The 56,726-nt window shown below is 59.0% G+C and overlaps 1 protein-coding gene across 1 annotated transcript; it reads left to right on the forward strand.

The window, feature by feature from the left end:
* Nucleotides 1-13,015: 13,015 nt before the first annotated feature.
* Muc2 (mucin 2, oligomeric mucus/gel-forming) lies at nt 13,016-51,687 on the forward strand. The gene is made up of 56 exons (XM_090348617.1): nt 13,016-13,082; nt 13,995-14,265; nt 16,379-16,493; nt 16,739-16,829; nt 16,916-17,025; nt 17,136-17,346; nt 17,438-17,563; nt 17,886-18,003; nt 18,092-18,230; nt 18,364-18,471; nt 19,232-19,301; nt 19,545-19,682; nt 19,777-19,941; nt 20,429-20,523; nt 20,737-20,863; nt 21,399-21,654; nt 22,284-22,336; nt 22,443-22,543; nt 23,007-23,161; nt 23,338-23,476; nt 24,017-24,136; nt 24,732-24,911; nt 25,037-25,282; nt 26,108-26,264; nt 26,362-26,493; nt 26,896-27,043; nt 28,135-28,178; nt 28,381-28,557; nt 29,631-29,648; nt 30,411-31,247; nt 31,356-31,835; nt 32,076-32,320; nt 32,792-35,689; nt 35,824-36,148; nt 36,636-38,461; nt 38,663-39,840; nt 40,480-40,941; nt 41,927-42,114; nt 42,702-42,937; nt 43,351-43,525; nt 43,922-44,169; nt 44,475-44,658; nt 44,886-45,114; nt 45,774-45,952; nt 46,275-46,344; nt 46,463-46,563; nt 46,656-46,687; nt 48,638-48,815; nt 49,090-49,194; nt 49,388-49,428; nt 49,574-49,696; nt 49,999-50,097; nt 50,537-50,665; nt 50,832-50,871; nt 51,100-51,226; nt 51,330-51,687. The coding sequence occupies exons 1-56, from the start codon at nt 13,016-13,018 to the stop codon at nt 51,547-51,549; spliced, it is 14,832 nt and encodes a 4,943-aa protein (XP_090204743.1). The 3' UTR covers nt 51,550-51,687.
* Nucleotides 51,688-56,726: the final 5,039 nt, after the last annotated feature.

The following is a 56,726-nucleotide window of genomic DNA, read 5'->3' on the forward strand; positions in this document are numbered from 1 at the left end:
GTAGATACGCGGTGAGCAGCCACAGTGTGGCCCGTGGCTCCCTGCCACGGCCCTCACGGGGCCCGCCCTCTCGTCCCCTCTGAGATGACACGATTGGATGTGGAGTGTTTCACAAGTGTGGTGTAGAATGCAGATGTGCAGGGCACTCCGCCCATTGTCCTTCTCCGGGCCCCCATCAGTGGCGTTGTCACGATGTGACGGTGGGGGTGGCATCCCCCATGGGGCTGGTGACGTGGCTGTGGCCCGGTGGGGGTGGCTGCCCCTGCCTGGAGCTGAGCGAGCCGGGCGAGCTGGGCCTGCGAGCCCTCTCCCTCTGGCACACACAGACATCCGGTTATTACCCTAGATTGCTTTATAGCCCTCTACCCTGCAGTGCATGGAGGAATTAAAGCCAGCATTGCAAATTCACCAGGAACCTTTTAATGGCTGTGGGCTCTCATCCAGCACAGCGGCTCTGCCCTTCATCCATCCCGGCCGTGGCGGGGACAGCTGGACAGCGGCACTAGGGGGAATCTTCTGCTATCTCTGGCCGTCCTTAGAGAAGCCACGGGAGCTGCCGTGATGCTGTTCCTCCACAGGCTGCCTCTCTGGAACCTTCTGACCTATGTCTGCTCCTCAGTCTCTCCCGTTTCCATGACACTTTTTATTTTTGTTGGTTGTGGGGTTGACCTCTGGGCCTGGGCGCTGTCCCTGTGCTCGTCAGCTCAAGGCTACCGCCCTAGCCTGGAGCCAAGCCCACATCCCCTTTTCTGGAGGGTAACTGGGATAAGAGGCTCATGGACTTTTGTGCCTGGGCTGGCTTTAACCTCAGTCCTCAGATCTCAGCCTCCTGTCTAGCTAGGGTGACAGACGTGAGCCACCACACCTGGCTCCTTCTTTCTTTCTGTTTATAATAGTAACCTACATTCATCTATTTGCATTTATTTTATGCTAACTTTATTCTCGTGCGGTAAGGTTTTGTTTCTTCGGTTTCTTTTGGGCTTTTTGCTTCTGTGCGACTTCCTCTTCTGGTTTAGGAGCACTGCTCCTTTTCTGTAAGGACCATCTCCGTGTGGGTTAATGTGTTAGTCCTACCACGGGCTCGGTACGTTTGGTGGCACGTCTTGGTGCTTTGTTCACCTGGATGTGTTCAGTGGCCAGGGAGTCTGTATTTGAACCCTTCAGTTCTGCATTACTCTCTGCGTTCTTTAGCATGTGCAGCAGAAACTGGGCACTCTTTTTGGGCCACCGCCCCTGTGCCCAGCCCCACTGGCCCGGGCACACCTGCCACCTCCACCAACGTAACGCCCATCTGCACACATTGCTTCTTTAAAGTGATGTTTTTCAGATACTTGGTTGTTTTTTGGTTATGCAAACCCTTGGTGGCCTGAGCTGTTTCTCCAGTGTTCTTAAAGTGAACCTGTTGACTTGCTTGATTTTGTGGGGCTTTCTGGGTCTAGAGAGTGGCAAGCCATTTTCACAGGTCGCCTCAGGCCACTTACAGGAAGAGGCCGCGTACATTTCTTATTGCTTGAAACCCTTGGTATGGGGTGTTTTGTTATGCAGCAATAGCTAATTGATACACACAACTGGAACCTTGCAAATATTTCCTGCATCCTAGGCAGATGGGTTCCTGGATGGCATTATGGGGAGTTGGCAAGAGGACAGGTGTTCTTTTCTTCTCCAGCCTCTGAGGAGAGTCCTCGCTGCAGCCTGCGCTGCCTGCCCCCGCGCTGCCTGCCCCTGCGCTGCCTGCCCCAGCTCTGCCTGCCCCAGCTCTGCCTGCCCCAGCTCTGCCTGCCCCCGCTCTGCCTGCCCCAGCTCTGCTGCATCCTCTCAGGCTCCCCCCTCAGCTCTGCTCCTGCGGCCACACCTCTACTGCTCTGTCCTGGCCCTGGGAGCAGGAGCTGCTTCCTGTGGCTCAGGGCTGGGCACCGTGTTCTTTCCTGCTTTTCAGAGCCTGTGTAGCTGGCTCTGCACATAGACTCCCTGGTGTTTGAAAGGCAGGAAGGTCTTCTTTCCTAGTGGAGACTGGGCTCCAGTCTGGGTGGGGTCCCAAGATTGGTCGGAGACACAGAGGCTGGAGACAGAAGGGAGCAGGGGTGGAGGCTAAAGCCTGGGACCATGTTTTTTTGTTTTTGTTTTTGTTTCTTCCCCAGTCCTGGGGCTTGAACTCAGGGCCTGAGCACTGTCCTTGGGCTTTCTCAAGGCTAGTGGTCCACCACCTGAGCCACCACACCACTTCCAGCTTTTTCTGTGACTGTGGTACCGAGGAATGGAACCCAGTCTTTGTGTATGTCAGGCGAGCACTCTACCACCGGGCCTTGCTCCCGGCTCCTAGGGGCCAGGATTTGTGGGATGCAGCTAAGCCGTGTTTAGAGTGGAACTGCAGCACCGACTGCCCCTGCGGCCCAGCCAGTGACAGCCTTCCTTAAGGGGAAATCAAAAAGAGCAGGGGGAGGGGAGAGGGAAATGGGGGCCATGTCATGAGAAAGGGTATCAATGTGTGTGAAGTAATGCACCTTCTATCTGGTGAATATCATGTAACCCTCCTAGTAATTACAATAAAAATAATACGATAAATAAAATTACTTAAAATTGCTTTTCAAATTAAAAAAAAAGAATTTCCTTGTATTACAGAGGGGAGTGATTTTATTATCTTTTTTTAATGGGAAAAAAATCATTGCTCTGGTTGGGGAGAATAGAGATGGAGTAATGGAGGAATGAGGGAGTAGAAAGAATCACACTTTGTTATTCATGTGCCCACGTTTTTATTATAATTACTATTGTTATTATTCTTAATCTTTAAGTCGTTATACAAAAGAATTTCAATTTAACATGCCATTTTATGAATACACTGCATCTCCTCATCCATCTCCTCAGTTTTTCTAGTTCCATTTTCACATATGTATATTGAATAATATGACTATATTCTCCTACCTTTCCTGTCTTCTTTCTTCTGCCCCTACCCCCACACAATCCTTGACCTCACAACATCCACACACTGCACAAGTTCTAGCTGTCTGGGATTCATTTTGTTACATCGTAAGTTAATTATTCAATGGAGATAACACTGTTGGAATTCTCCCTCACATATACTATGCTTCAGTTAATACATTTGTGCACCTGTACAAATAGCCTTGTTTATGGTTGCATATATATATTTAAATTTATAATTTAAATACAATTTCCGAGTATTAAAAAATAAAGAAAAATCAGGAAAGAAGAAAGTGAACAGAGAAACCCAGATAATAGAGAAAGGAAAGCCCCTCATAAAATGACATGAGACACTAGAGAAAACCGTGGGGCAAAAAGTTGGCTCTTCAGGTGCGTCAGTGAAATTGCTAAGCCTCTTAGCAGACTGGTGGGGAAAGAAGAGGAGCTGGAGACCACAGTAGGAGCCAGCCCACAACAACCTCGTGCCCAGAAACTTAACCACTCAGCTAAAATGGCTAGGTCCCCTGGAAACACATCCACACAGCTTACTCAAGAAGAAATAACCAGAATAGCCCTGTCTACGAAAGGAATTGAGCGGTGATTAAACCAAAAGCAAACAAAACCTTCCCACAAAGAAAACTACAGGCCCCGATACGCCACCAAACGTTTAAGGAAGAGATAAAGCCAACTCTAGACAACTCTTCTGAGAAACTTGAGAAGGAAGAAATACTTTAAACTCTTTCTCTGAGACTAGAATTGCTAATTAAGAAACTACATAAAGACAGTATGAAAAGAGAAAAAGATCAATACCCATCATGAAAACAGACACAAATTTTTGGGAGGGGTCGGTAGTGGGGCTTGAACTCTGGTCCTGGGTGTTGTCCTTGAGCTCTTCAGCTCCAGGATAGTGCTCTACCCCTTGAGCCACAGCCCCTCTTCTAATTTTCTGTTGGTTCACTGGAGATAAGAGTCTCTCAGACTTTCCTGCCTGGCCTGGCTTTGAACTGCAGTCCTCAGATCTCAGCTTCCTGAGCACCTAGGAATGCAGGCGTGAGCCACCAGTGCCAGGTGCATTAAAAATGCCTCCACACTTGCCAGTCTAGCGGGTGGCGATCGGAGACTGAGGCTCAAAGCAAGTCCAAGCAGAAAAATCCTGAAGACTCAGCTTCCAAAACAACCGGGAAAACAAAATCAAACCCTAGGCTGGACCTGTGGATCAAGTGGTAGGCGGCTGGCGGTGAGCAGAGAAGCCAGGCAAGCATGAAGCCCTGGGTTCAAACCCTAGTACTGCCAGAAATAGGAAAATAGGAGAAAGCAAAGACAAGTGGGAGCAGTGGGGGGTTTGTCAGGTTTTGTTATTTTCTGGGACTGAAGTCTGAACTCAGAGCCTCCTGTGGACTTAGCTGGTACACTACCACTTGAGCCATGTCTCCAGCCCTGCATTTTGCTGGTTATTTTTGAGATGGAAACAAATGAAGTTTCCTGCTCAGGCTGCCTTTGAACCTCCGTCCTCCAGATCTTAGGCTCGTGAGTAGCTAGGATGGCTGGCGTGCGTTCCGGTGCTGGTAGGGAGTCCGTATTTAATGGGCACAGAGTTAGGTTTTGTGAGCTGAGACAGTTCTCGAGATGGATGAATGGGCATCTGCTCAACGGTCATGTGTGGCTGACAGAAAGCGAAACTCATCCTGTGCTTAATTACAAGCAAACACAATCGAAGGTGGAGATGCCATACCACAACATGCGTTCTAGAGTGGATACCACTGCCTCGGGACGCACACCTGTGTCAAGGTGACGCAGCAACTGTGGCTAGTTTGGAATAAGTTTGTGTGAGGGTGTGTGAGTGTGAGTGCGGGCGTGTGTATGTGTGTTTGTGGGCATGTGTGTATGCTGACACTAGAGCTTTAACTCATGGCTTCACTTTCTCACTCGGCTTTTTTGCTAAAGGCTGTCACTACCACTCGAGCCACCCCTGACCTCTACTTACAGCCTTTTGCTAGTTAGTTGGAGATACAAGTCTTTTTTCTTTTTCTCCAGTCCTGGGCTTGCGCTCAGGGCCTGCGCCCTGTCCTTGGACTTTCTCAAGGCTAGAGCTCTACCACTTGAGCCTCAGCACCATTTCTGGCTTTTATTTATGTGTATGTGGTACCGAGGAATCGAACCCGGGTCTTCGTGCATGCTAGGCAGGTGCTTTACCACTAGGCCAAACTCCTGGCCCCTGGAGATACAAATCTACCCAGGTGGACTTTGAACTGCCATCCTCAGACCTCAGCTTCTGAGCAGCTAGGACTCCAGGCTTGAGCCACTGCACTGAGACAGCGTGGTAGTTTTTCAGTGCTGATGTGAACAGTCCATTCCTGTTCCCACTGGTGATGAAGCATGCTTTTGCTCACACAGACACAGGTGGTGCTAGCGGTTTATTACATGCAGGAGCTTATGTTATAGCTTGGATCTAAAATGTCCTGAAGCTCCCGTGTCCAGGGCTGGGTACCCAGCTGGTAGTTCTACCGGGAGTGATGGGGCCTTCGGGAGCTGGGGCCTAGTGGGGGAGGTAGGGCAGCGGTGGAGCAGGGGGCTGGCCCATCGCTGGGGGCTCGTCCTTACAGGGGACATGGAACCCCCGCCCCTTCTGGTCTCTTCCTCTTTGCTTCCTGGCCCCTTCACTGTGTTCTGGTCCCGCAGGTCGTGTGGCCCCGTGTACTGTGCCTGGTGCTCAGACCCCAGACCCTCCTGCCCTCAAGCTGCTCTCTCAGGCCTCCTCCTCCATGCAAGTCCAGTCTGTCCAACAGTAGCAGAAGCCCCGTGAGTGACTGGAACAGGCAACCATGCCGATGAGACTCAGTGCGATCATTCAGAGTGGGGAGACCAAAGAAGGATAGACACATTTATGCACTGTGTGCAAACTAATCAGTGACAGGAAGGAGGTCAGCTGATACTTCCTGAACGGTGTAAGGGTGGGGGAAGCAAGTTTCCATCACCCGCCCTCCTGCCCACCCATTCACCCATCTACCTGCCCACCCACTCACCCCCCTTCCACCCACCCTCCCATCTACCCATCCATCCACCCATCCTCCCATCCTCCCATCTACCCATCCACCCACCCATCCATCCACCCACCCATCCATCCATCCATCCATCCATCCTCCCATCTACCCATTCTTCCATCCTCCCATCCATCCATCCACCCACCTCCCATCCTCCCATCGACCCATCCATCCACCCACCTCCCATCCTCCCATCGACCCATCCATCCACCCATCCTCCTATCCTCCCATCTATCCATCCACCACCCACCCATCTACCCATTCTCCCATCTACCCACGCATCCTCCCATCCTCCCATCCTCCCATCTACCCATCCATCCATCCACCCATCCTCCCATCTACCCATGCATCCACCCACTCATCCTCCCATCTACCCATCCATCCACCCACCCATCCACCCCATCTACCCATTATCCATCCACCCTCCCATCTACCCATCCCTCCACCCATCCTCCTATCCTCCCATCTGTCTATCCACCCACTCCTCCATCCACTCACCCTCCCATCTACCCATCCACCCACTTCCCATCCTCCCATCTACCCATCCATCCACCCACTTCCCATCCTCCCATCTACCCATCCATCCACCCATTCTCCTATCCTCCCATCTATCCATCCACCCACCCCATCTACCCATTCTTCCATCCTCCCATCTACCCATGCATCCTCCCATCCTCCCATCCTCCCATCTACCCACCCATCCTCCCATATACCCACCCATCCTCCCATCTACCCATCCATCCACCTACCCATCCTCCCACCTACCCATCCATCCACCCACCCATCCTCCCATCTACCCATTCATCCTCCCATCCTCCCATCTACCCATCCATCCTCTCATCCTCCCATCTACCCATCCATCCACCCATCCTTCCATCTACCCATCCATCCACCCATCCTCCCATTTACCCATTCATCCTCCCATCCTCCCATCTACCCATCTACCCATCCATCCTCCCATCCTCCCATCTACCCATCCATCCACCCATCATCCCATCTACCCACCCATCCTCCCATCTACCCACCCATCCTCCCATCTACCTACCCATCCTCCCATCCACCCATCCATTCACCCATCCTCCCATCTACCCATTTTCCTATCTACCCATCCTCCCATCTATCCATGCATCTACCCATCCTCCCATCTACCCTTCCATCCACCCATCCTCCCATCCCCCCACCCACCCATCTACCCACCTATCCACCCATCCTCCCATTTACCCACCCATCCATCTACCCACCCACCTACACATATGCTCATCAACTGGTGGATTGAGCAATCAATCCACTGCTTAGAAGCCATGCTCTTGGATGCATTTACTGAGGATGGCACATGGAGGACCCATTTAGTTTGCTGTCCTTGAGGCAAGAGAGCCAGGAATGGTTACACACTGGGGCTAAGGGACAAGGCTAGTGGTCAGTGTGAAGGTGGGATACCTGGGCAACACCTCAGATGGAGAAGGGAGCGACTGCCCAGGAAGGCTGGACTCTTGAAGTGCCCTGACCTAAGAGGCCTGCTCAGTGCCACCTGTTCCTGGGCTTGTTCTCTCCCCATCCCTTGTGTACTTCAGCTTTCACATATTCTGCTTTAAACCCATGAGGGCCGAGGGCAGGCAGGGGCGTGGGAAGGCTGGGGCCTGTCCTTGTGGTCCTGAGCCTGTCCCTGTCCTCCTGGGCCTGTCCCTGTCCTCCTAGGCCTGTCCCTGAGGTCGTGGGCCTGTCCCTGTCCTCGTGGGCCTGTCCCTGCGGTCATGAGCCTGTCCCTGAGGTGGTGGGCCTGTCCCTGTACTCGTGGGCCTGTCCCTGCAGTCCTGGGCCTGTCCTTGCGGTCCTGGGCCTGTTCCTGTAGTCCTGGGTCTGTCCCTGTGGTCATGGGCCTGTCCCTGCGGTCCTGGGCCTGTCCCTGTAGTCCTGTGCCTGTCCCTGTAGTCCTGGGCCTGTCCCTGCGGTCATGGGCCTGTCCCTGTCCTCGTGGGCCTGTCCCTGTCCTCGTGGGCCTGTCCCTGTGGTCATGGGCCTGTCCCTGTAGTCCTGGGTCTGTCCCTGTGGTCATGGGCCTGTCCCTGTCCTCGTGGGCCTGTCCCTGTAGTCCTGGGCCTGTCCCTGCAGTCCTGGGCCTGTCCCTGTAGTCCTGGGCCTGTCCCTGCGGTCATGAGCCTGTCCCTGTAGTCCTGGGCCTGACCCTGCGGTCATGGGCCTGTCCCTGTCCTCATGGGCCTGTCCCTATCCTCGTGGGCCTGTCCCTACAGTCCTGGGTCTGTCCCTGTGGTCCTGGGCCTGTCCTTGTAGTCCTGGGTCTGTCCCAGCAGGCATGGGCCTGTCCCTGTCCTTGTGGGCCTGTTCCTGTGGTCCTGAGCCTGTCCCTGTCCTCGTGGGCCTGTCCCTGCGGTTGTGTGCCTGTCCCTGTAGTCCTGGGCCTGTCCCTGCGGTTGTGGGCCTGTCCCTGTCCTCGTGGGCCTGTCCCTGTCCTTGTGGGCCTGTCCCTGCAGTCCTGGGCCTGTCCCTGTAGTCCTGGGCCTGTCCCTGTCCTTATGGGCCTGTCCCTGCGGTCCTGGGCCTGTCCCTGTAGTCCTGGGCCTGTCCCTGTGGTTGTGGGTCTGTCCCTGTCCTCGTGGGCCTGTCCCTGTCCTTGTGGGCCTGTCCCTGCGGTCCTGGGCCTGTCCCTGTAGTCCTGGGCCTGTCCCTGTGGTTCTGGGCCCGTCCCTGCGGTCATGGGCCTGTCCCTGTCCTCGTGGGCCTGTCCCTGTCCTTGTGGGCCTGTCCCTGCGGTCCTGGGCCTGTCCCTGTAGTCCTGGGCCTGTCCCTGTGGTTCTGGGCCCGTCCCTGCGGTCATGGGCCTGTCCCTGTCCTCGTGGGCCTGTCCCTGTCCTCGTGGGCCTGTCCCTGTCCTCGTGGGCCTGTCCCTGTCCTTGTGGGCCTGTCCCTGCGGTCCTGGGCCTGTCCCTGTAGTCCTGGGCCTGTCCCTGTGGTTCTGGGTCCGTCCCTGCGGTCATGGGCCTGTCCCTGTCCCCGTGGACCTGTCCCTACAGTTGTGGGCCTGTCCCTGTCCTCGTGGGCCTGTTCCTGTCCTCCTGGGCCTGCCCCTGTAGGCGTGGGCCTGTCCCTGTGGTCCTGGGCCTGTCCCTGTAGTCCTGGGTCTGTCCCAGCAGGCATGGGCCTGTCCCTGTCCTCGTGGGCCTGTCCCTGTGGTCCTGGGCCTGTCCCTGTAGTCATGAGCCTGTCCCTGTAGTCCTGGGCCTGTCCCTGTAGGCATGGGCCTGTCCCTATCCTTGTGGGCCTGTCTCTGTCCTCGTGGGCCTGTCCCTGTCCTCGTGGGCCTGTCCCTGTCCTCCTGGGCCTGTCCCCGTAGTCCTGGGCCTGTTCCTGTGGTCGTGGGCCTGTCCCTGTCTTTGTGGGCCTGTCCCTGTCCTCCTGGGCCTGTCCCTGCAGTCCTGGGCCTGTTCCTGTCCTCGTGGGCCTGTCCCTGCAGTCCTGGGCCTGTCCCTGTGGTCCTGGGCCTGTCCCTGTCCTCATGGGCCTGTCCTAGCAGTCGTGGGCCTGTTCCTGTAGTCCTGGGCCTGTCCCTGTGGTCGTGGGCCTGTCCCTGTCCTTGTGGGCCTGTCCCTGCAGTCCTGGGCCTGTTCCTGTCCTCCTGGGCCTGTCCCTGCAGTCCTGGGCCTGTCCCTGTGGTCCTGGGCCTGTCCCTGTCCTCATGGGCCTGTCCTAGCAGTCATGGGCCTGTTCCTGTAGTCCTGGGCCTGTCCCTGTAGTTATGAGCCTGTCCCCGTCCTCCTGGGTCTGTTCCTGTGGTCCTGGGCCTGTCCCTGTGGTCCTGGGCCTGGTGCCTCCCCTGGCTGTGCAGAAGGCTGGCTTATGGTGGAGGCGGGCTGTGGCATTAGGGTTGTCCTTTCACTAGTGAAGCCTCTGGCTGGGGGCAGAGAGGCCTTGGGGTAGGGGAGGAGTGACGGCCACAGTATGGTGGCCGTCTGCCTCAATGCCTGCTCTTGGAGATGACGCTGGCCACTAAGGCAGGGCTACTCAGTGACTCCGTTTCTGACTTGGGGTGACGCAGCCTGTGTCCGCTGGGACTTTACTTCTGTGAAGGGCACTGTAGGCAGTGGAGGTAAACAGGCGAGGAGGAGGCAAGACAGTCGGGGAGGGAGGCCGTGGGGAGTGGAACTCGGCGGTGGGAACGGCGGTGGAGGGCTGGTCCCGCCGCCCAGGTATGTAGCTCGGGAAACCCAGGGGCCTGCAGGTCTGAGATGTGCTCTGCAGGCTGCGCAAGTTTGGAGGAGCAGACCACAAATCTCCTCCCGGTTCTGCGAGGCCCACCTTCTCTAGGGAGGCCATCTCTCTGCTCACATCGAAAAGGCACCTCCACGGCACCCTCTGGACAGGTCTCGGAGCAAAACCTGGGACGTGAGCGAGGCCGAGTGGACACAGGCGGTTCCCAGCGCAGGCGGGGAGGGAGAAGGCTGTGGTGCACTTGAGGGTCTCCAGGAAGGGGTTAGGCTGTCCGTGCCCTCCCGCACCTCCCTTCCCTCTCCTCCTTCTCCACCTGGTCCCCACCTGCCCTGCTCCTCCCGCTTCCTGATGAGTCAGTTTGTGGACACGCAGAGTGGAGCAGAGTCGCTGGTGACGTCCTTGTGGCCTCCTCCCTACGGTCAGGGCTGTAAATTCCCCGCATGCACGGGGAAGTGTCTTGTCCAGGTAAACACTGCCAGGTGGGGACAGCAGGAAGAAGCCCAGATGCAGGGACCCTGGCTGCCCCTGCTGTGGGGAGGAGCCCAGGCCTCCACCGCACGCCCCACAATCGCCCACACCCCAGGTCTCTCAGGATGGAGGACGCGGTGGGTCTCCAAGGCCTGTGGTGGCTGCCTTCCCCGCCCCTGCACAGAGCGCCGGCCCCACGGCCACCTCACCATGCCCAGGTCCGCCTAGTTGAGGGCAGTTTTGAGAACTCTGCTGGGTTCTGCCATTAGAATCCAGCTTTATTTTCTGCCAATCCACAGCGTTGGCTCTTCCCTTGAGGCCCCCGGCTGTCTTGGTCCCCACCCAGCCAGCAGCCCGGAAGTGATGACACCGCTGCTCCCTAGCTGCTGCCCTCCCCCCCCTGCCAGCCCCTCACCCAGCCCATGCAGACCTCACCAAGACCCTGCCACGGGCCAAGGGGGTGGGGGTGGGGTCAGGCCTGGGCCCGAGTTGCTTTCAGGGCCCATCCAAGTGGGACACAGACTTGACCCCCAGTATCCAAGAAAGACTGGCTCTCCATCCAGGGAGGACCAGCTCTCTCTCCCTCCATGCAGGGAGGAGCCACATTCTCAGGCTTAGGGCTGGGCTGGGCTGGTTGCTGTGTGTCTGGCTAGGACTCGTTGCTCTCACCTGGAGCAGAGGGATCCTGCATGGAAGATCACTCTTCCTGGAGCTCCTGAGCCAGGTCCTTCCCCAGGGCTGGGTGCCAGCGTGTGGGGCCTGCACAGGGAGGTTGGACAACGCTGCCCTTGGACTCGATGGCTCTGTTTCCCTAATCCCTGCTTCTCTAGCTTAAGCTACCTGCAGGGTCCCTCGTATCCTGCCAGGGAGGACAGCCCCAGGCTGTAGCTGGGGGGCACAGTGGGTGGGATGGGATAGGAGGCATGCCCTCGCAGTGCAGGCACCGTCTCTGCCTGGCCTGTCCAGGGATTCCTGACGGGTTCCCCTGCAGCGGAGGGGGCTGGCAGGAGACGGCAGGCTCCCGCAGATGTGGAAGGAGACCTGGCCCCAGTGGGAACTCTACCCTGACCTAGAGCCTGACCAGGTTGGCGGGCAGCCCGGAAAGGGGCTCAGTGCCCCCTGGCTGGAGCCTCCAGCTGGGACCTGCTCCTTGGCCATTAGAGCTTGGGGCCCAAGTCTGACTCTGTGATCTGAACTCATAACGGTCTCTGGCAGGATCCATCTCTTTTCAGCTCAGTTCCTCCCCGGGCTGCAGGGTGGGTCTCATCTGCCCCTCTGCCCTGGGTGAGCCTGTTTGCTGGGGCCCAATGGGCTCCTGCTTGAGGCCTGGTACAAGCTTGTGTGTGCACCAATTCCTCTGAGATTGTTCCAGACTCCGATAAGGCTCAGGTCAACTTCAGCTCCCCTCAGAGATGAGGTTCTGCAGAGACCATGCTTCTTTTGGGGGCGGGGGGAGAGGCTGGCCCCCTCTGGTGAGAGGGAGTATGACAAGGCTCCGGCAGGTTCCCCCTGCCTGTGTCCCCAGGTCTGCAGGGAGAGGGCCTGTGGGGAGGGGCTGCCCTCCCCACCAGCCCCACTCTACTGCAGGCTTCAAGCCACTTCCTCCTGCACGAGGGACTGGATTCCAGAGTCCCTGGCTGGGCTGGGTGCTCCCAGAGTTCTGATTACATGTAATTCCAGAGACCAGCTGAGCCTGAGAGCAGGAAGGATTAGAGCTTATGTGGCTGAGCTGGGCTCTGACAGAGCTCAGAGCTCAGGACACTGCTGAGACCAGGGGCCCATGCTTCAGGGGTCGCTCGGGGCATGTGCTGATGTGGGGGCCGGGCTCCCACCCCTCACTGACCCCAGGGCTCCAGCTCCCGCCTCGGGCAGGACACCTCCCCCAGGCCGGGTCTCTGGAGTGGGAGCCAGGGTTAGCCCTGGGCAGGAGCCCCCAGTCTGGCGGGCCCTCGCTGAACCTGGGCTTCGTGCGTCTGGCACTGGGCTGGGGCTGGGAGCTGGGGAGGTTGCAGAGGCTGGCAGGGCGAGCTTTGCCACAGGCTTTCCCCTCCTCCTTGGCCGGCCTCTGCCAGTGGCGGGAAGGGACAGGAGATTCGCCCTGGGTGTGTGCTGGCACTGGGAGGAATGTGGCACTGCATCCCGAGGAAGGCCAAGTTTACCCAGAAAGTCATAAAGGGATAAACTCTGATAACCTGAGTCAATATTTCCCCACAGTGGCTCACAGGAGCCCCCACAGCTGCTTTCTCCGTAATCTACCAGGCCCCGCCCACCGCTGCCCTCCCCGTCCGCCCTGGACAGGCCACTGGGCATATAAGTGGCGGCCCCGAGCCTTGGGCCGCTCTCCCCAGCCATCCTCCTCAGCCACCATGGGGTGGCCGCTGGCTCTGGCGGCCGTCTGCCTGGCCCTGGCCGGGGGCTCCGCCCTCCAGGGAGGTGAGCGGTCTAGGGCAGCGGGCGGGGAGTGGACTGGGAGTCCTGGGGGATTCAGGCCGGGCAGCCTGGTGGCCAGTGGAGCCGGGGAGTGTGAGGTGGACCCCTGCCCCGGGAGAGCCTTGGGGTTGTCTCTGGGCGGGGGCTCTGGGCCTCCTATCATCCCTCTGGGGGTGGGAGCCCAGCCGGGGCCATCCCGGGCCTACAGTGGTAGAGCAGCTCTGGTCCCTGGTGGGGGCGCACAGGGAGCCAGGGGGAGCTCGGCTGGAGGCGGTCACAGCGACCCTTGGAGCAGAAAGCCTAGGCCACCCCTGTCTCATGGGCTTGGAGCCATGGCAGGGACACTGCCCCTGTGACAGCCTTGGAGAGTTCTGCACAGCCCCTTGGCATCAAGTGGAGGTCATGTGGTAGAGAGCACAGGGGAGGCAGGCCGGGAGGACGGGAAGGCAGGCCGGGAGGACAGGGAGGCAGGCCGGGGAGCACGGGGGAGGCAGGCCGGGGAGCACGGGGAGGCAAGCCGGGGAGCATGGGGGAGGCAGGCCGGGGAGCACGGGGAGGCAGGCCGGGGAGGACAGGGAGGCAGGCTGGGGAGGACGGGGGAGGATGAGGAGGCAGGCCGGGGAGGACGGGGGAGCACGGGGGAGGCAGGCCAGGGAGCACGGGGAGGCAGGCAGGCCAGGGAGGACAGGGAGGCAGGCAGGCCAGGGAGGACGGGGAGGCAGGCTGGCCGGGGAGGACGGGGAGGCAGTCCCTCCACACCTGCTCTGCATCCCATTCCCGCCCAGCAGCTCATGCTTTCGGGAGCAGGGCTCTTTTTGGCAGGGCCTCCTCTGGAGAGGTTCCAGGGTCAGCGAGGGGTGGGGGCCCAGGGCGGCCTCCTGGCTGGACACTCACCGTCTCCCGTGGCTCCACCAGAAAGCAGGTCCCGAAACCACGGCCACAACGTCTGCAGCACCTGGGGCGACTTCCACTACAAGACCTTCGACGGCGACGTCTTCCGCTTCCCCGGCCTCTGCGACTACAACTTGGCCTCTGACTGCCGAGACGCTTACAAGGAGTTTGCCGTGCACCTGAAGCGGGGCCTGAGCGAGGGCGGGGGCCTTCCCCGTGTGGAATCCATCCTGATCACCATCAAGGATGATGTCATCCACCTCACGCACCAGCTGGCTGTGGTGAACGGGGACGCGTAAGTGGGGCTGGCAGTGTCCCCGCCGCTGTCCTGGGTGCTGGCAGTGTCCCCTCTGCTGTCCTGGGTGCTGGCAGTGTCCCCTCTGCTGTCCTGGGGGCTGGTAGTGTCCCCTCTGCTGTCCTGGGTGCTGGCAGTGTCCCCTCTGCTGTCCTGGGGGCTGGCAGTGTCCCCGCTGCTGTCCTGGGGGCTGGCAGTGTCCCTTCTGCTGTCCTGGGGGCTGACAGTGTCCCCGCTGCTGTCCTGGGGGCTGGCAGTGTCCCCTCTGCTGTCCTGGGGGCTGACAGTGTCCCCTCTGCTGTCCTGGGGGCTGGCAGTATCCCCGCCGCTGTCCTGGGGGCTGGCAGGATCCCCACCACTGTCCTGGGGGGTCAGCAGTGTCCCCGCCACTGTCCTGGGGGGGTCAGCAGTGTCCCCTCTGCTGCCCTTGGGGGGTCAACAATGTCCCCTCTGCTGTCCTGGGGACTGACAGTGTCCCTTCTGCTGTCCTAGGAGCTGGCAGTGTCCCTGCCGCTGTCCTGGGGGGGTCAGTAGTGTCCCCTCTGCTGTCCTTGGGGGGTCAACAATGTCCCCTCTGCTGTCCTGGGGACTGACAGTGTCCCCTCTGCTGTCCCGGGGGGGTCAGCAGTGTCCCCGCCACTGTCCCGGGGGGGTCAGCAGTGTCCCCGCCGCTGTCCCGGGGGGTCAGCAGTGTCCCCGCCGCTGTCCCGGGGGGGTCAGCAGTGTCCCCGCCGCTGTCCTGGGGGGTCAGCAGTGTCCCCTCTGCTGTCCTGGGGGCTGACAGTGTCCCCTCTGCTGTCCTGGGGGGTCAGCAGTGTCCCCTCTGCTGTCCTGGTGGGTCAGCAGTGTCCTCGCCACTGTCCTGGGGGGGTCAGCAGTGTCCCCTCTGCTGTCCTGGGGGCTGAAAGTGTCCCCTCTGCTGTTCCGGGGGGTCAGCAGTGTCCCCGCCGCTGTCCTGGGGGGGTCAGCAGTGTCCCCCCCCGTCCTTGTGGTGCTGTTCTCCCGGGCGCCTACTTTCCAGGAGACAGCTTTCTACCCTGGCGTGTGGCTTTGAGGTTTGAGCTGAGGTTATGGTTTCATTCAAAAAACACAGATGAGTCTTCGCCATGAAAAAGGGGTCTTGTCTTTCCTGTGAGCTTCTTTGGAAGGAGGGGGTGGCCACCAGGTCCCGGTCCCCAGGCCTGGAGGGGGAGGTGGCCCCAAGGGCGGGGGTTAGGGGGCATTAGGGGGGCATGAAGGGGGTTGAGGGGTGTTGAGGGGTGTTGAGGGGTGTTGAGTGGTGTTAGGGGGTGTTGGGGGGTGTTGAGGAGGGTTGGGGGTGTTGGGGGGTGTTGAGGGGGGTTAGGGGGTGTTAAGGGGTATTGAGGAGGTGTTGAGGAAGTCTTAGGGAGTGTTAGGGGGTGTTAAGGGGTATTGAGGGGGGTTAGGGCGTGTTGGGGGGTGTTAGGGCATGTTAGGGGTGTTAGGGTGTTAGGGGTGGCTGCGGAGGGCCTGGCTCGGGTTGCAGAAGCCTAATGCTATTGTTCCGGGAACAATGAGTCCTCTCAGGTGCGCTCCTCTTCTGCCCGTGGGGTTTACCCTTTTCCTGTTTCAAGGGGGTTGGTTCCTACATGGGCTGTGCTCCCCGCCCCCCAGCCTGTCCTGGTGTGGGGGGTGGCAGAGGGCCCTGGGGCAGGGGCTGGAGGCTGGGGTGAGGCAGTGCCCAGCCAGCACGGGGCGGGGTCCCTGGAAGCATCCGCACAGCCCTAGGATGAGGGCAGTCAGGGATGTGTGCCCCTGGACAGACGCGGTGGACGCCCCCAGCCAGGCCTGGAAGGGGCTGGGATCGAGTCCCTTCCTCCCTTCGGGTTTGGGGGGACGTCTGACCCGGGGCAGTGCAGGCAGAGGGGCTGAGGGAGATGGGCTGTAGGCCTGGCCGTCCCAGGCCCCTGCCCAGGTCTCTCTTGAGCTTGGCCACCTGCTTGCAGCCTGGGGAGCTGGGACTGGAGGTGGCTCAGGGCCATGCCTGGGCTCATGGCCTCCGTCTGCAGACAGCAGCACCCCCAGGACAAGCTGTGGGGGGGGCGCTTTCTGGGCAGGGCAGGGCTGGCCAGTGACCCCGCTGCCCCTCCAGGGTCAGCACCCCACACTACAGCTCTGGGCTGCTCATCGAGAAGAACGACGCCTACACCAAGGTCTACTCCCGGGCCGGCCTGGCTCTCATGTGGAACCGGGAAGACGCAGTCATGGTGGGCATGGGCTGCAGGGCTTCCCCCAGGAGGGCAGGGGACAGGGCCAGCCCTGGCTGGGTGATCGTGAAAGCGACTGGTGCCAGCTAATAGTAGGGCCTCGGCGGCAGGGGGCCTCGGGGATGAGGGCCGTGGGCTGTCCCCATGTCCACCTGGAGTGTGCTGCCTCTCCGTGGCCGCCCCGTGGGGCCCGCGTGGCCGCTGGGGACCCTGGGGGCCACTCTCCTGCTTCCTCACCCTGACAGCTGGAGCTGGACAGCAGGTTCCAGAACAGCACCTGCGGCCTGTGCGGGGACTACAACGGCCTGCAGACCTACTCCGAATTCCTCTCTGAAGGTGGGTTCTGGGCTGGGGCGTGGCACCTGTGGAGTCCGCCCTGCCCCCGCCGGGCGCGGCCACACTGTGGATCCCCTGCCCGGCAGGCGTCCGCTTCAGCGTCCTGGAGTTTGGGAACATGCAGAAGATCAACGAGCCGGGAGTGGTGTGCGAGGACCCCGTGGAGGAGCCAGCGCCCGAGTCCTGCTCTGAGCACGTGAGTGGCTCCCTCCGGGGACAGGCATCGGCCGGCTTCTGTTGGGGGCCTCGGAACGCCAGTCAAGGGATGCAGGGAAAATCAGGACCCATGTCCTGTCCTCTGTCCAGCGAGCGGCGTGCGAGAGGCTTTTGGCGGCGGCGGCCTTCGAGGACTGCCAGGCCCGGGTGCCAGTGGAGCTGTACGTGCGGGCCTGCGAGCAGGACCTCTGCCAGTGCCCGCCGGGGGGCGCCTGCGAGTGCGGCACCTTGGCTGAGTTCTCCCGACAGTGCTCCCACGCCGGAGGCCAGCCCGGGAACTGGAGGACCGCCTCGCTCTGCCGTAAGCGGTGGGGGGCCCTCATGGGGGACGTGGCGCCAGCACCCCGGGGCCCGGCCTTCAGACCACAGGTTCACCACACCTTTGCTTCTAGCCAAGAGCTGCCCGGGGAACATGGTCTACCTGGAGAGTGGCTCGCCCTGCCAAGACACCTGCTCCCACCTGGAGGTCAGCAGCCTGTGTGAGGAGCACCGCATGGATGGCTGCTTCTGCCCGGAAGGTGGGTGCTCTGGGGGTCCCCATGGGTGTTCTGGGGTCCCCACACAGGCATTCTGGGGGTCCTCACGGGTGCTCTGGGGGTCCCCACGGGTGCTCTGGGGGTCGCCACATGGGTGTGCTGGGGTCCCCACAGGGTGTTCTAGGGGTCCCCACACAGGCATTCTGGGGGTCCCCACAGGGGCATTCAGGACACCCCCACGGGTGCTCTGGGGCCAGGTTGGGGGAGGTACAGGGGCCCCCGTCTCCGTGGGTGGGAGGGCCGGTGAGGCTGGGGCCCCACGGCAGGACTGGCCCTTCCTGACGCCCCACGCCCGTCCGCCCAGGCACTGTGTACGATGACATCACGGATGGCGGCTGCGTCCCTGTGAGCCGGTGCCCCTGCAGGCTGCACGGGGACCTGTACCTACCGGGCCAGGAGGTCAGCAATGACTGTGAACAGTGGTGAGTCTTGGGCTGGGGCTGGGGCTGGGTGGGCAGGCACGGGCCCGAACAGGGCGCCCTGGGCCTCACCCCGAGTCCTGCCCGGCAGCACCTGCCAGGCTGGCCGCTGGGTGTGCAGAGACCTGCCCTGCCCTGGCACCTGCGCCCTCGAGGGCGGCGCGCACATCTCCACGTTTGATGGGAAAAGGTTCACCTTCCACGGGGACTGCTACTACGTCCTGACCAAGGTCGGTGCCTGCCCGGCAGAGCCAGGGGCTCCGCGCGGCTGGTCGTGGGCCCCTGCGGGAGGGCGGGCTAGCCGGGGACAGGCTCGCGGGCAGCCTCTGGGCCTCCCCTTGCGATGTCTGCCACTTTTCCCAGGGGGACCACGACTCCTATGCTGTCCTGGGCGAGTTGGCCCCGTGTGGCTCCACTGACAAGCAGACCTGCCTGAAGACCGTGGTGCTACTGACCGACAAGAATAAGAACGTGGGTGCCCCTGCGCCCCTCACCTGGGGCCCTGGGCTCTGCAGCCCCCCTCTGTCCTGTGGGCCTTTGGCTTTCCTTTAAGTTAAATGATGCCCTCAAGTGATGGTGCAGAGGGCTTTCAACTCCACAGCGGGCCCGTTAGTGAGTCCGACGTTTCCTTCCACCTCCCCAGACCTTTCACCCTCACCACCTTGGCCCACCCTTCTGTCCCCTCTCCCGCCTGCTCCCCTCGGTCCCCCCCCCCCCAAACACAGGTTCCAGCCTCCCGGCATTCACTTTGCTCAAGTGAAAGTGAGTGGTTCACAGCGGTTCCGCCTGCGGACTCTTCCCCCGAGTGTACACACCACGCAGTGTGTGCCTGGGCCCTGCTCACATTCACACGCAGGCCTACGGTAGACCTGACTTCCACACAGGAGAGAAAACACGCATCCTTTGTCTCTCTTAGCTTGGCTTTCCTCACAGAGCAGCTCCACCATTTCCCTGTCAATGCCGTGAGGAGTAAAATTCTGTTGTACGCATGTAAGGGCATATACATCTCCACACACACGCGCGCACACACACACACACACACACACACACACACACGTAAATGTACGTACGTTCCTCGACCGTTAGTTGGCAGTGGTGAACAGTGCAGCAATGAGAACGGGTGTGCACTGTCTTTACTGTATCCTGACTCCCTCTTTGGATGGTATTGCTGGGTTGCAGGGTTGCGGGGTCTTTCTAGGTACATCTTCCTCCACGCTGGCCTTCCTTGCAGGTGGTGGCCTTCAAGTCAGATGGCAGTGTGCTGCTCAACGAGCTGGAGGTGACCCTGCCCCATGTGGCTGGTGAGTCCCCGAGGGGAGCCCCGGAGCTGCAGCTGGACAGCTGGGCCTGCCGGCATTTCAGATGGTGACGGGCACCGGGCCAGGAAGGAAGCTGGGTGGGGATGGGGGGGCTGTGACGCGGACAGCCTCCCCTCTCCAGCTCCTTCGGGTTGGGGTGGGAGAGGGTGACCCTGGGTGACCTTGGGCTGCCGTGGCACTGGGGATCCAGACGCTCTGGACCCTCACCGTGCCCTTGTCTTGCAGCGAGCTTCGCCATATTCCAGCCCTCTTCCTACCACATTGTCGTCAACACGGTGCTGGGGCTGCGGCTGCAGGTCCAGCTGACTCCGGTCATGCAGCTCTTCGTGACTCTGGACCAAGCCGCCCGGGGGCAGGTGCAGGGTGAGTGGCCCAGGAAGGCTTGCCCCTGAGAAAGCCCCACGTGGGGCCTCTCCCTGCCGCTCCTGACCCCCCCAACCCTGTGCTGGCCCCCCAGGCCTCTGCGGGAACTTCAACGGCCTGGAAACTGATGACTTCATGACGTCTGGGGGGCTGGTGGAGGCGACGGGCGCCAGCTTCGCCAACACCTGGAAGGCCCAGACAAGCTGTCACGACAAGCTGGACTGGCTGGACGACCCCTGCTCCCTCAACATCGAGAGCGGTGAGGCTCAAGCCCAGCGCACCCAGGCAGGGTGCGTGGGCCCTGGCTGGCGTGGGTCGGGGTGCAGTGGGGGCAGGTGGAGGAGGGTCGCTGGCCTGCTGTGCAGGGTGCTGGCCTGCCACCTGCGGCTGCCCACCACAGGACTGTTCATAGCTCGCCGAGAGACACCGCGAGGGCCAGACTGGCTACTCGCCAGGTGGTGGCCTCTGTCCGGGGGTTGGCCTGGCACCATGACAGGCAGCACAGGCTCCCATCTGCCCGTCCACTCCCAGGGTCCTGGTCCCCAGGGTCCAGCAGCTCCGGACTCCGCTTTAAGCTGAGGCACTGTGGGTGGGGCTCTCCTTGGAGGAGCAGAGGCGGCGGGTGATTGGCAAGGAGCTGACTGGGGAGAGGAGGGGCTGGGGGAAGAAGAGGGGACCCTGCCCCTCAGCCTAAGTGGGCAGCTGGACAGAGGCCTAGGCCCCCTGAGGCTCTGAACTATTCCCAGCCAACTACGCTGAGCACTGGTGCTCACTCCTGCGGAAGGCTGACAGTCCCTTCAGCAAGTGCCACCTGGCAGTGGACCCCACCGAGTACTACAAGGTGGGTGTGCCCTGTGCCCTGCGGCCTGTGCCCAGAGCAGCCAGGGGGCTGAGGGAACCTGGCAGCCTGCATGCTGTAGGTGTGTGTGTGTGTGTGTGTGTGTGTGTGTGTGTGTGTCACCTGAGCGTGCCTGGGGGCGTGTGGGTGCAACCCTCAATGCACAAGTGGCTGGCCACGCTCCCTCACTGTCCACTGCTTTCGTTTGTTGTCCAGAGGTGCAAATACGACACATGCAACTGCCAGAACAATGAGGACTGCATGTGTGCGGCCCTGTCCTCCTATGCCCGTGCCTGCACGGCCAAGGGCGTCATGCTGTGGGGCTGGCGGGAGCACGTCTGCAGTGAGTGCTGGGATGGGGCCTGGGCCCTGAGCAGGGCCCCTCCTGCTGCCTGCTCCCAGACAGAAGCAGGGTACAATAGGGACAGCGAGGGCACACCAATGCCTAGTGTCCTCAGGGAGAGACTTTGGGGTGTCAGTGGGGGGTCAGCTCTGGGGTGTCAGTGGGGGTCAGTTCTGGGGTGTCAGTGGAGGGGTCAGCTCTGGGGTGTCAGTGGAGGGGTCAGCTCTGGGGTGTCAGTGGAGGGGTCAGCTCTAGGGTGTCAGTGGGGGTCAGCTCTGGGGGTCAGTGGAGGGGTCAGCTCTGGGGTGTCAGTGGAGGGGTCAGCTCTGGGGTGTCAGTGGAGGGTCAGCTCTGGGGTGTCAGTGGGGGTCAGCTCTGGGGGTCAGTGGAGGGGTCAGCTCTGGGGTGTCAGTGGAGGGTCAGCTCTGGGGTGTCAGTGGGGGGTCAGCTCTGGGGTGTCAGTGGAGGGGTCAGCTCTGGGGTGTCAGCTGGAGGTCCATCCGTGTACCCTCACTCTTGCCCTGTGGCCCCCCAGACAAGGACGTGGACTCCTGCCCCAGCTCCCAGGTCTTCCTGTACAACCTGACCACCTGCCAGCAAACCTGCCGCTCGCTCTCAGAAGGGGTCACCCACTGCCTGAAGGACTTCGCGCCGGTGGATGGCTGCGGTTGCCCGGACCACACCTTCCTGGATGAGAAGGGCCGCTGCGTGCCCCTGGCCAAGTGTTCCTGCTACCACCATGGCCTCTACCTGGAGGCTGGTGAAGTGACCCTGCGGCAGGAGGAGCGCTGGTGGGTGGCCTGGTCAGGGGACAGCGGTGGTCGCAAGAGCAGGCTGGAGAGAGTGCTCTACATCTCTGCTTGGGTCTCTGCTCGGGTTGGGGCTCCAGACCTCTGCTCCAGACCTCTGCTCCAGACCTCTGCTCCGGGTTTCTCTTCCAGGTCTCTGCTGCAGGTCTAGGTTCCAGGTCTCTGCTGCAGGTCTAAGTTCCAGGTCTCTGCTGCAGGTCTAGGTTCCAGGTCTCTGCTCCAGGTTTCTCTTCCAGGTCTCTGCTGCAGGTCTAGGTTCTAGGTCTCTGCTCCAGGTTTCTCTTCCAGGTCTCTGCTCCATGTCTCTGCTCTGGGTCTGGATTCCAGACCTCTGCTCTGGGTCAGGGCTCCAGACCTCTGCTCCAGACCTCTACTCTGGGTTTCTGTTCCAGGTCTCTGCTCCGGGTTTCTCTTCCAGGTCTCTGCTCTGGATGTTTGCTCTGGGTTTCTGGGACTCTTTGTGGGGAATGAGGACTTAAAAGAGGACACAGATGCTTGGAGTAGGGAGTCCCAAGGGAAACCGGGCCGCTCCCAGGTGGTGATAGCTTTCTTGTGGCCGCCTTGAGTGGGCCTGGGCCCCACTCACTTCCCCCCCCCTCTCTCTCTCACAGTGTTTGCCAGAATGGAAGGCTGAATTGCAGACGGATCAAGTTGCTTAGCCAGAGTAAGTGTCTGCTGCCTGCTGGGCAGGCAGAGTAAGTGCTGCTGCCTGCTTCCCCTCCCCTCCTGCCTGTTCATCTTGAGCTGAAGGCACTTCCTCCACCCTGCAGGCTGTAGGCCCCCCAAGACCCTCGTGGACTGCAACAACCTGACGGCTCTGGCCACTCAGAACCCCCGCCCAAGGAGCTGCCAGGCGCTGGTGGCTGGCTATGTGCGTGTTGTCGAGGCTGTGGTGGGAGCTAGGGTCCCTGGATACCTGAGCCGGGGTTATGGAGGGAGCAGCAGGGCCTTACCTTGCTCCACCCACTGTCCTGCCCAAACCCCATGGACGCTTCCTGCCCCTGGGAAGGTGGAGGGTGGGAGGTGGGTGGGGGTGGCAGTGTGTGGAGGGCATCCTCTAGGGACACAGTTGGGGTGGCAGTGTGTGGAGGGCGCCCTCTAGGGACACAGTCTGGGGGTGGCAGTGTGTGGAGGTTGCCCTCCCGGCACATAGAGGCCATTGCAGGAGCTTTGGCAGCCAACTTGTGTCTCTGTCAAGTAGTGGGCCCCAGGGTGGGTTCTGGGGCCAAGGAGGGAGCCAGGGGCCCAGGACGGCACCAGGGCCTCTACTGGACGGTTGCTCCTGATTCCGGAGAGGACCTGGCTCAAGAAGCCCTGCCTTTTGCCGTCTTCAGTACCATACGGAATGTGTCAGTGGCTGTGTGTGCCCCAACGGTCTGCTGGACGATGGCCGCGGGGGCTGTGTGGAGGAGGGGGCGTGCCCGTGCGTGCACAACAAGGACCTGTACCTCCCGGGGGACAGGATCAAGTTGGACTGCAACAACACCTGGTGAGCATTCTCGCCTGGTCTCTACTGGAGGGAGGGGCTGGCCCCGTGGGTCCCAGGTCTCCCTCATCCCGTCAGCAGCTGGCCTCTTGTGTCCAGCAGTGGCTTGGAGCCACCGTGGATGTGGGAGGTGTGGGGGATGGCCCCCTGGCCACCTTAGCATCTCCCGCCCTCTTCAGCATCTGCCAGAAAGGGCGCTGGGAGTGCACACAGTACCCGTGCCATGGCACCTGCTCCATCTACGGGAGTGGCCACTACATGACCTTTGACGGGAAGCACTACGACTTCAACGGGGACTGCTCCTATGTGGCTGTGCAGGTGAGGCCCTGCTGGGGCCACCCCTGCCCGTGGGCCCTCTCTGCCTGTCCTCAGAGCAAAGGGGCCCAAGGTGGGAGAGGCCAGCCCTTTCTCAGCCCCCGATGCTGCCCCACATGCTGCCAGGAGAATTCGGGCAAGTGGGTGGGCCCAGGGAAGCCCCTCTCTCCTCTCTCTGGTTCTGTGTGTGCACACATATCCACATATGTGTATAGATGCATGTGCATGCATCCGTGCATATGCGTATGGTGTGTGGTATATGTGTTTCTGTGTACGTACGCGTGTGTGCATGCATGTCTATACACATGGTGCGTGTGTATGTGCACGTGTTTCTGTGTACGTATGCATGTGTGGCAAACAGATCTGGCAAGTCTCCCTGTCCCTGCCCTGTGGCACGGCTTCCCCTGTGAAGCAGTGAGGGCTGTGGTCGCGGATGCTGGGCTGGGGTGAGGGTCTCCTAGATGGGCAGAGGCGGAGCTGGTCAGGCTGGCTGCAGGAGGGTGGACAGGAGGCGCCACGTGGCGGCTGTCCTGCTGCCCCTAGGACTACTGTGGTCAGAACTCTTCCTCCGCGGCCGCCGGCTCCTTCAGCATCATCACCGAGAACGTGCCCTGCGGCACCACGGGTGTCACCTGCTCCAAGGCCATCAAGATCTTCATAGGAGTAAGTGCTGCCGCTGCCGTGGGCGGGGGAGGCCAGGGCCCAGACATGGCCAGGGCCCCAGACACAGCCAGTGACCCCGGACACGGCCAGGGCCCCAGACATGGCCAGTGACTCCAGACACAACCAGTGACCCTGGACACGGCCAGGGCCCCAGACACGGACAGCCTGTGACCCCCAGACATGGCTAGGGCCCAGACATGGCCAGTGACCGCTAGACATGGCCAGTGACCCCGGACACGGCCAGTGACCCCGGACACGGCCAGGGCCCCCGGACACGGCCAGGGCCCCTGGACACAGCCAGTGACCCCGGACACAGCCAGTGACCCCAGACACGGCCAGGGCCCCAGACAAGGACGGCCTGTGACCCCTAGACATGGCCAGTGACCACCCCCCAGACACGGCCAAGGCCCAGACACGGCCAAGGCCCAGACACGGCCAAGGCCCAGACTCGGCCTGTGACCCCCAGACATGGCCAGGGCCCAGAAATGGCCAGTGACCCCTAGACAAGGCCAGTGACCCTCCCCAGACACGGCCAAGGCCCAGACACAGCCAGTGACCCCAGACACGACCAGTGACTGTGCTCCCCTCTGGAAAGGGGACAGAGCTGAAGCTGGAGGACCGGCACCGCGTGGTGAAGCATCTGGAGGAGGGCCGGCACGTGCCCTTTATCACCCGGGAAGTGGGCCAGTACCTGGTGGTGGAGGCCAGCTCCGGCATCATCGTCATCTGGGACAAGAAGACCACTGTCTTCATCAAGCTGGCTCCTTCCTACAAGGTGGGGTCCCTGCCCGCGTCCCGTCTTGCTTCCCAGGTGTACCCGGAGCAAGGCCTTGCTCTCCTGTCCTTCCCTCCCCTCTCTCCCCAACCTCCCCTCTTTCCCTCCCCCCTCGTCTCCCACAGGGCACGGTGTGTGGCCTGTGCGGGAACTTTGACTACCGCTCTGACAACGACTTCACTACGAGGGACCACATGGTGGTGACAAATGAGCTGGAGTTTGGGAACAGCTGGAAGGAAGCCCCAAGCTGTCCGGACGTGACCGTGGACAGCACCCTGGACCCGTGCAGCGTGAACCCCCACCGCCGCTCCTGGGCCGAGAAGCAGTGCAGCATCATCAAGAGCAGAGTGTTCAGCGGGTGCCACAGCAAGGTGGGTGGGTCACCGGAGCGAGGCCACCGGAGCGAGGCCACGGCCAGGCCTGTGAGCCTGTCTATGGCCGGGGTGGGAAGGCAGGGCTGCAGCCGGGTGGGTTGGGGTGACTGCTGCGGTCCCTAGTCCTCTCCGTGTGGGTCCCGGGTCCTCTCCACATGCGCCAGGGCCACACTGGGGCCGCCGGCTGCATCCCCATGGGTGCCACTCCTGAAGCCTCACACTGCAGGCGCTGCTCTTCTGGTGACCACGACCGCCCTCCCCTCTGCTGAGATTCCACCTGGGCTTCTCACCTTCCCTGGCTCATGTTCACTGAGGGGACAGGAGGACACAGCCGGGTGTGCAGGCCCGTGGGAGGGTGACTTTAGGATTGTGGTTACAGCAGAGGCCCTGAGACCCCGGGGTGGGGAGCCCAGCCAGGACTGTGCATGGGAGAAGGCCGATACTCCACCTCTTTGGACCCTGTTATCCATACCTGGCCCTGGGGAGGGGATCGAGGTGACGGTGCCCCACGCTGGGGCTGGCCTCCATGATCTGAGCTCTAGGGCCTGTAGGGAGGAGTCCTGGACCATGGTGGCAGTGCGTCCCTGTGGCGGCAGCATGGATCCAGGGTGGCAGCGTGGACCCAGGGTGACAACATTGGCCCCGTGGTGACAGTGTGTCCCCATGGTGGCAGTGTGGCCCTGTGGTGGCAGCATGGACCCAGGGTGGCAGCGTGTGCCCGTGGTGGCAGTGTGGCCCTGTGGTGGCAGCATGGACCCAAGGTGGCAGCATGGACCCAGGGTGGCAGTGTAGCCCTCTGGCACACCTGCATTCCCTCCCCAGGTGGACCCCACCGTCTTCTATGAGGCTTGCGTGCACGACTCCTGCTCCTGTGACTCAGGCGGGGACTGCGACTGCTTCTGCTCTGCCGTGGCCTCCTACGCCCAGGAGTGCACCAAAGCAGAGGCCTGCGTGTTCTGGAGGACGCCAGACCTGTGTCGTGAGTGCCCGCGGCCAGGGCCCGGACAGCCCCTCCCCCGGCCCCGGGCTCGCTTCCTCTTGGCGCCTGACTCTGCCCCCTTCACTCCCCACACCAGCCATATTCTGTGATTACTACAATCCCCCCGATGAGTGTGAGTGGCATTATGAGCCATGTGGGAACCGCAGCTTCGAGACCTGCAGGACCATCAACGGCATCCACTCCAACATCTCTGTGTCCTACCTGGAGGGTGAGAGGCCCCCGTGCCTCGCTGGCCACGGCGGTGGGGACGGGAACCCAGGGGGTGACTGGAGAGGGGCCGGGTGGGTGAGGGTGGACCGAGCCCACCTTGCCGCCCAAGCTGCTCCCTGAGCAGTGGGCCTGGATTCTGAGCTGCCGGGCCCACGCTGGAGCTGGACAGGCAGCAGGGACGCTGCAGTCTCAATGGGTGTGGGGAGGGCAGGGAGGCAGAGTGCTGGGGACAGACGGGCAGCCCGCCGGGGCAGGGACGCCGCCCTGTGGTCCTGACCCCTGGGCTTCCCCGAGCACTCGCCCAAGAAGGGCCGAAGGGTGGGACCTGTGGGACCTGCGAGAGGCCGCCTGGATCCGGTGCCTCCCGTGCCTGAGCGTGTCTCGTCCCTGTGCCTGCCAGGCTGCTACCCCCGGTGCCCTCAGAACAAACCCATCTATGATGAAGACCTGAAGAAGTGTGTCACCGAGGACCAGTGTGGCTGCTACATCGAGGACAACCGCTACCTGCCTGGAGACCCCGTCCCCAGCGACGACATCTGCATGAACTGGTATGTTAGCTGGGCCTGGGGGAAGTTCTGCTTACACCCCCCCCACACACACACTCACACACACACACACACCCACACACACACACACACACACACACTCACACACACAGCAGAGCCATACACACACGGGCATGAAAACGAGCCACACATGCATGCGCAGCTCACATGTCACCCTCTCATGTCACCCACACACATGCACACAAAGCACATACACAGCACATGTGTAACCAACGCATACGCATGCAAAGCACAACATGCCACTTATACATACCAAACACAGCATACACATGACCTACACACATGCACACACGTGACCCATGCATACATAACCCACACGCGTGCACACACACCACATGCATGCACAGAGAGCACACACATGCACACACATGCAACACACACGAGTCACACAACACGTGCACAGAGTGGGTCACACAAAGGTGCACTCAGCTGTGCGTGCTTACAGCATGAAGCCCCACTCCCTTTCCCCTCCCCCGCCCTCCCTTTCCCCCCTCCTTCCCTCCCTCCCTCCCTCCCTCCCTTCCTTCTTCTCCCCTGGAGCCAGGGTTTGAACTCCAGGCCTCATGGTTGCTTGCTGGCCCTCTACCACTGGAGTCTCCCCTCCAGCCTGGCTCTCTGCTGGTTGCTGACATGGAGTTTCGCAGACCCCTCTGTCTGGGCTGGCTTTGATGTGTGACCTTCCACACCTCAGGGTCCTGAGCAGCTAGGATGACGGGCACCGCCACCAGTGCCTGGCTTCCGGCCCCTCTCCGTGGGGGTGAGGTGGCCCTCTGTCCCCCACCCCTGCTCGACCTGGCATTTCCTCACCTCGCGTGTCCCTGTCTGCACTGCACTTAGCAGAGAGCTGCTCTGCAGCAGGCTGTGGACAGGGTCTGGGAAGCTTATGGAGGCTTCTGGCCTAGGATGCTCCTGGGGACCAGTGGGTGTTTGTGTGGCGGGGAGGGTGTAGGGGTGGTGTGTGTGAGAGAGAGAGAGCAGGGAGGGTGTAGAGGTGGTGTGTGTGTGTGTGTGTGTGTGTGTGTGTGCAGGAAAGGTGGAAGGGCCAGCTAGCAGCTGCTGTGTTTTACTTGCAGCACGTGCACAAATTCCTCACAAATCATCTGCCAGATAGACATAGGTGAGTGAGCAGGCGGGGACCCCAGCCGGGGAGCCCAGGCTCCTGCTCTGGCCCAGGGGGTGGCCTGGTTTCTTGCCGGGGTTTTCCTCTTGGGCCCTGCCCCTGAGAGCTCACCAACGTGTTTCTGTCCCTTCTTGTGGGTGCTCCCCCCGCCCCGCCCGGTGGCTGGGGAGTCCATCTCTTTCCTGTCGTTCCATCCTAGGAAAAGTTATCAACCAGACCCAGGATGGCGCCTTCTGCTACTCACAGATCTGCGGCCCCAATGGAACGGAAACTCATTTCGACATCTGCACCAGCCCAGCCCCCTCCACCCCGACCACCGCAGTCACCACGTCCTTCACCCCCCCCATGTCCGTCACCACCACCACCCCTGGGACAGGTGAGGGTCAGCCACACTTCCCTTCCCTGCAGGCAGCCCCCGCGAGAGGCTGGGGGCCGGGCTCCCATGGCTCCCAGGGGCTCCCAGGGGCTCCCAGGGCTGACAGAGATCACAGGGCTCACAGGGCCAGGCTGACAGGGGCTGACAGGGGCTCACAGGGCTCACAGGGCTCACAGGGGTTCACAGGGCTCACAGGGCTCACAGGGGTTCACAGGGCTCACAGGGCTCACAGGGCTCACAGGGGTTCACAGGGCTCACAGGGCTCACAGGGCTCACAGGGGTTCACAGGGCTCACAGGGCTCATAGGGGTTCACAGGGCTCCCAGGGCTCCCGGGGCTCACAGGGCTCCTGGGGCTCACAGGACTCCCAGGGCTCACAGGGCCAGGCTGACAGGGGCTCACAGGGCTCACAGGGCTCACAGGGCTCACAGGGCCAGGCTGACAGGGGCTCACAGGGCTCACAGGGCTCACAGGGCTCACAGGGCTCACAGGGCTCACAGGGCTCACAGGGCTCACAGGGGTTCACAGGGTTCATAGGGGTTCATAGGGGTTCACAGGGCTCCCAGGGCTCCCAGAGCTCATAGGGCCAGGCTGACAGGGGCTGACAGGGGCTGACAGGGGCTGACAGGGGCTCACAGGGCTCACAGGGCTCACAGGGCTCACAGGGCTCACAGGGCTGACAGGGGCTGACAGGGCTCATAGGGCTCCCAGGGCTCATAGGGCTCCCAGGGGCTCCCAGGGCTCCCAGGGCCAGGCTGACAGGGGCTCCCAGGGGCTCCCAGGGCTCACAGGGCTGGGCTCCCAGGGGCTGGGCTTCCCTCTGCTCTGCAAACCCATGCAAATTGGAGGCCGCAGCACCTTTCCTCTGAACCTGGGTGGCTCGTTCCTAAGGCCGAGGGAAGCAGAGGGACTTCCTGAAATCCCTCCTCCCCATCTGTTCTGGATGAAGTCACCCCATGGGGACAAGATGCCAGCAGTGTGACAGCCACAGGCAGAAAGACACCTTCAGATATGTGCTTTAAAAAGTCTCAGAAGCCTGTGTCATGACATTTCTCTTCATCCTCTCCATTGCAGTTACGTCAACAACTCCGAGTAAGTGATGCTGGCTTTATGCTGATTTGTAAGGAGCAGGTGAGGTGAGGGTGTCACGAGGGGGTCCAGGAGCTGCTCAGGTGACTGAGCAGAGGAAAAACACCAACGCCTTCCACACTCTTTCTTCCGGGAATGGTGGTCCTTTGGGGTTCTATTTATTTACTCATTTTGTGCCAGTAAGAGGGCTTGAACTCAAGGCCTTGTGCTTTCACTTGGCTTTTTGCTTGAGTGAGGCTGGATCTCCACCAGTTCAGCCCCAACACCACTTCTGGCTCTTTCTGTGTATGGGCACCAAGGAATCGATCCCAGGACTCCATGCATGCCAAGGAAGCACTCACCATTAGGCCACACTCCCAGCCCTCTCATGGGCTTTTCTGCCAGGTTGGTTTCAAAGCAAGACCCTCAGAACCCAGCCTCTTGAGTAGCTGGGATGACAGGTGGAAGTCCCACGGCTCGGCCGTTTCCATTGAGCTATTTTACACAAAGAGTGGAACATATCTGGTTTGGGAAGAGCACTAAGCCGGAGCCTGGCGACCTGGGCTGCCCACCACGCCCGGCTCTGCCAGGCCCCTTCTCCCGGGCCTCAGCCTTAAGGCTGCAAAATGATTGTGCAAAGGGTGGTTCCGCCCCAAGGTCTGACCCAACAAACGAGACCTGGGGAGGACAGGGAGGGGTGGTGGCCTTCGGTGGGGTTGGACTTCTAAATTGGTGGGTGCCCCTCTCGCCAGCCACACATGACCAATCCTGGGTTTTGTTTCTTAGAGTGGTGCTGCATCTGGTCTGACTGGATCAATGAGAACCACCCAGAGAATGGCACCAATGGCCGTGACCACGAGACATTCGACGGTGTCTGCACAGCTCCTGAGGAGATCGAGTGCAGGTCCACCACAGAGCCCCACGCCAACAGGACCGACGTGCAGTGCAACCTCACACATGGGTTGGTTTGCGAGGCAGAGGAAGGGGACACCTGTGATGACTACGAGATACGAGTCAAGTGCTGCATGCCACCAGAGTTCTGCTTGTCCACCACCTCACCTACACCCACCACCACCACCACCACCTCCACCACCCCACCAACATCCACGCCACCAACCCCTATAACTCCCACACCAGCACCTACCACCACACCAACCTCCACACCAGGCACATCACCACCAACCACCACGCCACCACCAACCACATCCCCCACGTCTCCAACACCCACCACCCCACCAACCTCCACCACAACCATCTCATCAACAACACCGACCAGTTCACCAGCACCAACGACGACAGCCCCACCAACCTCCACCACTTCACCAACACCAACACCCACCACCCCACCAACCTCCACCGCGACCATCTCATCAACAACACCGACCAGTTCACCAGCACCAACGACGACAGCCCCACCAACCTCCACCACTTCACCAACACCAACACCCACCACCCCACCAACCTCCACCACTTCACCAACACCAACACCCACCACCCCACCAACCTCCACCACTTCACCAACACCAACACCCACCACCCCACCAACCTCCACCACTTCACCAACACCAACACCCACCACCCCACCAACCTCCACCACGACCATCTCATCAACAACACCGACCAGTTCACCAGCACCAACGACGACAGCCCCACCAACCTCCACCACTTCACCAACACCAACACCCACCACCCCACCAACCTCCACCGCGACCATTTCATCACCATCCACAGCCACCACGCCTCAGACAACATGTGTGCCGGAATGTAAGTGGACTGGCTGGTGGGATTCAGGTAAACTCTACCCTAACAAGACAGGTGACTTTGAGTTGGTGGAAAATGTCTGCGAAGGAGAGGCCTGGGACATCGCCTGCAGAGCTGTGTCGTACCCCAGCACTCCAATCGACCAGCTGGGGCAGACAGTGGTCTGTAACACCTCTGTGGGGCTGATATGCAGGAATGAGGACCAGAACCTGAGCCAGCCTCTCCTAGTCCCCATCTGTCTTAACTACGAGATCAACGTCTACTGCTGTGAGTGTATGCCCTACTCAACCACCACCGGAACTCCAACCACGACTTCCACAACCCCAGCAACACCAAAGACAACCACCACATCCACCACGTCTCCTACCACACCTCCACCCACAACCACTACCCCATCCACCACTTCTCCAACCACACCTCCACCCACAACCACTACCCCACCCACCACTACTCCAACACCCCCAACCACAACCACTACCCCATCCACCACTTCTCCAACACCTCCACCCACAACCACTACCCCATCCACTACTTCTCCAACCACACCTCCACCCACAACCACTACCCCATCCACCATTTCTCCAACACCTCCAACCACAACCACTACACCATCCACCACTTCTCCAACAACAACTCCACCCCCAACAACTTCCACATCCACCACTTCTCCACCAACTACAACCCCACCAACATCCACTACAACATCAACACCTTCAACCACAACCACTACCCCATCCACCACTTCTCCAACACCTCCAGAAACAACCACTACACCATCCACCACATCTCCAGTCACACCTCCAACCACAACCACTACCCCATCCACCACTTCTCCAGTCACACCTCCAACCACAACAACTACCCCATCCACCACTGCTCCAACCCCACCTCCAACCACAACCACTACCCCATCCACCACTTCTCCAACCCCACCCACCACACCACACCCACTACCCCATCCACCACTTCTCCAACACCCCCCCCACCACACCCACCACCCCACACACCACTACCCCCAACCACCACCATCCACACCCCAACACCCCCAACAACTCCCCACCACACCACCAACCCCCAACCCCCCACCCCCAACCACACCCCACCCCACTTCTCCAACACCTTCAACCACAACACCTCCCCCATCCCACCACTTCTCCAACCCCCACCTCCAACCCAACCACTACCCCATCCACCACTTCTCCAACACCTCAACCCACAACCACTACCCCCATCCACCACTGCTCCACCACCCCACCACCAACCCACCCCCCACTACCCATCCACCACTTCACCACAACACACCCCATCCACCACCTCCACCTCCAACCACAACAACACCCCCACCACTCCCCACTCACACCCCCAACCACCACAACTCCCCCATCCACCACTCCCAACACCCCACCACAACCACTACCCCATCCACCACTTCTCCAACACCTCCAACCACAACAACTCCCCCATCCACCACTTCTCCCACCCACCTCACACCACAACCCCCACCCCACCCCCACTCTCCAACCCCACCTCCAACCACAACCACTACCCCATCCACCACTTCTCCAACCCCACCTCCAACCACAACCACTACCCCATCCACTACTTCTCCAACCCCACCTCCAACCACAACCACTACCCCATTCACCACTTCTCCAACCCTTTCAACCACAACCACTACCCCATCCACCACTTCTCCAACCCCACCTCCAACCACAACCACTACCCCATCCACCACTTCTCCAACCCCTTCAACCACAACCACTACCCCATCCACCACTTCTCCAACCCCACCTCCAACCACAACCACTACCCCATCCACCACTTCTCCAACCCCTTCAACCACAACAACTCCCCCATCCACCACTTCTCCAACACCTTCAACCACAACCACTACCCCATCCACCACTTTTCCAGTCACACCTTCAACCACAACCACTACCCCATCCACCACTTCTCCAGTCACACCTCCAACCACAACTCCCCCATCCACCACTTCTCCAGTGACACCTTCCACCACAACCACTACCCCATCCACCACTTCTCCAACCCCACCTCCAACTACAACCACTACCCCATCCACCACTTCTCCAACCCCACCTCCAACTACAACCACTACCCCATCCACCACTTCTCCAATCCCACCTCCAACTACAACCACTACCCCATCCACCACTTCTCCAACCCCACCTCCAACCACAACCACTACCCCATCCACCACTTCTCCAACACCTTCAACCACAACCACTACCCCATCTACCACTTCTCCAACCCCACCTCCAACCACAACCACTACCCCATCCACCACTTCTCCAACACCCTTAACCACAACCACTACCCCATCCACCACTTCTCCACCAACTCCAACCACAACCACTACCCCATCCACCACTTCTCCAACACCTTCAACCACAACCACTACCCCATCCACCACTTCTCCAACACCTTCAACCACAACCACTACCCCATCTACCACTTCTCCAACCCCACCTCCAACCACAACCACTACCCCATCCACCACTTCTCCAACACCCTTAACCACAACCACTACCCCATCCACCACTTCTCTACCAACTCCAACCACAACCACTACCCCATCCACCACTTCTCCAACACCTTCAACCACAACCACTACCCCATCCACCACTTCTCCAACACCTCCAACCACAACCACTACCCCATCCACCACTTCTCCAACACCTCCAACCACAACCACTACCCCATCCACCACTTCTCCAACACCTTCAACCACAACCACTACCCCATCCACCACTTCTCCAACCCCACCTCCAACCACAACCACTACCCCATCCACCACTTCTCCAACACCTTCAACCACAACCACTACCCCATCCACCACTTCTCCAACACCTCCAACCACAACCACTACCCCATCCACCACTTCTCCAACACCTCCAACCACAACCACTACCCCATCCACCACTTCTCCAACCCCTTCAACCACAACAACTCCCCCATCCACCACTTCTCCAACACCTTCAACCACAACCACTACCCCATCCACCACTTCTCCAACACCTTCAACCACAACCACTACCCCATCCACCACTTCTCCAACCCCACCTCCAACCACAACCACTACCCCATCCACCATGTCTCCAACCCCAGCTCCGACTACAACCTCTACCCCATCCACCACTTCTCCAACACCTCCAACCACAACCACTACCCCATCCACCACTTCTCCAACCCCACCTCCACCTACAACCACTACCCCATCCACCACTTCTCCAACCCCACCTCCACCTACAACCACTACCCCATCCACCACTTCTCCAACACCTTCAACCACAACCACTACCCCATCCACCACTTCTCCAACACCTCCAACCACAACCACTACCCCATTCACCACTTCTCCAACCCCACCTCCAACCACAACCACTACCCCATCCACCACTTCTCCAACACCTCCAACCACAACCACTACCCCATCCACCACTTCTCCAACCCCACCTCCACCTACAACCACTACCCCATCCACCACTTCTCCAACCCCACCTCCACCTACAACCACTACCCCATCCACCACTTCTCCAACACCTTCAACCACAACCACTACCCCATCTACCACTTCTCCAACACCTCCAACCACAACCACTACCCCATCCACCACTTCTCCAACACCCTCAACCACAAGCACTACCCAATCCACCACTTCTCCAGTACCTCCAGAAACAACAACTACCCCATCCACCACTTCTCCATTCACACCTCCAACCACAACAACTCCCCCATCCACCACTTCTCCAACACCCTCAACCACAACCACTACCCCATCCACCACTTCTCTAACACCTCCAACCACAACAACTCCCCCATCCACCACTTCTCCAACACCCTCAACCACAACCACTACCCCATCCACCACTTCTCCATTCACACCTCCAACCACAACCACTACCCCATCCACCACTTCTCCAACACCTCCAACCACAACCAGTACCCCATCCACCACTTCTCCAACCCCACCTCCAACCACAACCACTACCCCATCCACAACTTCTCCAACACCCTCAACCACAAGCACTACCCCATCCACCACTTCTCCAATACCTCCAGAAACAACAACTACCCCATCCACCACTTCTCCATTCACACCTCCAACCACAACAACTCCCCCATCCACCACTTCTCCAACACCCTCAACCACAACCACTACCCCATCCACCACTTCTCCAACCCCACCTCCAACTACAACCACTACCCCATCCACAACTTCTCCAACACCCTCAACCACAAGCACTACCCCATCCACCACTTCTCCAACACCTCCAACCACAACCACTACCCCATCCACCACTTCTCCAACCACACCTCCAACTACAACCACTACCCCATCCACCACTTCTCCAGTCACACCTCCAACCACAACCACTACCCCATCCACCACTTCTCCAACACCTCCACCCACAACCAGTACCCCATCCACCACATCTCCAGTCACACCTCCAACCACAACCAGTACCCCATCCACCACTTCTCCAACCACACCTCCAACCACAACAACCTCCCCATCTACCACTCCAACACCTCCAACCACAACAACTACCCCATCCACCACTCCAACACCTCCAAGCACAACAACTACCCCATCCACCACTTCTCCAGTGACACCTTCCACCACAACCACTACCCCATCCACCACTTCTCCAACCGCACCTCCAAGCACAACAACTACCCCATCCACCACTTCAACGTCAACACCTTCAACTACAACCACTACACCATCCACCACTTCTCCAGTCACACCTCCAACCACAACCACTACCCCATCCACCACTTCTCCAGTCACACCTCCAACCACAACCAGTACCCCATCGACCACTTCTCCAACACCTCCAACCACAACAACTACCCCATCCACCACTTCTCCAACACCCTCAACCACAACCACTACCCCACTCACCACTTCTCCAGTCACACCTGCAACCACAACCAGTACCCCATCCACCACTCCAACACCTCCAACCACAACTACCCCATCCACCACTTCTCCAGTGACACCTTCCACCACAACCACTACCCCATCTACCACTTCTCCAACACCTCCAACCACAACAACTACCCCATCCACCACTTCTCCAGTGACACCTTCCACCACAACCACTACCCCATCTACCACTTCTCCAACCGCACCTCCAAGCACAACAACTACCCCATCTACCACTTCAACATCAACACCTTCAACTACAACCACTACCCCATCCACCACTTCTCCAATACCTCCAGAAACAACAACTACCCCATCCACCACTTCTCCATTCACCCCTCCAACCACAACCACTACCCCATCTACCACTTCTCCAACCGCACCTCCAAGCACAACAACTACCCCATCCACCACTTCAACATCAACACCTTCAACTACAACCACTACCCCATCCACCACTTCTCCAATACCTCCAGAAACAACAACTACCCCATCCACCACTTCTCCATTCACACCTCCAACCACAACCATTACCCCATCCACCACTTCTCCAACCCCACCTCCAACTACAACCAGTACCCCATCCACCACTTCTTCAACACCCTCAACCACAACTACTACCCCATCCACCACTTCTCCAGTCACACCTTCAACCACAACCACTACCCCATCCACCACTTCTTCAACACCTCCAACCACAACCAGTACCCCATCCACCACTTCTCCAACCCCACCTCCAACTACAACCACAACCCCATCCACCACTTCTCCAACCCCACCTCCAACCACAACCACTACCCCATCCACCACTTCTCCAGTCACACCTTCAACCACAACCACTACCCCATCCACCACTTCTCCAACACCTCCACCCACAACCAGTACCCCATCCACCACATCTCCAGTCACACCTCCAACCACAACCAGTACCCCATCCACCACTTCTCCAATACCTCCAGAAACAACAACTCCCCCATCCACCACTTCTCCAACCCCACCTCCAACCACAACCACAACCCCATCCACCACTTCTCCAATACCCTCAACCACAACAACTACCCCATCAACCACTTCTCCAACCCCACCTCCAACCACAACCACAACCCTATCCACCACTTCTCCAACCCCACCTCCAACCACAACCACTACCCCATCCACCACTTCTTCAACACCTCCAACCACAACAACTCCCCCATCCACCACTTCTGCAACCGCACCTCCAACCACAACAACTCCCCCATCCACCACTTCTCCAATACCTCCAACCACAACCACTACCCCATCCACCACTTCTCCAACACCTTCAACCACAACCACTACCCCATCCACCACTTCTCCAACACCTCCAACCACAACCACTACCCCATCCACCACTTCTCCAACACCTTCAACCACAACCACTACCCCATCCACCACTTCTCCAACACCTTCAACCACAACCACTACCCCATCCACCACTTCTCCAACACCCTCAACCACAACCACTACCCCATCCACCACTTTTCCAGTCACACCTTCAACCACAACCACTACCCCATCCACCACTTCTCCAGTCACACCTCCAACCACAACTCCCCCATCCACCACTTCTCCAGTGACACCTTCCACCACAACCACTACCCCATCCACCACTTCTCCAACCCCACCTCCAACTACAACCACTACCCCATCCACCACTTCTCCAACCCTACCTCCAACTACAACCACTACCCCATCCACCACTTCTCCAATCCCACCTCCAACTACAACCACTACCCCATCCACCACTTCTCCAACCCCACCTCCAACTACAACCACTACTCCATCCACCACTTCTCCAACCCCACCTCCAACTACAACCACTACCCCATCCACCACTTCTCCAACACCCTCAACCACAACCACTACCCCATCCACCACTTCTCCAACCCCACCTCCAACTACAACCACTACCCCATCCACCACTTCTCCAACCCCACCTCCAACTACAACCACTACCCCATCCACCACTTCTCCAACCCCACCTCCAACTACAACCACTACCCCATCCACCACTTCTCCAACACCCTCAACCACAACCACTACCCCATCCACCACTTCTCCAACCCCACCTCCAACTACAACCACCACCCCATCCACCACTTCTGCAACACCCTCAACCACAACCACTACCCCATCCACCACTTCTCCAGTCACACCTCCAACCACAACCACTACCCCATCTACCACTTCTCCAACCCCACCTCCAACCACAACCACTACCCCATCCACCACTTCTCCAACCCCACCTCCAACTACAACCACTACCCCATCCACCACTTCTCCAACCCCACCTCCAACCACAACCACTACCCCATCCACCACTTCTCCAACACCTCCAACCACAACTACTACCCCATCCACCACTTCTCCACCAACTCCAACCCCACCAACTTCCCCATCTACCACTCTTCCACCAACTCCAACCCTACCAACTTCCACTTCAACATCAACACCTTCAACTACAACTACCCCAACGACCACTTCTCCAACACCTCCAGAAACAACCACTACCCCATCCACCACTTCTCCAACACCTTCAGAAACCACTACCCCATCCACCACTTCTCCAACACCTTCAACCACAACCACTACCCCATCCACCACTTCTCCAACACCTCCAACCACAACCACTACCCCATCCACCACTTCTCCACCAACTCCAACCCCACCAACTTCCACATCTACCACTCTTCCACCAACTCCAACCCCACCAACTTCCACTTCAACATCAACACCTTCAACTACAACTACCCCAACGACCACTTCTCCAACACCTCCAGAAACAACCACTACCCCATCCACCACTTCTCCAGTCACACCACCAGCCACAACCACTACCCCATCCACCACTTCTCCAACACCTCCAACCCCACCAACTTCCACATCTACCACTCTTCCACCAACTCCAACCCTACCAACTTCCACTTCAACATCAACACCTTCAACTACAACTACCCCAACGACCACTTCTCCAACACCTCCAGAAACAACTACCCCATCCACCACTTCTCCAACACCTTCAACCACAACCACTACCCCATCCACCACTTCTCCAACACCTCCAACCACAACCACTACCCCATCCACCACTTCTCCAACAACTCCAACCCCACCAACTTCCACATCTACCACTCTTCCACCAACTTCAACCCCACCAACTTCCACTTCAACATCAACACCTTCAACTACAACTACCCCAACGACCACTTCTCCAACACCTCCAGAAACAACCACTACCCCATCCACCACTTCTCCAGTCACACCACCAACCACAACCACTACCCCATCCACCACTTCTCCAACACCTCCAACCCCACCAACTTCCACATCTACCACTCTTCCACCAACTCCAACCCTACCAACTTCCACTTCAACATCAACACCTTCAACTACAACTACCCCAACGACCACTTCTCCAACACCTCCAGAAACAACCACTACCCCATCCACCACTTCTCCAACACCTCCAGAAACCACTACCCCATCCACCACTTCTCCAACACCTTCAACCACAACCACTACCCCATCCACCACTTCTCCAACACCTCCAACCACAACCACTACCCCATCCACCACTTCTCCACCAACTCCAACCCCACCAACTTCCACATCTACCACTCTTCCACCAACTCCAACCCCACCAACTTCCACTTCAACATCAACACCTTCAACTACAACTACCCCAACGACCACTTCTCCAACACCTCCAGAAACAACCACTACCCCATCCACCACTTCTCCAGTCACACCACCAACCACAACCACTACCCCATCTACCACTTCTCCAACACCTCCAACCCCACCAACTTCCACATCTACCACTCTTCCACCAACTCCAACCCTACCAACTTCCACTTCAACATCAACACCTTCAACTACAACTACCCCAACGACCACTTCTCCAACACCTCCAGAAACAACCACTACCCCATCCACCACTTCTCCAACATCTCCAGAAACCACTACCCCATCCACCACTTCTCCAACACCTTCAACCACAACCACTACCCCATCCACCACTTCTCCAACACCTCCAACCACAACCACTACCCCATCCACCACTTCTCCACCAACTCCAACCCCACCAACTTCCACATCTACCACTCTTCCACCAACTCCAACCCCACCAACTTCCACTTCAACATCAACACCTTCAACTACAACTACCCCAACGACCACTTCTCCAACACCTCCAGAAACAACCACTACCCCATCCACCACTTCTCCAGTCACACCACCAACCACAACCACTACCCCATCCACCACTTCTCCAACACCTCCAACCCCACCAACTTCCACATCTACCACTCTTCCACCAACTCCAACCCTACCAACTTCCACTTCAACATCAACACCTTCAACTACAACTACCCCAACGACCACTTCTCCAACACCTCCAGAAACAACTACCCCATACACCACTTCTCCAACACCTCCAACCACAACCACTACCCCATCCACCACTTCTCCAACACCTCCAACCACAACAACTACCCCATCCACCACTTCTTCAACACCTCCAACCACAACAACTACCCCATCCACCACTTCTCCAACAACTACTCCAACCCCACCAACTTCCACATCCACCACTTCAACATCAACACCTCCAACCACAACTCCCACTTCCACCCCTCCAACAACATCGCCTACCCAGCCAACCCCTGCCCCTACCACCCCGAAGACTTCTGCTCCAACCTCCAGAGGTAAGCCACCCCTCACCTCCCCACATCCTCCCCCCTCAGTCTAGTATCAGCCTCAGCCTCTGTCACCCTAGATACCTTGTGCTTCTTTGACATGTCACACACTATTGTCCTTTGTCACTGCCCCAGGGGGCATCCATTCTCTCCAGGTGGGGAATCTGCGTTCCATGTTTCAGCTATCCCCACTACCCTCCTCATCAACAGACAGGCGGCCCCACCCCTATTCCTCCTTGTCCAGAGCAGCTGCTCTTCTTCCTGAGGCGCTCTGTGTCCTCAGAATCTGAACTTGGGCCAGTACTTCTGGTGTCCTAGCTGCATAGGGTGGCTTTCAATGGGCTCAGTGGGCCTACCCTGCCTTTGAAGCCTGGCCTGTGGGCAGCGGAGTGAAGGGCTCACCTTTCCCAGGGATCGGCTTTGCCTGGGCACAGGTTCAGTCCTGTCCTCCTTGGCCCCTCTCTGTAGTGGTGCTTCATGGGCTAAGCCTTCCCAGGATACCCTGGTGTGCATGGGGGCAGGAGTTGGGGGGGGTAATTCCCACTCATCTGTGTCTCCCTCCTTGGGGGCCTTCGGAGCCTCTCTGAGGGTAGGTACCACAGCACTCCCAGGTGGACCAGACACCAATGGTGGACAACAGCCTTTGCCAGCCTGTTCTGGGGCTTCCAGAAGCCCTGCCTAGTCTGCTTTGACACGAATGTGTCTGAGAAATGGACATGCAGCCTTGTCACCTGTGGTGCCATTCCTCCAGCCGGCGGTGGCCCTGTGCCCCGGCCTGCAGCTCAGTCCCGGGTCTAACTTACAACCCCTATTTTGACAGGAACGCCTCCCTCCACCACGACGTCACCATCCACGCCCTTGCCCCCCTCCACCGTGCCAACGGGCCCCCCGAGCACTCCCTCGCAGACACCACCCTCCTCCTCTACCCCCACCACTCTGCTGACCACCAGTACTTCGGTCTCCTGGGGCTCCAGTGCCACGGCCAGCCCGCTCACGTCGCCTATCACCAGGGGCACAGTGATCACCTGCTGTGTGCTGGAGGACATATTCTATAGCCCAGGTACCCACCGTGTTCCACATCAACACTCAGGCCGCTGGGCCCTTGCTGGTGGGCTAGCAATCAGGGCAAGGTCCAAGCCAGGAGAGGCTTGCAGTCTTTAGGAGGCTGGAGGCCTGTGGGTGGGTAACACTGAGACTAATCCCACTTGTCTAGGAGTCAGGTATCTTCGGAGGTCAAGACTCGAGGAGGGAATGGTGGGGTGTATTAGTTCATTTCCTCTTTAACAAGGTACTTGAGACCAGACAGTTCATAAAGAACAGAGGGTTATTTAGCCTACAGTTAAGCCTGTGAAGCCTGAAAATGTTAACACTGCTGAGGAGTTGGCGGATGTCCCGACAGAGGGTCTCGTGTGTCAAGGCAGGGCACGTTGCTGGCCAGCTTGGGTCTGTCCTATCAAGGCAACAGTGCTGCTGTGCTCACCCCACTGCAGTGACACCCTCAGACCCAAATGGTCTCTCGGAGGCTTCCCATCCTCATGCATTGACATGTGGCCTGGGGTAGTACCACGAGGGATGTAATTCCGTGGGTTCCCACTGTGGCCCTCTGCTGTGGGTGCAGTGAGCATCGTTTCTCCTCTTCCCTTGCAGGAGAGGTGATCTACAACCGAACCTCTGCGGGCCAGTGCTATCAAGCCAACTGCACGGAGGACTGCCAGATCTACACAACCACCTGGCCCTGCCCGTCCACCCCCTCCCCAACCACCACACCTCCCACCACTACCCCCTCCCCAACCACCACACCTCCCACCACCACACCTCCCACCACCATCAGCACAAGCACGAAGCCGCCTGCCGACTGCCCAGACTTTGACCCCCCCAGACAGGTCAGTGGGCTGTGCACAGGACTTCATCCCTCTGGCCCTGGGTTGACCCGTGCTTGGCATTCATGGTCGCAGGCGCTGCCTTCCTGGTCCTGCTAGGTGTCCCATCCCCAACGTCGCGCCATCTCTAGCAAGACTAGCGACTTACTTTTCTAGTGGTGCTGGAGCTTGAACTCTGGGCATCACGGGGCCTCCCACTCAAGAGGCAGCTGCTGCTCTATCACCCAGCTGCACCTTGGGCAGTGTCCTGCCTTACTGTGGCCAGGTGCTGGCCTCTCGCGACCCACAAGGTTGCCTTTGGCCTCTAGCTGAGAGTGTGACTCAGCCCAGGCCGTGGCATGCGGAGTTCCAGCTGCCGGAAGCCCTCCCTCCCTCCCGCACCCCGGCTGACCACACCCATCCTCCTGTGCTCACAGGTGAACGAGACCTGGTGGTTGTGTGAGTGCTACATGGCCACGTGCAAGTACAACAACACGGTGGAGATTGAGAAGGTGCAGTGTGACCCCCCACCCAAGCCCACGTGCTCCAACGGCCTGCCGCCAGTGCGTGTAGAGGATCCTGACCATTGCTGCTGGCACTGGGAGTGTGACTGTAAGCCCGTGGGCACCAAGGGACTGCCCGCCCCACCCTCCTTCCCCAGGACGGTGCAGAAGGCCCTGAGGCTCCAGAGCCGGTTGCTAGGCCCCTGCTGAGGGCTAAGTCCTCTGAGGAGGACTTCCTGCCCTCCTCAGCCCCTGTCCTCCAGATGTCACCTGACAGGCAGGGCAGGCACCTTCCTGGGACGAGGGGCTGCCAGGCCCACTCCAGCTCAGAAGCTGTCCATCCCAGCCCAGGAGCTGGACTTTTCTGCCCCCTCAGTTCCCACCAGTTCTTCCAGCCTGTCTGACTCCTGAGCATGACCTTGCTCCAGGCTCTGCCTCAGCCCCCATTGGTGCCAGCCCCCCCGCCCCCTCTCCAGTCCCTGCCTTGCCCCTGCCCTCTCCGCAGGTTACTGCACCGGCTGGGGCGACCCACACTACATGACCTTCGACGGGCTGTACTACAGCTACCAGGGCAACTGCACCTACGTGCTGGTGGAGGAGATCTCCCCGACCGTGGACAACTTCGGGGTGTACATTGACAACTACCACTGCGACGTCAATGACAAGGTGTCCTGCCCCCGCACGCTCATCGTGCGCCACGAGACCCAGGAGGTGCTCATCAAGACCGTGAAGATGACGCCCATCAAGATGCAGGTGTGTGCGTGCAGCAGTGCCATGGGCCCACAGTGGGGCCCCCAGGCAGCAGACGACGAGGCGTGGGGCCCAGTGGACCCCTGCACCCATGGGGCAGTCCCATGACGGGAGCCCTACCTCCAACATTGGGCTCCAACTTCTCTGGGACTCCTAGGAAGGGGGAGGGGACACCTCCACCCCTCAGGCCATAGGGGGGTGGCGCCAGCCCAAGGTGCAGTGTGGCCTGCCTGATGAGAAGGCCCAGGTGAGGTCAGGCTCAGCCGCCCGCCCAGGGACCCTCCCTGACCCGGGTGTGCTGGCTACAGGTGCAGGTCAACAAGCAGGCGGTGGCATTGCCCTACCAGAAGTATGGGGTGCAGGTGTACGAATCAGGCATCAACTTCGTGGTGAACATCTCCAGGCTGGGCGCTCTCATCTCCTACAATGGCCTGGCCTTCTCCATCAGGCTGCCCTACCAGTTGTTTGGCAACAACACCAAGGGCCAGTGCGGTGAGCTTTGGGGCCCTGTCCACGCCCTGGAGGGCACAGGAGGGTGAGGCTGGGTGTGAGTGCCTGCCAGCCCTGCTCCGAGCCCCGTGCTGCTCTGCTGCGGCACTGGCCCCTGATGTCGCCTGGCCGCTGTCCTCAGCCTGGCCGAGCAGGACACTGGGTGCCTGGCTGGAGAAGGGGAGGTGCCCAGGGTTTGTCTGACAGGACATGGCCTTCTCCCGGTGCAGGCACCTGCACCAACAACACCGCAGACGACTGCGTGCTGCCCAGCGGGGAGATTGTCTCCGACTGTGAGCTGTCTGCCGACCACTGGGTGGTGAATGACCCCTCCAAGCCACACTGTCCCCACACTGACTCCACAACCAAGCGCCCGGCCACCACCACTTCAGGGCTCCAAAAACCAACTCCACCCAAGGACTGCCCTGGCTCTCCTCTCTGCCAACTCATCAAGGGCAGGTGATCTGTCTGCCTGGCCTGGGGACAGCTTGGGCCTCAGAGGAGCTACGGACCGCCCCGCTCCACCAGCCTGGCATCTCCAAACGGGGAGCCAAGCCCAGCCTGAGAGTGGGGCTGTGAGAGCAGAGGTGGGGGGTGGAGTGCCAGGCCATGGGGGCACAAGACTGACTTCTTGTATCCTGCCTTCTGATAACCCCTGTGTCCTTTGCACTCCACGCGCTCACCCCTCTCGGCATGGCGTGGGCTCAGCTGAGCTGGAGGGCCCGGGAAGGTCAGCTGACCACACAGCTCTAGTGTTCAGTGCTGGCACCAGAGAGGCTGGTGTGTGCTCGGAGCTGGCAGCCTCAGGGAAGGCATGCCTTGCCCCGGTCAAGAGGATGCTGCGTGTGCCCCACAGAGTGGCTGGGGGGCATTCTGAGCGCTAGTGAGCACCCAGGTCTGTGGTCTTCAGCTCTGGCTGCCTGGCTGTGGAGAGCCGTGTCTCTGCCTCCCGTCCCTCTGCCCCTTCTGTCACCCCAGGTGCCCCCTTGGCCAGCGCAGGCCAAGCTCTAGGACAGAGGGGGCAGGTGGGAGGCGAGGAGAGTGTGGGAGAGGAGGTGGCAGGGTGCCTGGGCCCAGGGGTGCCCACCTGAGTGTGGCTGTGACCGTTTCCCCCACAGTTTGTTCGCGCCCTGCCACGCCGTGGTGCCCCCCAAGCACTACTACGACGCCTGCGTTTTTGACAGTTGCTTTGTGCCCGATGGTGGTCTGGAGTGTGCCAGTGTGCAGATCTATGCGGCCCTCTGCGCTCAGGAGGGCGTCTGCATTGACTGGCGGAACCACACCCAAGGGGCCTGCCGTGAGTGTCCCTGCTTCTTGTCCTTGCCTCGGCATGCAGGCTAGAGCCCGGGCTCGGGGCTCTGCCTGTGCCAAGCCAATCCTGAAGATAGGTTCAGGTGCTTGGGGCCTCGAGGCGGTGAGGACAGCCTGGAGGTGCTAGGCTGCTGGAACTCCATTAGCCTTGGGGCCCAGCGGGGTCGTCATAGGGTGGGGCAGAGGCTGAGAGGCTGCAGCTGTCCCCTCACTGCAGGAGTTGGGTGACGTCCACATGGGCAGAGCTGGGCTACTCTGTCACTCAGGGCAGGGTGGCCTTCCTCCTTCTGATTCTCTTCTTCCCACAGCTATGACGTGCCCGTCCCACAGGGAGTACCGGGCCTGTGGTCCCACCGAAGAGCCCACCTGCAAGTCCAGGTATGTGGCTTGAGAATTCACCAGCAGAATGACTCTGACCCCACTCACCGGCCCCATAGGGTCCCCAGTCCCACCCGCTTGCCACACACTTGCTTCTGAGACTCTCCTGGTCCCTCAGTCCCACCCAGCAGGACTCCACAAGCCTGGTGGAAGGCTGCTTCTGTCCTGAAGGCACCATTAACTACGCCCCTGGCTTTGATGTTTGCGTGGAGACATGCGGTATGTCCCTCCTGCTCCCCCCACGTACCCCGAGGCTGGGCTGGGCTCCCCAAGGACTATGCCCCCTGACTTTGCTTCTTTCCTCCCCCTAGGCTGCATGGGACCCGACAATGTGCCCAGAGAGGTAGGCATTCTTTTTTGTGTGTTTGTTTTTGTTTTTGCCAGTCCTGGGGCTTGAACTCAGGGCCTGAGTATTGTCCTTGGGTTTTCCTCAAGGCCAATGGTCTGCCAATTGAGCCACAGCACCACTTCTGTCTTTTTCTATGAATGTGGTACTGAGGAATTGAGCCCTGGTCTTCATGCATGCTAGGCGAGCACTCTACCACTAGGCCAAACTCCCGGCCCAGGCATTCTTTATTGTAGCTAGGGGCTAGGGATTCTACCAATTCTACAAGTCCTGAACTTTGGAGGGGTAGAGCCAAGTGGCTGTGAGGACCTGGGAGCCTCAAGGACTGAGCAGAGTCACCTAAGTTATTGAAGGCTGAGCTAGCAAGAACAGCCATCTGTCTCTCTAACTACCCATCCATTTATCCATCTATCCATCATTCACCCATCCATTCAATCCATTCATTATCTACCTCTCATCCATCTGTCTATTTGGTGCATTTATGCCTCTGTCTCCCATCTGTTGTTTCATCAATCTATCGATCAATCAATCCATCCATTCATCCATCCATCCACTATCTACCCATCTATCATCTACCCATCCATCACGCATCTGTATTCATCCATACATTTATACACCTGTTCATTAGTTCATCTGTCCAGACATCATCTATCCACCTGGACATCATCCATCGATCTATTTATTTATTCATCTCTCTAATCATCCATTCATCCATTCACTATCCACCTAGCCATCATCTATCATCCATCCATCCATCCATCCATCCATCCATCTACCTACCCATCCACTTATCCATCCATCCATCCATCCACCCACCTACCCATCCACTTATCTATCCATCCATATATATACAAACATACACCTATCCATCCATCCCTTCATCCATATAAATATATATATATATATATAAACGCATACCCATCCACCCATCCATCCTTTCATCCATCTACCCACCCACCCATTCATTCACCCACCCCTCCAACCATCCACACATCGATATGCCCATACCCTATCCATCCATCATTCACCTATAGTCTATCCATCCATCCATCCATCCATCCATCCATCCATCCATCCATTCATCCATCTACCCACCCATATATTCATTTATCCACCCACCCACCCATATGCCCACCCATCCATCCATTCATTTATCTATCCATCCATCCGTCCACCCACACATATGCACATATGCCCACCCACCAACCATCTGTCATTCATCTACCTGTCTACCCATCCATCTATCGATCCACCCATCCATCTATCCATCCATCCATCCACCCATCCATCTATCCATCCATCCATCCATCCATCCATCCATCTACTCATCCACTTATCCATCCATCCATCCATCTATCCATCCATCCATCTACCCACACATATATTCATTTATCCACCCACCCACCCATATGCCCACCCATCCATCCATTCATTTATCTATCCATCCATCCGTCCACCCACACATATGCACATATGCCCACCCACCAACCATCCGTCATTCATCTACCCATCAACACATCCATCCATCGATCCATCGATCCATCCATCCATCCATCCATCCACCCACCCATCCATCTATCCATGTACCTAACCACCCATCCACCAGTCACATGATGGAAGTATGAGGTGACACCCTGGGCTATGCTAGCGCTGTCTTCTGTATACGGTTATGGCCATGTGGGTGACTCTTTCTCTGGGTTCTGTGGTTGCCAGGTGCCAGTCCCCATTGGCACATGCAGGTGAGCCTGCCATAGCAGTGTGGTGGCATGTTCAGAATGAGCAGTGGCAGTTCCAGAACCTGTTCCAGGAGCTGGGAGGCAGGGAGGGACTGGGCTTTCTCAAGGGGCCCCTCACTGGCTGCACATCAGGGCCTTTGTCCCTGGCTAGCCCGGCTCCGCCATGGTGCAGCCTACCCTGGCCTCTGCCTCCTCTCCACTCTCCCTGTAGTTCGGGGAGCGCTTCATGTTCGACTGCAAGGACTGTGTCTGCCTGGAGGGCGGGAGCGGCATCGTCTGCCAGCCCCGAGTGTGCAAGCAGAACGGCCCCTCCCAGTGCACAGAGGACGGCACCTACCTGGTCACAGAGCTCAACCCCGCTGACGCCTGCTGCGGCATCTCCTCATGCAGTAAGGCCACCCCTTGGCAGAGTCCCTGTGTCCCTCCCAGGGCTCCCGGCACTGTGGAGCACAGGTGGGGCTTCCTGTTGTCCCCTCCTGCGAGCTCAGAATGTGCCCACCCAAAAGGCCATGGGCTGAGGGTGGCCAGTGGGCACCCCTGCTTCCGAGACTGGCCAGAGCAGGGTGGGCCGGCCGACGTCTGGGCAGACACTTGTGGTGGGCAGTGGAGCCCTGATTGTGGGGCGTCAGTCAACCTCAGCGTTGCTTATCTGCCCCCCTCCAGAGTGCAACACCAGTCTATGCCAAGAGGAGCCCCCCTTGTGCCTGCTGGGATTCGAGGTGAAGAGCAAGGTGGTGCCTGGACGGTGTTGTCCAGTCTACTCCTGTGGTAGGTGGGGAGGGCGGGACGGGGCAGCAGGTGGCTTGGGCTGTGGCAGGGGCTGCCTCCCTTGGAGGGCTGGGGTGCCCCTTGGCCGGGGGTGGTGTGCCTCTACCCTGCTGTGGGCCTGCCTCTCGGCGCCATGGGGCTGGGCTGGCGGATGCTCAGGATGGTGACCTTTTTTGGCTCTTTGTTTCTCAAGTGCCCAAGGGAGTGTGTGTGCACCAGAACGCGGAGTACCAGGTGGGCCCTGGGCTGGGATGCCGGGCGGGGGATGGGGAGAGATGGCCCAGCTCTGGTCCCTGGGCATGGGGATGAGGGGCTGCACGGGACCTGGGAAGGGAGGTCGTGACCGGAGCATCCAGGTCACATCTGCCCGTGCCCACAGCCTGGCTCTCCAGTGTACTCCTCCAAGTGTGAGGACTGCAAGTGCACCCATGCCGTGGACAACAGCACCCAGTTCAACGTCATCTCCTGCACCCACGTGCCCTGCAACAGCTCCTGCAGCCCTGTAAGCCACTGGCCCTGATCCCCACCCTGCCTCAGTCTACCCCATAAGCCAAAGCCTCTCCCTCCATTTGCTTCATAAACCACGGCCCCTGCCTCCGCCCAGCCTCAGTCTACTGCTTCCCATCTTCCAGAAAAGCCGGTGCCTTCATCTTTTCCTGGTCAACCAGTGTCTATCCCCACCTCTCTGCCTCTACTTGCCCAGGCTGTGGGTTCCCCCCAAGTGGGGGTTCTGGCACCCCCAAGGGACGTGTGGGGTGCTGAGCCAGTCCTGAGAGCTCAGCCTGAACCCATCTGTGTCCACAGGGCTTTGACCTCGTGGAAGTTCCTGGTGAATGCTGCAAGAAGTGCCAGCAGACCAAGTGTGTCGTGGAGAGGCCCAATGGCCAGTTGATCATTCTAGAGGTGGGCGTGGTGGCCGTCGGGGTGGTACCCAGGGTTGTGGGGCAGATTCTGCAGTGCCTGCTGCCAGCTGAGGGAAAGCCTACGAAAATGGCAGTGTGCCATCTGAGGCCCTTGTCCTGGCATGGCACCGCTGTCCCCAGGGTCCTGGAGCTACCAAGGCCAGAAGCTTGAAATAAAAGGGAGTTGATTCTCCCTTCTCTGGAGCGCCCAAAGTCAAAGTTAAAGCACCAGAGGCCTCTCCCCTGGTTTGGGTTCAGAACCTGGCATCCCCTTTGAGGTTGTGTGATGGCAGGCGAGGCCTGACCCTGGTGTCCCTTGTCCAGTGGCCACGGGCCGCTGGGTGTGAGAAGCTCCATCTGTTGCATGTTTCTGGCCTGTCAGGGCTGCCCGTGACGCGTCCCCGTCTGCGGCTGTCGCTCTGACCCTGTTCTTCTTGCAGCCGGGAGAATCACGGGAAAACCTGGATGACAAGTGTACCTACTTCAGCTGCACGAAAATCAACAACCAGCTCACCTCCTTAGTCTCCAAAATCATGTGCCCTGAGTTTGATGAGAGCAGCTGTGTCCCAGTGAGTGGGCCCCCCAAGTGGGCCGTGTGTGCTGCGCTGGAACTGGGGGGCTGCTCCTGGGTTTGGGACGGTGGCCTCTGGCCCCTACAGAGGCCAGGAGGCTCTGCCGGGGACTCTCCTGCACCCCCTGGGCTCCAGGTCTCAGTTTGCTCTCTTCTCCCTCTAGGGCTCCATCACATTCATGCCCAACGGATGCTGTAAGACATGTGAGTATAGTCACAGGCTCAGCCCAGAGGGCCCGGGGAGGCCAGGGGCCCAGAGAACTGTCCCTGCAGCACGTCCCCTGCCCTGAGGCTGGCCAGGAAACAGAAGACGTGAGAGCCCAGTGTGTGTTTGTAGAGGGGCGTTGGGTGGTGTGGAGGGCCGGCCTGTGGCCATGTTTGTGGAGGGAGGGCCGGCCTGAGGCCCCAGCCATGCCCCACTGTGCTCCGTAGGCATTCCCCACAATAAGACCAGAATTCCCTGCTCTACCATTCCGGTCATGAAGGAAGTCGTATATGAAGGCTGCGCCAAGAACGTCAGCATGAACTACTGCTCTGGGTCCTGCGGGACGTTTGCCATGTGAGTCCTGGGCTTTGCGTGTCTGGGGTGCGGAGGGAGCCCTGGGAGTGGCCCACGGAGAGCTGGCCCTCACGCCACGCTCCTCGCCACCTTCCCGCCCCAGGTACTCTGCCCAGGTCCAGTCCCTGGACCACAAATGCTCTTGCTGCAAGGAGGACAAGACCAGTCAGCGTGAGGTGACCCTGGACTGCCCCGATGGCCGCTCGCTGACGCACACCTACACGCACATAGAGAGCTGCCTGTGCCAGGACACCGTCTGCGTGCTGCCCCAGGCTCAGCGAGGCCGGGTCCGGCGCTCCGGCCCCCGGTGGGGGGAGAATTGAGCAAGGCCCCTCCGTGGCCCTGCCTGGTCCTGCTGACCCTCCCGGCACCCTCGCTTCCTGAGGCATCCTCGCTTTGCTTCCTCTCTGCAGATATTTATTTTCTGACTTTTCGTTCCATCTTTTGCTTTCCGATAATAAACGCAGGCAGATGCTGTACTGGTGAGGTCTGAGTTGGTACTGGGTCAGCGTCGGCCTCTTACCACTTTCCCCCATTGTCCCCAGGCTTTGCACACTGGACAAAGGGAGCTAGCTGGGCTTTGACAAATGCTGCATGCAAATGCAGCCACCTTCCCTTGGGCTCCCAGCAGTCTGCAAAACCCTCCGCGGTGAGGCCTTCCTGCCCTCATGCTGAGCCCCCGCCCCCTCACAGCTAGCAGGGACGCCCTCACCCAGCCCAGGGCCCTGGGACAGGCTGGGAAACAGTGTATGTGTGCATTGTTGGGGGCATGGGTGTGTGCATGGGTGTACATGCCTGTGGGTGTGAATACATGTCTAAACGCAGATATTATACATGCCTCTGTGTGTGTGTTTGAGGGACACTCAGGGTGCAGTGCTCATGTGTGTTTGATTGCTGAGCCTCTGGTCTTAGGACACTCATGGTGGCTGCTGGCCCAGGGCAAGCGTCCCTGTGGTTTTCTCCATCGAGGCACGGTATGGGCAGGGGCGGAGGCCCTGGATCGAGGACTCCTATAATCACCCTCTGGACCAGAGGGAAGCCTTGACGTTTGTCCTCAGTGCCCACTTCTTATCCTTGAGCTGGGGTTCTCCCACCTCAGAGAGGGTGAGTGCTAGGCCTCTAGACAGACCAGGTTCCCAGCTCTGCTCCGCCATTGGTGGAGATTCCACCACTGAACAGCAGGGGGAGCCAGAAACACTTGGTGGCTGTCCTGTGGGTGGCCCAGGAAAGGAATTTACTGGGGCTATGTGAGGAAATGGCTTGCACGTGAGAAGAGGTCCACCTCTATCCTCGCACACGCTTGTCCATTTTTAAGCTGTCTTGGATTGTCAGATGCACATGCCTGCGCGCGGGTGCGTGCGCACGCACACACACACACACACACACACACACACACACACACACACACACGTGCCCGCACACGTCAGGCAGCCCGGCTTTGCTGTGAGAACAGAGGGATGGGCTGGGGGTTCCACAGAACAAGGAGGGGCCCACAGTGTGAGGTGCTTGGCGGCGGGGCCGCTAGGGTGTGGCCCCAGGCCACCTCTAAACAACGTAAATGCCAGAGGTGAGAACATTAAGCCTCTAGAAGAGGAAGGCACAAGACTCATGACCCTAGAGAAAGGAAGAAAGGAAGGGCTCCCTGACTGGGCCTGTGGCCTGGTGCACTGGGGGGACCGGTCAAGGCCGTGGCCGTGCTGAAAGCTTGGGCCTCGTGGGAGCTGAGTAGGCCACTGGGACGCTGCCCTTGGAGAGGATTGATGCAGTTCTCCTGGACTCTTGGCCGGATCTTACCAGAGCAAGTTGTTGTGACATAAGGCCACCCCACTGTTTACCTTCCCGCTGCTTCACTATTTGAGAGCCACATCCCCTGACCCGGCCCCAGACTTCCAGCCACCAGACTGTGGAGCTATTCCTCCCCCCTCCTCCCTCTCCCCTCCCCCCTCCCTTTCCCCTCCCCCCTCCCCGTTCTCCTTTCCCTCTTATTCCTCCTTCCTACCTTCCTCACTTTTCCTTCCTTCCTTTCTTCTTTCCTCCTTCCTTCCCTTTTTCCCTTCTTCCTTTTGTCAGTAATAGGATTTGAACTTGAGGCATAGGCTTGCTATGCAGCTCTACTATTTGAGACACACACCCAACCCTAAAATTCTCTCTCTCTCTCTCTCTCTCTCTCTCTCTCTCTCTCTCTCTCTTCCCTCTCTCCCCCTTAAACACCTAGTCACAGGCATTTTTTGTTTTTTAGTAAGAGAAAATGGGCCAACACCAAGTCACGAAGGCCATAACGCGTCAGAGTACAGAGTTTCACATTTGACTGATTCACTAGTCAACTGTGTTTGGAAAGGGGCTGTTCAATGTAACAAAGGAAAATAATACAAGCCAGGACACAGGGAAAGGCCTGTGTGGCAGGCTGTGCTGACTGCTGGCCCCACGCTGGCTCACCGGCCCAGCCACAGAGGGGCTTCCCTCTGCCTGAGAACCAGGGAGCCCTGGATCACATTCCCCCTGCCTCACCCCATGTGAGGACCCGCACAGCCTGGACTTGCAGGGCTTGGTGGCACAGCTCTGAGCCCCTCCCTTCTGAGAGCGTGGGGCAGTGGTGGATGGAAGTGCAGACCACACAGGACACACCTCCTTCTGCAAAGTATCCAGACCTAGAATAGGCTGAGCAATGGAGCCTGAATTCTTCCTGGCCAGGCCATGGGGGGTGGGGGGTGACCACGCTCCAGGCTCTGGAGTTCAGCCAATGTCAGAGAAGATTTCCTAGCATTGCCCCTGGCAGCCACAATGGTCTCTCTGTCTCTGCCTTGATGTCCATTTCTATCCTTATTCTCTGCCTCAGACTCTATATCTCTAGCTCTCTCCCAGCCTCTGACCCTGTGTTCCTCCTCACTTCCTGTGTCCCCCCTCACTTCCTGTGTCGGTCTGTTATTCCTGGAATCCATCTTGCCTGGCATTCCCTGGCCCCCCACATCTGTGAGCCTCCTCTTCCCAAGGTTGAAATGCACTTTCAGAGGCTGAGAAAGGGAGGACTGGGAGGGAGGGAGCTGTGAGAGGTGAGGAGGAGGTCAGGTGTGGGTACCAAGGACTTGTAGAGCCTCTGTGAGTGGATGCAGCAATCAGAGCAGCAAATACAGAGGACCCATGTTGGCTGAGATCTGGAGCTGGGCCCTCAGGCCTCCACGGGTCTGGGGTGGGACTACCCGCCTGTCTCGATGCCGTGCTGGGTGCTGGCTGCCGACAGCGTCATTAGATACGCCTTAATTCAAACCCTATAAATCTTATAACTAAACACAAGCGTTGGACCAGCCCTGTGTGCACACAGGGTGCATCCGTGTGGCTTTGTCCCATAGACTGGGGGGAGGAAGCAGGGGATCCCCTGGCCCAGCATGCTAGCACCTTCCTTTAAACCACGAGCAGACACCGTCTGGCTCTGAGGGACTCTTCTAAGCAGAAAAAGGCCACCTGAGGTGATGACTCACAGGATAATGTTAGGTGGCCACGAGAGAATGTGAGTCAGGGCCGCAGGGTTACACGCTCCAGAGCAGGTACTCAGGGCCCTGGCCTGCAGCCTGGCAGCCTGGGATAAGCTGAGCTTATCTTGGTTGCTGCCCAGGTCTTCTATTCTGTGGCAGCAGAGCCGTGGCTGTGCTCCTGCCTGGGCTGTGACTGCACAGTGTGCCCTGGGCCCAGGAATGGTTGTGCGCACTGATTCATTGTGTGGTGGCTACATGGTGCAGAGACCAGGACCAGGGTGTACTCAAGAGTCCCAGGCCCACTGGGGAAAGTGGCTCTGTGGGGAGCCATCTCCCCACTGCACCCCCTCAGCTCAGAGGCCTTTGGATGTGCTGCCTCCCCAGAGCCCCATGAGCTGGGGACCAGGCAACGTGGAGATGCTGCCTCCCAGAGAGGCTCCCGTCCCAGAGGCTGGCACTCACAGTGCTGGGACAGTATTGCTCATCTGCTCTGGCAGTCCCTGTACCTCTGTATTTCCTGGGGTGCAGATTTGGCTTCCTACTCCCTGCTACTAGAGGGTCCAACTTTCCCCTCTGCCTCCTAGGGCCAGGTGATCATTGGCTTCAGGAGCTCTTCCTCCCTCCCAGGGTCCCCACTGCTCCTCCCTCCCACGTGCACTCTCCTTATCCTGGGTGGCCTGATTGCTGGCCATCTTCTTACAGGAACCAGAGCCCGTCTATGTCTTAGACCAGTAGTCCCGACCCTAGACAGGTTCTGGCCCTGCATTGTCTACAGGATGAGGGAGGTCACCACAGAGCCTCAACTAGGGGTATCTGGGCAGAGCCTCTGTCCTAGGGGTGGAGAGTCTTGCAGAAGGATTAGGATGGCCGTGGCCTCAGAGATGTCTCAGGATAGCTATTTCTTTTTAGTCCATGGCTGGTGGCACCCATCCTTCTGGGCCTCGGCTGGCATTGCTAAGAGATGATGACTCTCCTTCCTCCTACATGGGCTCAAGAGTAGCCTGTGAACTCCACAAAATGCCACAAGCAGCCTGGTGCCCATGTGGGGCACAAGGCACCCTGCTGGGCTGAATCTTGAGAGGCTGCTGCCAAGTTGGGAGTGGAAAGCCAGTCTGGTGTTGATTCTGCTCATATCCATTAGAGTGGATTGTCTGTTATTCCTGGTATCTCTCACCGTTTCCTCCTATTCCAAAAGGAAAGAGAGGAGCTGGGAGTTTGGCCTAGTGGTAGAGTGCTTGCCTAGCATGAATGAAAACCAGGATTTGATTCTTCAGCATCACATACATAGAAAAAGCTGGAAATGGTGCTGTAACTCAGTGGTAGAGCTCTAGCCTTGAGAAAGCCTAAGGACAGTGCCTATACATGGGTTCAAGCAAACAAGCAAACAAACAACAGAAAAGGAGGGAGATGACTAAGTGAAGCTGCAAAGACATCTGGTCGACCACAGGAAGCCCAGTGTTTATCATTGCTCTCAGCCAGGTCTGTGTTTCATCCAAGGACCCAACTGCCCCACCTGGTTCTTGTTCTCATGACACTGTGAGAGATAAAGCAAGAATTTGTTTTCTCAGGGAGGAGGGTGGCAGGAGAAACTATTTTCCTTCTCTATGAATAAATGTGCCTTTTGCTGGTACCAGGGCCAAGGTACATGGCTCCCAGGCCCGTGAACTCTACAGGGCTGTGCCCATGACTCAGACTCCCCTAGGAGATCCTGGGACTACCCCATTTCAGGTAAGAGTGAGCTCTTACTAGCTTCAAAGGCAGCCTACTTCTCCACTGTCCTGGGGCAGTCTTCCGAGTGCCCCTCCAGAAAGCAGTTCTCAGGAGCCCACCTGCTCTCCAACAGTGGCTCAATGGCTCTGTTGGGTTGCTCCAGGGTCTTTCTGCTCTGGGCAGTTCATAGGTAGGTAGCACGCTCTGTCCACAATACCATACAAGCACTTCATGATAGGCACGAAGTCAGAGCTCAATAAATATTTGCTGAGTAAAAGGCGGCACAAATGGTTCCAATCCACAGTCAACTAGATGTGTGT

The sequence above is a fragment of the Megascapheus bottae genome, chromosome 16 (genome assembly GCF_031878675.1).
Source record: "Megascapheus bottae isolate mThoBot1 chromosome 16, mThoBot2.hap1, whole genome shotgun sequence".
NCBI classification, from domain to species: Eukaryota; Metazoa; Chordata; class Mammalia; order Rodentia; family Geomyidae; genus Megascapheus; species Megascapheus bottae.

Excerpts from the sequence above, each read along its gene's own strand:
- Muc2 (XM_090348617.1), top strand. The coding sequence starts at position 13,016 with ATGGGGTGGCCGCTGGCTCTGGCGGCCGTCTGCCTGGCCCTGGCCGGG. Across the intron at positions 14,266-16,378 it reads GCTGTGGTGAACGGGGACGC|GGTCAGCACCCCACACTACA; the intron begins GTAAGTGGGGCT and ends CTGCCCCTCCAG. Across the intron at positions 49,429-49,573 it reads ACCAGAACGCGGAGTACCAG|CCTGGCTCTCCAGTGTACTC; the intron begins GTGGGCCCTGGG and ends CCGTGCCCACAG.